Consider the following 72,089-nt stretch of genomic DNA (forward strand, 5'->3'; position numbering starts at 1 on the left):
TTCTCTTGCCAGAATCTGCTTCTTTGCAAATGTTCCATTTCCAAGCCATTTTTCTGCAAGCCCCAAGAGAAGTCATCAAACAAGCATGCTGAAAATTTATCCACAGGCATCACAAATGCACATTTAGCTGATGAAGACATAGAGTTCATATAAACTTTGATTTGGAATGCCTCTTCTTCCAAACAGCTAGTCCCATATGAGACCATTTGCTCAGGAAAAGTAGGACTGGGGTGGGGAGGAAATGTCTAAAAGCCCAGTACAAAAAGACACAGGTTGCCCACAGCTATTTTGAGGCAAGGAGAGAAACTTGGTACTGTTCTGTTTAAATAATTTTCAGTCTCAGCACTTGGAGTACCAATACAATTGAAGGCTGCAGGAGAGGTGCTGGGTAGTGAGAGACCAAAGGAGACATGATACATCTGCTTCTGGGTTTGGGTCTGAAGCCACAATGTCAAGATTATGCTGAGACTCCCACATGTCTCTTCAGAGACAAGCAAATTAACTGCAAAAGCAGAAAAATTACCAGGATGTTTCTGCACTGTGATACCCTGGAATAAGTCCCACTGCTCATTTTTCTTCTGTCACAGTTACAGGGAGAGTACCAGCTGCCGGGCATAACAGCCCATCACATAAAACATGGGGAAGGATAACAATCTTCATGCCAGAAACAACTGACTACAAAACTAGTTCTTTGGTGTTTAAAGGAATATGAAATGGGCCAAGGGCAACATTCCTGAGCTGAATGTCAAGAAGGAAACTACAGAGAAAGCGAGAACTGATGATACAACATGCCTGTCAAGATCAAGAAATGGTGTGTAGGACCCACTGCAGAGTGAGAACCAAAAGCCACATCATGTTTTAAACAGCCCACATGAAGGCTGGACTGTCACTCTGCATCTGACTTCCCCATATTCTGTTAATGCTTATGTTTATCCTAAGGGAAATAGTAAACCCATATAGTAAATATAGTAACCCACACACTGACCCTGGCTTATGGAGTCAATGCAAGCCTGACAGTGTCTAAGCTGCTGCAGTGCCATTCGGACCAGTCTGTCCAAGGATGAGGGAGGATGTGCATCCACATGCAGACCTCAACCCACGAGGTTTCCATCCTGTTTTCTCCTCTTGTACTGCTGAGGAGGGAGAGGCGGAGAATGAGGGAGTGTGACGGTGGAGTGGTGTGGTGGGCACCTGGCAGCCACCCCACCACATAAAGCCATTTTGAAATCAGTGGTTTCCTGATCATTTTTTCTGGCCACTCTGTGAACACTCAGAGGTTGGGCTGTGGCAGCCCAATTCAAACCACTGAAGTTGGTTGCTACATGTATGAAACCCAGTCAGCATGACCCTGCTTCTCAGTGGCCCAGCAGGCCGTGCCATTAACACACACAAACTATAGACACGTTTGCTTATGGGTACACAGATGACAGAAGCAAGAGGCAAGCAGCAAGGCTGAGCCCCTTCCATCTCGCTCTCCTTGCTGTCCTTCCATCACCTACAGCACCAAGGGCTGTGCAAGAGAGTCCTGTAAAGGCAGAGAGCTCTTCATTGCTCAACTCCAGCCTCCCCTTGGTCCACAAAACAGCTGTGTTCACCCCTACTGAGTAAGGGCATGGAGTATCACTCTCTGCTCTGATGCTTTGGGCTCTGAGCCTGTCTAATTTATCCCATCTTATATAGCACTACCAGATGGCCCTGCTTCCCTCTAAATGGATGTTTTCATAGTTCATGAAAATACATGCCTGGATGTGGAAAAAAACATTGCAGAAACCCCCCTGTCACACACAAAAAAACTCCTCAAGCACCCAGTCCTCCTCACCTAATCACAGCCATTAATTGTTTCCTCTGGTCTATGAACATAATCTCTGCTGAATTAAACTCCACCTACCTTAAGTCTTGGCCACATACTAAAAAAAGTTATGTGCCATACTGTTATGTACCACAGCTTGGTAACAGTAAAACTGTGCCATGCCTGTTTATTGTTGGCAAAGGTTCCACAAAGTCCCATTATTTCTCCTTGAATGAACACATAAACACTGAATGGGACAGGGTGGAGAATGAAAGTCCTTCCGTGGTTAACACATTTCCCCTAAGCCCATCTGTCACCCTGAGAGCAGTAACAAAGCACTGCTGCTTCAGGAATAGTGTGAGGAGACTTGTGAGGGAGTAAACTCTTTTTTCTTAGAGGAAAACAGATGATAATCCAGGAATTTCACCAGTTCTGTTTATTTTTAAACAGAATGATTCACATCGCCTTGCAAGTGTTATCAACTGATTTAGAGAAAATTATTTGAACAAAAGCAACAATTATCCTTTTCCTTCACTTCTGAGGATTTTTACTCTCCTAAATAGCACAGCAAAACCATCTTTAGAGTTGCTCAGGGTATATTGTAAAATGCAAAAAAAATTTCAAAAGCGATTATTATGGTGAAAATTATAATCACCAAAGTAGTTACTCTATAAAGAGTCCTTCAAATTTCAAATTTGGGTTAAAGTTGATTGGACTAGAGTATTACACACAGACATAGGCTCTTTGTTAGGTTTCTGGTAGCTTCCCTACAAGCCAACAACAAAGGCAGCAGAATCCTAAGACACTGGTTTGAACTGATGCCACAGAAACTGAAATGGATATAAGAGATGATCTCTGATTTGGACACCTTCCAGATGAAACCACTTGGCCCACACTGAACACAGAGAGTGGTTGCTTAATAGATTGCTTTTAAAAGCAAATTCATCCTTATCTCTTTCGACCAGAAAAACATTCTTATCTAAAAGAAGATTCCTTTGTCTGGGAATGAAATCCCAGACTCAGATGGTTCCAGAGAGTGGCAATGAAGAATATTAGGCCTCCCAGGAACATTCTCTAGCACTGTCCATGTGCAGACTTGGCTCTGTATTTCAGTTGTACCGTACATGGCAGCCCTATACTGCAGGATACCACTCTGTATGGAGTCTGTCAGCAGCCCTGAACAGTAGGTGGTCTGAATCCCTCATTACTCTTCTGCCATTGAATTTGAGGCAGTAGGTTAAGCATTGTGAGCAGAGCTCTTAGGCATGCAACCAGAAGATGAAAACCATATCCTTTGTGCTCAACACTTGAACAGTTCTTGACTCATTTTCTTAGTGTACAGTGATATGAGAAGCAAACCTTCAAACAAGCCCTTTGAAGTTCTCCAGAGGCTGCTCTTCCCAAGCATTGTCTAGCTAGACACCATGGGATGTTCTTTTGCTTTCTGAAAATATCCTCCTCTTATTTCTGTAAACCATTTTCCCCCTCTGCTTAAGTAACCATTTGTATCCTTTATGCTAAGATCTTCGCTAAAATAAGGCTATTTATATTGCAGCTTGAGTAAGGCAGAGTACTAGGGAGAACTTAGCCAGGCAGCAAAAAGCTCCAGTTTAGGAAAGGGGGTGCTCTTTCTCCTCAGTAGTCTGTTTCTGAAGTAAAAAATGTTTTATGAAGCAAAATGACTCTGACAGCAAGTTTATATCATTCTGTTCCTGAATGTTCATTGACTGCTTCTTTCTTTCTTTAACAAAGGCTGTGTACCATGCATCAAAATTCTGATTTATTTTTACAGCATTACAAATGTAAAATATTTCACACAAAAAATCATTTGTAAGATCAGTTTTAATACAGCACAACTACCTTTACTGTTCTAGAGAATTCATTAGAAGTTGCAGGTACATAAATGTCCTCTTCTGCATATTTAGATACTTACTGCCACAATCACTCAAATACAGAATCCTAGATATGATGTCAATTAGAAAAGACAGTGAAACTCTGGTAATTATTGATTTTTGCATATGAAGAATTGTTTTTGTTAGGCAGACAGTTAGCATTAGCTATTCTAGAAACAGCTCATTCCTGTCAAGCCTCACAGAACCTGCCTGGCTTCTTTTTGAGGGCGCTCCCTCTCCCTCACATAGGAGGCCTTGTCTGTGCTTCAAAAATGCCTCAATTGTACTCGTGTGGTACAAGCACTCAGAGCTGGTTTATATCCATGCAAATTCTGTGACACAGAAAGGCCAAGCGTTGAGGCTTTTCTGTATTAGCAATAATGTATCTATGCAGGAAGGAATAGCAGTGCACCCATAAAGATATAAAATTAGCACAGGTTTCAAAGTGTATACTGGCAATACATACTCATCCTACAAAACAGATATTCAGCCATTTATCAGTGTGACTGGGACTGGAGCATCTCTCTTACAAAGACAGGCTGAGAGTAGGGGCTGTTCAGCCTGGAGGAGAGGAGACCTCATAGCAGCCTTCCAGTACATGAAAGGCCCTGCAGGGAAGGTGGAGAGGGACTCTTCATCCTGAACTTCAGTGACAAGAAAGGGTGAATGGCTTCAGACCGAAAAACAGTAGGTTTAGGTGTTAGGAAGGAATCCTTAGCTGCGAGGGTGGCGGTACACCGAGCAGGGTGCCCGAGAAGCCGGGGCTGCCCCGTTCAAGGCCAGGGCGGACGGAGCTCTGAGCAACCTGGGCTGGGGGAAGGCGCCCCTGCCCCTGGCAGGGGGATTGGAATTAATTGATCTTTAAGTCAACCCAAACTGTTCTATGATCTGATAGAGGGGTGGCGGGAATGTGTGAATCTGCCTGGGGATTCTGACCAAACTCTTCAACCTCAAGAGCCCAGATGGCGGCTGACCTGCCCGCAAACCCGCACTGGATTCAGCAATCCAGGAAAACGCCCCGGCTCCCGAGCGAGATATTCGACGGAGAGCAGCGGTACAGGGGCGGCCCCTAGCCGGCCCCGGCCCCGCCTGCCGCTGCCGCCCGCCGGCTGTGACGGCGCCGGGCGCCGGGAAGCGCTTCCGCCGGCAGATCCGGGGCACGGCCCGAGTGCGGCGGCACCGGGAGTGCGGCGGGACCGGCGCGTCCGGAGCGGCTGCAGCGCGGAGCGGGGCCGGGGAACGCTGCGGAGCCGGGACACCGCTTCGCCCCGGGAGCCGGTGGGTCAGCCGAGGGAGGAGTGGTCGGGCGGGTACCGGAGCCCAGGGCTGCGGTTCTGTCTGCTGGAGCTGAGCAAAAACCTCTGTCGTGTTCCCCTTGGGACGGGTCGGGGCAGGGGCGGCGCACTGACCGCTCTGAGGGGAGGGAGGTGCGTGAGGAGCACCCCCAGTTCCAGCGCCCGGCAAAGCTGCGGTGCCTCAGGCAGCGGTGTCCAAGGGGTGCTGCCCTGAGCCGGCCTCAGCTGTTGGGCAGAACAGCGTACGGGGAAAGGGAGTGGGATTGCCACCCTACAGAAGTTTGCTGGGATAGAGTCAAACAAGCATCTGATCGTTCCATCATCACCTCTTGTGCAGCTTGCCCTGGTGTGACGGGTCGAGGCGGGAGATGTCCACTCCCCCCCTGGCCGGGGCAGGGATGCCGCCGGGCGCCTTCTCCGGGACCCAGGCTCAGGCTGCCCGCGAGGTGAACACGGCTTCGCTCTGCCGCATCGGCCAGGAGACCGTGCAGGACATCGTCTTCCGAACCATGGAGATCTTCCAGCTACTGAGGAACATGCAGGTGAGAAACAACTGTTCATACACTCAGCGTCCATGTTTTTATCACCGATGCACAGTATGTATAGATTCAGGAGACACCTTAGGACGTTTGGAAAACTCAGTCAAACTGCTCTGAAAAGGAGAATTGGTTCAAGAAGTGAGTGCGACTCTTAATATATTTGTTTAGTCCTGTACATTAAGTGAAATTCAGAAATGCTGAATTGTCATTGCCCTCCCAATAAAAAAACCTCTCAATATGCTTAGTAACTGTGTTTTCTTTTATGTACAATGATGTCTGTTCATATGTCAGTTATGTTTCTCTGCTTATGTTAACATAAGGGGAGTAAATTTAGAGGAATTTTCATTGATCTTTTTCTCTAATATTTTTCACCTAAAACTTTTTTTTTTTGTTAGTAAAAACAACATAATCCTTATTTGGGTCTACTTACTGAGAAAACATACAAATTTCTGTTGTGTTTTCACTGTGAAGAGTACAAGATAAATAATCATTCCCATTCTTTCTGTATTTTCATAACTCTTGTGTCACTGAATTGAATGACCTGGGGTTGAGACGAAAAATCTCAACCCCAGTCACAATGGTGTCATATTTAAGCATTGTGAAGACACTCACTGAAAAGTCAGAGGGATTGATGATGACCAAAAGTGTAGAATACATGAGGGTGTTAGACAGCAGTGATTGAACATATAAAATATGTAATTTTTCTAGTAAAGAAAATAAAAAATTCAGTGATTGCTATAAGAAAAGTGTGATTTGTCTTATTCTAAAATATACAAAAACCTGTCTGATATCTTTATTCATTTCATGTGACATAAATTTTTTAATGTTTTGGTTCTCTAAGTTACCAAATGGTGTTACATATCATACTGCAACATATCAAGACAGACTGGCAAAGCTGCAGGAACATCTCCGCCAGCTATCAATACTCTTCAGAAAACTGAGATTAGTCTATGACAAATGTAATGAAAACTGTGCTGGGCTCGATCCTGTTCCCATAGAAGTAAGTATCTTTATTTATATGTGAATTGTAAATCAGAATAACCACTCTGGATAGCAAATCATCCATCTTCCTCAGTTGTAGTAAACTCATAACAAGTTTTAATGTTACTGGAATTATTCAGTGGACTGAATTCTGTTTATTAATTAGAGCTTGTTGAAAGATTGTGAAACTTAGTGTCTAGTTGACATGGTGTTCTGTCATAAGTTGGACTTGGTCTCAGAGATCTTTTCCAGCCTAATTGATTCTGTGATTCTAAGAAAGCAGACTTAATTTAAAATTTTAACTTTTTTTCCCTCTGGCTTCTTGGTACTTTCACCAATTTGTTTCTCCTAGGGAAAAAAAGAAGATCAGGGCAAATTTTTTACAAGTGCAAAAAAGTGGTAAAAAGCCTGCTTCAAGCTCTCACCTGTCAGCCTGGCTCCTGAGTAATAAGTATTATTTACTTTATCTAGCCAATAATCTGTGCCTCCATAGTTCCCTCACTCAGCCATTCCTAACCTGCTGGGCAGTGTGAACCAAACTTAAATGTGCAGTGGTGGTAGAAAAGTTACAACATAAAACTTCCAGGAAGGAGGATTGTCACAGACATCTTTTGTGAAAAATCCTTTCTGTAGGATTTTTCTCCCTTCTGAGAAGCTGTGGCCTCAGCAACAAAGTGTAAACAATGGTTATCTGCTGCTGTGGAATGCAACAGGTGCACCTGTGATTGGTGTCCTGTGGATGTTTGGATTTACTGAGCACTCACGGCAGAGCTGTTCTCGCTTTCTGCCGAGAGACAGAACTTTGTTATTCATTCTTTTCCATTCTTAGCTTAGCTAGCTGCTGAGAACTTTCCTTCTATTCTTTTTAGTGTAGTTATAATGTAATATATATATAATAAAATAATAAATCAAGCCTTCTGAACATGGAATCAACATTCTCGCCTCTCTCTTCACCTCAAAACCCTTGTGACCACCGTCACAGAGGATTTGCCAAAGTTTTTCTTAATAACACTGCTGTCATTCATAAAATCTTAAATCCCACCTTCCTCATAAGTTGTTTATAATTTCTAGTAATACTTGTAAACCCTGGGTTTTGTTACAGTTTGAGTTTTTCCTGCTCTATATTAACCAGAACTTTGAAATTCTTTAATTGCTGACCTCTGGATTCTGAGGCAACTTTATTAATGGACTTTTGATTGTCCATTGAATTTTAATCATACAGGCATTATATTTGATGTATGAGTCTCTTAACTGAATAGGAGTAAAGAAATGAAGTCCATTCTGTGCAGTCCATTCTAGACTGTTATTTCAGTTTACAGTTGCTGACTTTTGACAAGGGTTTCAGAAAAATGTATTTGGAAACCTGACAGCAAGCAGGGGAATAAGTAAATTTTCCCCTTTAAGAAAATAAATCCTGTTTTCACAGTGTATTGAACTTGTGTCCTCTTTAAAAGCTTTTCATGTGTCTTATTTTCCCTTTTAACAATGGAATGATGTGGCATTTGGTTTGTATTTTTCTATAACTTTTCACATTATTTTCCCATCATCAGGATGGAAAAGAATTTCCATAGAGAAAATAAGTAGTCACTTCAGGCATTTTAAATGCAAGGTTTCACTGATAACTTAGTCACAGCAGAATTTTTTATTGATAGTTGGGGTTTTTTTTCAATCTTCTCAGTCTCTTCTTCTCTGAACTTAGTAGATGCCTGCCTCCTCATGTTTTTATTGGTTAGAGTGAATGACAGTGACACACCATTCCTCCTGGCTCAGTTTTCTTAAATTCTTCTTCCAGTAGTTCAATAATAGTCTCAATTGTATTATTTAGTGGCTGATATTCTAACCATGTCTTTACAGAATATCAACAAAACTATTTTTTTTGCAGAGTCAAGAGAAGTCTATACCTACTAGTATTGCTTATTCTATTTTTATTGATATAAATGTTTTCATAATTTTTGGTAATGTGTACTGATGTGTTATAAGTATTGTTAACTTTTTGTTAACCAACATAGCAAGGCATGAGATAATTGTGAAGGAGATCTCCCTACAAAGATTAAATTTCCTGCTTTTTTTGTGTATTGGGTATAGTTCAGCTTTTCTTGGTAGGTTTGTTTTTTGTTTAGTTTTTTTTATATATCATCTTTTCTGAAAGATAGGGAGGCTTTAAAGAAGTGTTCTTCTTTGAGTGCTACTTTATTTTTCCATCAGAGTTTTTTCCAAGAGCATATGGCAGCCCTACTACTTCTTTTTTATGGTCTGCAAATGTAGTAAGTGGTGAACATTTGCCACTTTTTCACAGCATTGTTTAGTGTGGTAGCTTTTGCCCATTTTGCTAAGCTTAATAAGAGTGGCTGCAAAAAATTTTTGTATAGAAGGAAATTACATTTTTAGTGGTATAAATCAAAGTATGTTTTCCATCAGAGGCTGGAGGCAGTGAACACTTTGTAATATTGCACCGCAACCTAAGTAAGAAGTTCATATGCACTTGATGAGCAACTTGCTCCCAGGCTTTTAAACTAATGTCTTCTTGCTCACTTTTATCAATATCAGTCTTCCATGTGTCTGCAATATGTTTGTGAACATGGATGTACTTTTGCATAGTACAGGACAGAAAAAACAATGTCAGACCAGACTATGGACTTTGTGGAGGTATTGTCCTTTAAGAAATTGTTAATAGCTTGGGAGTGTTCTGACACAGAAACAAGTATTTGTTTTGTATGTAGTATATTTCTTTTTGATCTGTTTTTTAGTAAGGAAACATAGAGTAGTATTCATTTAGAAATTTTACATCAAGGAATTTTGGCTTTGTCCAAGCTTTACAAAAAAGACAGTGCACTTTGGTCTTCTCCAGCCTAAACCAAACTGTGATTCTGTGTGTCTGAGGACACCATGGTGAGAAATACTTACAGAAAAACTCATTTTAGGTAACTGTGGGCCTGGTCTTAAGAGCAGCCAAACAGAGGCTCATTAAAACAGCAGATCATAACTAGAGTATTAGCCAAGTACCTGTGTAAAGCCAGTCATATTTATGTTCAGTATATCACTAAAATGACTTATGATAATGAGAACTTTATGTTTGGGGTTTTATTTCTTAGTGTGGAATAGTGAATTTTAAAACCCCAATCTGCAGAATTCAGCTACAAGGATTATCTATGACAAACATCTTAAAATGGAAAGACTGGCTTCTGCCTGCAGTTACAAAATTTCTTTGGTCAAGGCTTGGTAGTGTGTGAGATTGTGTCTTTTGGAAGCCATTGTTTACCTGGAGAACCAACTGAGGTCTTTGCAAGGCCTTTAGGTTTGAGGTGGCAAGCAGGCTTGTCTCCACTTTCTCTTGGGTAGTTAGAACCTGTGGAGAAAATGGTAGTACCATATGTATTTCCTGGATTTGAGTATTTGAGGGTTTTATTTTTTTTAATTTCTTTTTTTTTCCTCTTTTTTCCTTTTTTTTTTTTTTTTAACTAAAGCTGATGTTTCTTGTCTTCACAGCAACTTATTCCATATGTTGAAGAAGATGGCTCCAAGCATGATGATCGTGGTGCTGCAAGTCAGCTTCGTTTTGCTACTGAAGAGAGAAGGGAAATCATGGAAGTTAATAAGGTAACAAAATTGAAATTAATTTGCATAAACTGAGAAATGTCATTTTCACATCATAAAGCCTAAATTTCTAGATTGCTGTCCTAAATACAGAATGTGTGATGACTGCCATCAAAACTGGAAATAAATGCTTTTTATTTATGAATATTTCAGTATTGACCTTTTAGTTAACTATTTTTTAGCTGTACCTTTGGCAGTAGAGTTTCCTAACAATTCTAACTTGTGTCACTTTTAAAACTGACATTTATTTTTAAGAATACAGTGTGTTGTGTTTATGTGTTACCCACTAGATATTGACAGTACAAACTGAACTAAGGTGCCCATTGAACTAATTTATCTTAAAAACTTACCTTAGGTGTAAAAATAATTGAATGCCAGATGTAAATATTTTTACAATTATGTGAATTGGTAAAGAATTTTCAGGGCTACCTTCTGGATTTTGACAGTTTGAGGAAGACTGTTCCTTTTGTAAAGAGGAACATTGACTGAATCTTGGCACATTCAGAAAAATGTACTATGAATTATAAAAGTTAAATGAGTTAAAATGTTAAATTTTCAGTTTGAGTGGCATTGTGCAACTGGGTACAATTAGTGAAGAGGGATTCAAATCTAAAAATAATTATGCTGTAGTAAAAGCTAATGTAATACAGAGATTAAAAATACATAGTTTTAGCAGACCACAATTTTGAACATTGTTTCTTCAATCTGTAAAATACAAAGATAGGATTAAATACATATTTCTATAGCTGTAATATCTGCAAATACTCAGTAAGAAGGAGTTTTAATCTACAAAAATAACTGAACAAAAGAAATAAATGGATAAAATGTTTATTTATGGAATGAATAATTGAAAAAAAAAGGATTTTCAGCTTTTGAAATATTTCCAATGTTTTAATTTGTCTTCCACAATCATACATGTATTGAATTTTTCATAACCCATTTCTTTAGAAAAATGCATGTGTATTGTACAGGAAAAAATGAGGACTGTGTGAATTTAGAGAAATGCAGTTGTCAGCTCTCCTGTTGTAATCTTTCTCTTCACTGCTGATGTAGCAGGGTTGAATATATTATATTGCATGTAATGTTGTACTGTGAATTAATGCACATTTATTTGCAATCTTTAGGTATTAATAAGCTTAACTGTCCATATTTGCTGTGGTTTTAATAGTTCTGTGACATGGTTTTGCCCTTGTTGTTGTACTTGTATGCTAATATGGTTTTAAACCTTCTTGGTGTGATCTTGTGAAAATAATTTCATAAATTTTTATGAAGAGTTCTCAACCTTAAGAAGGTTGATGGTGTTGCAGGACCATTGGTATCAAACTGGTAATTGAGAATGCATTGAAATCTTCATGTAAATATAGGGTGAAATCCTGTATTTATATTTAAATGCCTAGACCTAATTTCCAGATTTTCCACAGGAAATCTTCACAAGATAGTTGAACTTTCTCTAGTATTCTTGTGGACAAGTATTAGTAACTGCAGCAAAAGAAAGTTAAATTTCTTCTTTTTTGAAAGTTCAGTGATTTTTTCTTTTGTCTCCCTCCAGTTGTATAAGCACATCTACTACCATTTTCAAAGTTCAAATTTTAATACATTACAGACTAGGTAACGCTTTTATGACTAGAAATATATAATATTTTTTTTTTTTTTTTTTGGCAAAGAAAAGGTACTAAAATCAGATAATTGGCCTAATTTCTAACACTGGCTGCTGGGTTCAAGGAGGGCTTGCTCTGGTTCCTAGCTGGCCCATCTGACAGCTCTTCAGGCCTCTCTAGTGTGTAATGTCCACCTCCAACTCAATTTGATGAATTAATTTTAGGAAAATTTCAGTGATGCAAAATGTTGATGAGAATACTGTGACAGGGAAATCAACATGGTAGTTAAATAAGCTTTTTATATTCTTGACAAAAGCTTCCTTCAGCTCCTTGTCCTATTCTCACCTAATCCTTTTTGCTTCGATAGGCATTATTTTTTTCAGTCTTACATGTTATTGGTACCAAAAAATCACTGTTGCAATAACCCAGGACTTTGCCACCATTGTGATATTTGAATTGTGATATTTGAATTAGTTCTTACACTGCCATGGATCTCTGAATTTTGCCCTTCTTGCTGTGATGCCCCAGCCAGTGTGATTTCTTTAGTCAAAGACACAAACTGCCCCACTGTGTGGAGCGCTGCCAAAACTAGTAGTAGCTCTTACAAACCTTGTGGGTCATATGTTCTCACATCAAAATGTCCTCATTCCATGAACCACTGACTGGAAAAACAGCAGCTTTCCTTTGCTGCTGCAGGTGTCTGGGAAGGGAGCACCCTCAGCAGGAGGAGGAGGAGGAGGCGAGCATCAGGTGCTTCCTGTGCTCACCATCCCGTTCATGGGGCGGGAGAACGTGATGATGTAACAGAGTTCCTAAAAACTGCAGGAGCTTTTCATATTGGTTTCCTGTGACACCTTTTTACTTAGTTATTCTGCTATTTTGGGACCTTTTAGGTCAGAAAGTCTAATGTGCTGACCTTGGCTATGTAAGTACTTGTCTGTTAATTTAAAATATAGATTAGTTTACAAGGCAATGAATTTCTGTCCTAGTAATCCAGTAGTAATTAGCAACTGTAGGTTTAAATAAAACCTATTAAGCTTTATAGCACAAGGGAGTTTTGCCCACAGTAAGAAGCTTCTACCATTATTACAAAACAAACCATTTCTTGAGCACTGGCTACCTCTATCTGTCTTAAACAGTTCTCTCCTGCAGTTCCCAAAAATCTATCTTATTCTTTTTTATCTGTATATGTTTTCAGGGCTTATAAATCGTTGAGGTGGTTGAATTTTTTGGAATAAATTACTGTTCCAGAATCAGTTTAGCACTTGAATTGGTCTTTTAGTACATGTCTTGATCCAGTTTTCATTGAAATTAATCTATTTGCAGCAAGTGGAAGATGTTCCCAAGATTTCCTCTCCTGCTCATGTTTTTCAAGTGTTTAATGTTCTGTCTCTTAAGTTTTTTATCTTTAAAGTATAAAATGATCAGTATTATTTTCAAGATGTCAGGCTCACCTTCAATCTGTGGTCTTGTAGTACATTTGACAAGACTTGAAACAAAAATACCAAATCAAAATTTGAGAATTATTTATTCTGTTTTGCTGCCCTATCAATGTTTTTCTTTACTGCTCACTTTTAGAAATGCAGCAAGTACAGCTTAGGTTTCATTCATGCTATAGGTCTGGTTTCAATGAAGCACTTAGGAAAACCATCACATAATGAGTAGTGTAGGTACATTTGGGTGAAAACAGAGCAAAATAGCATTTGGGCATTCCAGGTAGCCCTTAGAAAACAATTGTATTTGCTATTCTTATCTAATGTTTGTTAAGTGTTTAACAGTGATCTTGCTAAGGAGAAAAAGACAATCTACATGACAGACTTCTGAGTTAAGCTTAAGTAACAAGTGTATCTCTGGGCTTTTTTTTTGGTAGCACAAACATTGTGCCTTGCAGCTGATGCTGTTTAGGACTATGAAGAAAACCTAAATTCCTTTTAAGCCACCTTTCACAGTATTTTCATTTCTTTTAATTGGTTTTATATGTGCAGAGTCCTTTTTCACCCAAAATATGAGTGTGCATGAGAGAACGCTTTGGGGAGAGGGGGAGAATTAGTTACTTGGACACCTTCTGGGCAGGTTAATCTGCACTGGAGACAACTCCATGAATTTTTGAGTACCAAACTGACTTTCTGCAATGGTAGAATCAGAGGAATTTAGGCTCAGTGGGAGGTCTGGAGATTATCTCGTTCAGCCCCCAGGCCAAGACAGGGTCAACCAGCAAAGTTAGATCCAGCTTTTCCAAGTCATGTCCATGCTCCAGCATATCAAATGCCTGTAAGGATTGAAATTCTGTCTTTTCTGGACCCTTGACTTTTATTGTGAAAATTTTCCTAATGTTACATTAGATTTTTTTTGTCATTACTTGTCTATTCACTGTCCCTCATCCTTTTGCTCTGTATACTCAAGAAGAGTCCAGCTTTCTCTTTTCTGTGAGCTTCATTAGGTGGCTGAAGATAGCACTGAGATCCTTCCCTCTGGCCTTGTCTGCCTGAGATTGAACAAACACAGCTTTAATCATTGTGGTGGCCTTCCACTGGGCATTTTCCAGTATGATAGAGCTTTGTGTTGATCCCTAAATTGGTCAGTCATTCTCCAGAGCCAAGGACAGGAGAGTATGAGAGGTACTCACCTGACCTGAGAGGTACACTCTTGCTAATATAGGGCAGAGGGCAGTTTGTCTTCCTTGTTGCAAAAAAAGATCTGCTGATGTCTCCTGTTAAACTTGTTAGAAAGTATCTAAAAGGACCTCAGATCCTTTTCTGCAAGTGTAATTTCTATTCAGTCAGCCCTCTGTCTGTGCTGTTGTATGAGTTTATTCTGTGTGCAGATGTAGGATGTTGCTTTAATTGAAGTTCCTGAGATAGGTGTTGGCCTGCCTTTCCCACCTGTTGAGGTTCCTCCAAATCCAAGATCCCACCACTGAGTACATTTTGGCATTGCCCATCAATTTGATAACTTTGATATGGTGATTAGATCATTAAGTGTGGTTAGTCATTAATGAGGATATTAAGAATATTCACCTTAGTATCAATATGAGAAGCTTCAAGGGTGACCAACTAGCACTTGATCTTAATACTGATGATCCCAGCATTTAGAATCCCATAGTCCAGCCAGTTTTCCATCAACCCAGTAATTCACCTATCCAAACCACATCTCTCCAGTTTGCTCAAAGGCAATGAGAGCCTGTGTCAAAAGCCTGACTTATTAATGATTTTACTTTATGGAAGTGAAGAAAATCTCCTGCTCTCCCCTTGCCCCACAGCCAGTCATTTCTTGATAGAAGGCTGTCATGTTGGTCAGGCACAAGGCATCTGTAGCAAATCCAGTGTGGCTGTTCCCAGTCACCTTATCATTATGTGTCTGGATATGACTTTCTGAAGGATTTGCTGCACAGTCTTTCTGGAGTCAAGAGTTAGGCTGAGTAGCCTGTAGTTTTCTGGATCCCCCTTGTTGTCTTTCTTGGAAATGAGCTGAAATATTTCCTTTTTCAACAGGAGCATATCCCCCCTCTCCAGTAGAAAATTAAGCAGAGTGGTCTTGTTATGTCATAAACCAGCTTTCTCAGGACTCAGATGTATTTTTATTCCAGATCATAAATTATTTCCTTTTGAGTTTTGTATAAAATGTTGCACACAAATTTTTTCACATTGTATCTGTATCAAAACCATATCGCACTTACAAAGTTGAAAAAAGTTAGGAAAAGGTGGGCATAAAGCTGCCTATAAAATCCCAACTGTCCCCTTTTGTCCTCATATAGATGTATATTATACAACCTTTATTGCATAACCACATTTGGTTCCTCTTCCCCCCTTCCCACTTTCTATTCTGCAAGAGTTCTTTGAGCTATTCTGCTTTTGTGGCAGACTAGGCAATATTTTGATTGAATCAGTATTGTAGTAAATAAGATTATAAAAATCCTGGTTTGTGAATTGCCTAACTGGCATTAGGCTATGGAGTAAGCAGGGAATTTGGGAATGAGAAGGAAGGATTTATTGTGTGTAGTGAGTAGCCGACTAAGGGAGCTCTTGGGAGCTGAATTTTTTTTTTTCTCTGCCACGAATTATCTGTGGTAGTTGTTCATTCTTCCCCTTATGGCTCATGGTAGCTTTGAATATGTGGGAAGCTGTTAAAATACAAAATTTAGAGATGAACATGAATCTTAAATATCTTTGGACAAAGTTGGCAGCAGTGCAGTTTTATCTGTAGTGTTCATGTGACTGAGTTTGCCATCTGTAGCTGAGGATCATAGATCTGGGGGATTTTCATATAAAGAATGGGGATGTAACACTGAGGAGTATGGTGGAGAAGCACCTTGGGGAATGAATAATTCCATTACAAGCTACAGAGCTTAGATGGTACTCAGTAAACAAGACCTCAGACCTCATTGTCAAACGATAAATAATTGGTATGAAGCAAACATCCATCTATTTGAATGAAGGTGCTTATTCCTCTCAGAACAACAGATCAGTGCATAAATACAATCCTGTCTGGGTCAATAGGTGAAAAGTATTGAGCTTGCAGCAGAGCACAGGTTGTCACTGGTGTTTCTGTTTCAGGAGCACAGGGTTACACATGCAGAAGGAGCAGTTTTCCTTTCAGCTGTCAGATGAGATGCAGGGCAGAAAATTCAGTCTCTCATTTCTGCTAAGTGTAGAACAGTCTTGCCTGTGGGTGACATCAGGAAAAGCTGTAGATACTGGACAGTGAGTGTATTAATGTTTAATTGCACAGCAGTTACTGTAATAGTGATGAATATATTTCATCCCTTTGGAAAAAATAAAAATAGATTGATATATGCATTTATTATGATGGAAAATGAGCCTTGGTATCAGTTGAGCAGCCATAACTTAAGACTCTGCTTGACAGCTCTAAGAGAGTTCAACCAAAGTGTTGAGGGCACTCTTTCCATAATATTTTTTTCCAGCTATGTGCATATAACATATGCTATGTGCATATAGCATTGTGATAGTCTCTTAACTAGCAAAGGAAAAAAAAGCAGGTTTTTCCACCTTCATACTTCAGAGATTTCATTATGAAGGATTCATTTAAAAAAAGAACAGAGTAAATGTCACCTTCCTATTACAAACATCGTGTTTCTGTAGGAATTTCTTGGGCTTGGCTTACCTGGAAACACAGAGGCCACTGTCACCTTCATGAGGCCTTCAAGAATAACTTCCTACAGCAGTTCAGTGGTCCAAAGGAGTAACATGAGTATTATGTCCAGCTCTGGGCTCCTGAGCACAGGAAAACCAGGGAACTGTTGGAGTGGCCTCAGAGGAGGGCTACAAAAATTATCAGAGGGATGGAACACTTCTCCTATGGGGAAAGGCTGAGAGTTGAGGCTGTTCAGTCTGAAGAAGAGAAGACACCAGGGGATCTTACAGAAGCCTTTCAGTACCTAAAAGGGGATAATAAGAAAGATGGGAACAAACTTTTTAGCTGGGCCTGTTGTGATAGGACAAGGGGTAATGGCTTTGAACTAAAAGAAGTCCAATTTTGATGAAATATAAGGGAGACATTTTTTAGGCTGAGGGTGATAAAATACTTGTCCTGAGAGTTGGTAGATGCCCCATCCCTGGGAACATTCACAGTCAGGTTGTACTGGGCTGTGAGCAACCTGATTTAGTTGAAGATGTCCGTGCTGATTGCAGGGTTGCACTGGATGACCTTTAAAGGTCCCTTCCAACCCAAACTGTTCCATGATTCCATACTCCTGGGAAAGAATGTGATCCAAGTTCTCTATAGTAGACTCTTAATCAACAAAGTAATTTTTTAAAATTTTGCTAAGATTTATGCAAGTAAAAGTACTGTGGTTATTAATATTTAATGTTACACTGAGATACTGAGATGTCCTTCTGGCCTGTACTGTGGTAGATCTTGAATAGAGCAGGTAAAAACCACAGCTGGCACAGCATTCAGGAGAATGGTCTTCAATACAAGATTTTCAAGATAGAAACAGATCTTTCCTTGTTTTTTTCCTTAAGCAAAAGAAGAGCCTGTACAACTTAGACAGGTACTGTTGATGTTTTTACAAGCACCACTTGGAATATGATCTTACTCTTCCATGGTGTTTACATTATTTCCTTTGCCTGAATAAGGGATTTCTAACAAATGGATTGAGTGCAGCATAATGACTCACAGGGATGTTTTTGTTTTAAAATTTGAAGGATACATGAGTTTAAAATGAGGAGAGAGACAAGAACACTGTGCAAAGGAAGGTTCTGATACATCTCTGGTTGTAAGTTGTGAATTGGTCTAGACTGCATTGATTTCTAATGAAATGCAAGTGAAGCAAAAAGGAATTTAGGTAAAAAATGTATTTCAGTCAAAGTTGAAATTACCATGTCCTACTGAACCCAAATCTGTATGAAACATGGCAGGTTCTTTATGGCAGCTTTTCTTCCTTGAAAGACAGCTGTTTCCTGGATCTTTGTTGTGGTTCTCCCACCTCATTTCATTTATGTGGGTTTTGTGCTTCAGTAAATGTTTTCGTAAATGACCTACCCAACCTAAGCCAGCTGAGGTCTCCTTGGTTACTGGGAGGTGCAGTCCTTGCCAGCCCCATCATGATGGCCATAATACTTGCAAGGTCAGTCAGAATGGTCCCCACTGAAAATTAATATCACCAAAGAAGACCCCCTAGGGTAGGTTTGCAGTCAGATCACTTTTCTGACAGGAAGGAACTAACAGAAACAGGCCTGAGAGATGTAACTTGAATTTAGGGCTCTTAAACTCATTATAAACTGCCTCATAGATTTTCCCTGTGCTATCTAAAAACAGTCAGAAGCTGTAGCATGTATGTAGGATGAAGTACTTTTTCTTGTTTCATGCAACTGTTAATCCTGAGAAGCAGTCTAGAGTTCAACTAAGTCATTTCAACAGAAGGAGGAAAGGGTGGGAGACAACTTGCAAGCAATCTGTTCAAATGAAAATTTGTCACTGCTGCAAAAGCTGCTTAAAGATTTTGCCCATTTCCCAAGAAGACCATTTCACCTATCTTTTCAAGGTTAGGCTTGAGTTGAGATGTTACTGGCTCAGCAAAGTCTTAAGCAGAGGCCAGCCCTTCCAGTGGTGCAGAACATATTAATTATGTAGTACTTTGTGGTGTGGACCACTGCCTGTCAAAGATCAGTAACAAAGATCACTGTATGCATTTCAATTAGGAGACTGTGCTCTCTGAAGTAGATTTTTTTTCTCCTCTCTTTATTCTTTCAACAGCCTAGCAACCCAGGGATGGTGCTTCATCTTAGATGTTTTTTTCTGATTCCAGAATAAGTAGAAGAGCTAAGAAATTAGCTCCTCACTAAAAATGAGGATCTAAAATTATCTTCAGATAAATAAACAAATTTATACTTCTTGTCCTTACAGATGCTTTGAAAACAAATGAAATCCTGTCTAAATGTTCCCCTGTCTAGCAGCATCAAAGAAAGATCAAACAATTTACAGTGTCATAATGCTTTCACAAGAAAGGAAAACAGTATTACAGAATGAGTCTTTCAGGCATAGCTTACACAAAGTTCATGTGAGTAACAGCATTTAGCAGTACAATTAGACATGGATGGAGAGAGAAAACAGAGGTCAATGGTTCTTACTTCTGTCTGTGACTTCAGTTACCATCACCAACTGTTCAGCCTTCATTTCCATTGATGCAGGTTTTGAAATACCTTGAAATGGCATGGTATGAGGGAGTTACAGCTTGCATTAAACTGGTAGTTTTGATGTAGCAGTCACTGATTTCTCTAGGATTGGATGTTGAGGATGGCAAACAGAATAATGTTTAAAAATGCCACAGGTATGAGCATGCTTGTTTATCTCATCCCTCTTGTGCTTTCTCAAGCATCAGGATTTTGCATTTATGACCTTTAGTAGGAAGACCCTTGCAATTCTGTCATTTCAGTGCTGTGGTAATTACATGCTGCTTAGCTTTCTCTCTTGTCTTTAGTTAGGAGGTGAATCTCTGCTCTATATTGTGAAGTCTTGCATCAGCAAATGGAAAAGAAAGAGGCATTAGATAAATGCGCATATTTTTCTTTAAAACACTTTTCAGCCTGTCAAATGCTTGGTTAGGAATTCCATGTTAGTGCACATGAACTGTCCTGCATATGTTTTTGTATCCTTCTTGGGAGTCTAGATCTGAGTGTTATCTCTTCCAGTGTCCTGCAAAGTCTGTATTTAGGAATGTTTCCCTTACTATGGTCCCCATGTAATCTAAGCCTAATTACCATATACTGCAGACTGGTTTTTACAGGTCTGAAGTGAATAGGCTTCCTTTATTTCTCTGGACTTCTCTCCCAGCTGATCAGCTGGCAATTTAAAAATATTGTTGTGTTGACTGCATCAAAATTCAGGAGACTAATTTTCAGAGTATTGCTTCATTTTCTCTCTGTTTCAGTAACTTCAGTTGTGTTACTGATTTGAGTCATGCTTTTAATGCCTTTTGTGTAGTGCAAATAACAAAGTTACATCAAACCTGAAAGATTTTGTTCTGTTTTGATGGAAGCAAGTCTTTCCTGGGCTTTTACTTTACTTGGAACTCCGGACTTCCCTAATGAATAAATAGTTTGATCTCTGATGTTGGAAGGCTGGCATCTTATCAAATCAGAATGAAACGAAAGACAAACTGGGTGCTGTTAACAACAACCTAACTTACTTTTTAACAGCTTTGATTTGAGCAGGAAAATGAATAAATGAAACAATAAATATGGGTATTATTATGAAACATTACAGTTTTGCAAAATTGTGTGATGTCTTGATGCCCTGATCTTTCTTCTGTAGAGACATAATTTCTGAGTTTTGGCTATGCAACCAAATAAAAGCTGGTTTGCTGTTCTCCTATTCCTCCAAATGCTTGGGCAGTTTGCAAAAACAAATATATAATTTTTAAAAATTCAGCATGCTTGGGAAAACCTTTTTCAAGATAGGACTCTTAAAGCATTAGAGTTGACCTACACAGCAGAAGGGCTGCAAAAGCTTGATTTGTTTCACCTATACCCTGTGCTTTGTTCAAACTTGTATTGTTAATGCCTCATTTTTCTTGAAACCAAATTTATAAAACGTATATTCACATAAATTCACCTTCTTCTCATATTTTTTCTTCCAGCTTAGGATGCTCTCTTTTAGACTTTTCAAAAGTGAGGACCTATTCCCACAAGCCTCCAGCTTTTGAAGGTGTCAGGTGTTTTGATAAAAGGCTGCTGTGAAACAAACCAGCATTCCCCCTCTAGCAATGGTCCTTAACTTTTGAGGCTTTCTTGTATTTTTAGAATGTGCTTTAAAGAGGATGTATTATCCCACTAATAGTGCTCACTGACAGCTGAGAAAAAGATTTATATAGCATTTCATAGCACTGTAACTTTTGTTGAATTTTTGAGTGCACTATTTGAGCTGTTCATAAAAAAACTTCTAATAAACTCTTCCCACAGAAACTGAAACAGAAGAATCAGCAGCTGAAGCAGATCATGGATCAGTTACGAAATCTTATTTGGGACATAAATGCCATGTTGGCAATGAGGAACTGAACAAGGAAAATCAATCGTCGTAACTGAAGAAGATACAAATCTCTTTGGATATACTTAACTTCCTTCTAAGAAGTAACATATTTTTCCACAATTATATTGCAGTAATGTTTGAAAAGTCTCGAAGATTAAAATGTTGGGTTGTTTTCTAGTAATGTGAATGGTTTTGGGTTTGTTTTTATAGAAGATTCATTGTGTAAGTTTTACCTCTGTGATACTGCTTACAGCCTCAGTAATTTACTGTAGTAGTTTGGATTCCTATGCAGAAAGGGGTTTTATAAATTATGTGTTTCTGGATTTTCTTTATAATGCGATTAAAAATTATAAAAACATATGTTTATATGCAGTTTATTCTGTAGTGCAAATAGCCTCTACAGAGAGGAAAAGTTGCAAGACAGGAAAGTTACTCCAGAAAACTAGGGGGCTGAAATCAGCAATCAGATACTGCAATTCAGTCTGCAGTATTTTTTATATTATCTGCAGTGCAGAGCAGAGCAGAGCAGGACAATCCCCTCCCTTGCCTGGCTGGTGATGCTGCCCCTGATGCCCCCAGGACAGGGATGGCCCTCCTGGCTGCCAGGGCACTGCTGGCTCATGTTCAATTTGCCATTGACCAGGACCCCCAGGTCCCTTTCCATGGCTCTGCTCTCCAGCCTCTCATTCCCCAGTCTGTACACACAGCCAGGGCTGCCCCATCCCAGGTGCAGAATCCAGCACTTGCCCTTGTTAAACTTCACACAGTTGGAGATTGCCCAACCCTTTAATTTGTGGAGGTCTCTTCAGGGCCTTTCTGACCCCAAGGGAGTTGACAGCTCCTCCCAATTCAGTGTCATCCACAAACTTACTCAGTATTCCTTCCCATCCTGCATTGAAGAGCACAGGGCCAAGGATGGAGCCCTGCAGGACCCCACTGGTGACAGTCACCAGGGTGATGTGCCCATTCACTATAAGGGACAGTCATCACTCTGATGTGTCTCATTCACTGTAAGGGACAGTCACCACTCAGATGTGCCCATTCACTGGGACAGTCACCAGTCTGATGTGTCCCATTCACTGTAAGGGACAGTCACCACTCTGATGTGTCTCACTCACTGTAAGGGACAGTCACCACTCTGATGTGCCCATTCACTGGGACAGTCACCAGTCTGATGTACCCCATTCACTGTAAGGGACAGTCACCAGTCTGATGTGCCTCATTCACTGGGACAGTCACCACTCTGATGTGCTCCATTCACTGGGACAGTCACCACTCTGATGTGCCCATTCACTGTAAGGGACAGTCACCAGTCTGATGTGCCTCATTCACTGGGACAGTCACCACTCTGATGTGCTCCATTCACTGGGACAGTCACCACTCTGATGTGCCCCATTGACTGTAAGGGACAGTCACCACTCTGATGTGCCCATTCACTGTAACCCTTTGTGCCCAACCCATCAGCCAGTTGCTTACATGTCATGTGACTCAGTTTTCCAGCTGTGTGCTGGACACTTTGTCCAGAAGGCTTCTGTGAGAGACAGGATCCAAAAGCTTTGCTGAAGTCCCAAAAGATCACATATGCTGGCTTTCCTAGATCACCTAGGTGGGTTTACCTGTTGTAGAAGGAAATCAGGTTCATCAAGCAGGACATCCCCTCATGAAGCCATGCTGCCTCTGAACAACTGTGACTGGTGGTGTATTTCTGTATTTATGTATGGTTGGAATACTTTGGTTTTGTTTATCAGAATGCACTGAATAAAGACCTCATTAATCTTTTCCCTGTGACTATCAGTCCTAGTAAACTTTGGAGTATATGAACAGTTCATTATTTTGAGTTAATCGTAAACCTTCATCTTTCTTTGTTCTGACTTTGTTACTCCTCACAATTTTCATTTGCCCTGAAAATAATCTTGAAATTTTTTATTATCCACAGATGCTGCCAGTCTACTATGTGTCTCTTCACATTAAAAGATACATAAAACAGTAGTTTCAGTATAAATCTGTAGGGCACTTTTAGTATTTATCAGGTTGAAAACTAGCCATCCTCAGTACTTGCTTCTTGTGAATCACTTTTAACTTAGTCCATGCCCAGCCAGATTCCATGGTAGTTTTGTGTGAAAAATTTGTTCAGAACCTCCTGAAGTGTCCAGTTAAATGGTATCCTTTTAAAAGCTACCTTTTTTGCAGTCTAATGGTTTGATACTGAATGATTACTGATTTGAGATTCATGGATTTTAAAAGGTTATACTGATTTTCATAGAGTTATAGGATGGTTTGTGTTGGAAGGGACCCTGAGGGTCATCTTGTTCCTACACCTGTGCCACAGACAGGGTTGCTCAGAGCCCCCTCCAGCCTCACCTTGAGCACTGCCATGGATGGGACATCTGCAGCTTCTCTGGGCAACCTGTTCCAGTGTCTCACCACCCTCACAGGTGTTTTGTTGTTCTATCACTCTCTTTAATTCTGTTTTTTTAATAATTTCAAACCATTTGTCTACTCCTTGAGGTAAAAATCACTCGTAACAGATCCAATCATACCTGTTTAACATTCTGTGACTTCCCTGAAAATAGGTACAACATAGTTGTCTTGTTTCTCTTTTCAAAGGCCATAAATATTAACAGATGAATGGGCATCCAGTCCTACAGTTGAAAATAAAGTGGTAAAAAATGTTGATTTTGATTAGTGTACCTAGAGTTGAAAGTGGTCTGTATGTATGACAATACTCAGGTGTGAGTAGATGTCAAAACACCTTACAAATAAGATCTCTCTTTTCTCCCATGTGGCAAATGCAAGAGTAGATCTCTTACTCTGTGGCAAAGGCTGCAGCAGAATTGTTTGTTCCCTGTTTGGATTCACCACTATGGCAGACTTGCTGGTCAGAAATAATAGTTTTTTCTGCAGCTGTGAGTTGTAACTATTTCATATGCAAAACTTTTGAAAAAGAGATGACTGCAAGTAGAGATTTTACTTTGTTGTTGGTTTAAAATGCAAATGCATTTATCTATTTGCAAGCTGTAGTGGCAGCTTTCTGTTCAGTGCATGCATAAGCATGCAAGTAGCCTAGAAGAAGTATTTGAAGTGGATTCTGAAATTGCACCATCATCTTAGTTATGTAAAATTCTCAGTTCTTCATAGTTTTGTTCTATTTTTGGAACAATTATGAAAAATGGAGATTAGACTTCACTGTACAGCTCATATGGCATCTAGGTCTTCTTACTAAATGTGTTTAAAGTTTGGTGACTTTTTTATTACACACAAACAGTACAGAAGTAACCTAAAATGTGAGTAAGAGTGCAGCTATTGCAAGCAGATGTCTGGGTGATAAAATATTCAGCTTTCTCTGTGCAGCTGCTAGCAGTAGCCAAGGTCTGTGCTACAGTTTTTCATCTGGGAGAGAGGAGAAACACTTCAAACCACTACCAGAATAGATGGGCAGTAGCTAAATTGCAAAGTGCAGAAATAGACAGAATTGTAAATTATCGCGGTAAATACTGTCAAAGCAGGACTGTGCAAGGTGCTGGACCAAAACCATACACTTTGACTTACACAGATGAAAGTAAGGGTAGTGAATATAATTCAAATGCTATCGGATCCATGAATAAGTATAGGATCTGGCCAAGAAGATGACAGTTTGAAGAAAAGTGGTGATTCCTCAGCTGTGAAACACTTGAATGAATTACTGGGTGTCAGCATGTTCTGAAATTTAATATTTTATTAATGCTAACTGAACTTTAACTGCTGCTTAATGAAATGGCACCAGATGAGGTATTTACAAATACCAGTAAAGCAATACAAACGCAGATGTTTCAGTGTTTGGTTTATGTATCATGGACTGTTATGTCATTATATATCATTGAAATTATCTTCATGCTTCTGGCACTGCCCTGCTTTCCTCATGAGGCTGGTGGCTCTCAGAATTGCTGCCTGCAACAGTGCTGGGCTTGCTGTCCCTCCTGAGCACACACAGAGCTCTGACTGGCTCTGGAAGTGCCCCCTCTTCCCTTGAAGCATCATTTTCATGCGACTGCTAATAAGTTTAGCTGCTTACTAATGGTTGGACTCAATGATCATAAAGGTCTTTTCCATCTTAAATTATTCTATGATTCTGTGTCTATTTTTTATATTTTTGATAAGGCAGAAGCAGGATAAACATACTGACACTTTCAAAAGCAGATACCAGAACGTATGATCGTTACATTTTTGGAATACAAAAATATTTGAGGGGTTTGGATTTCCTGGGGCTTTGTTTTGCTCAGATAGAACCTGGGAGAGTAGAGCTACAATGCAGAATAATTTAAAGCATATTTGTGGAAAATAGTCCAAGTTAACACACACTCTAAAATGCCACCATTAATCCAACACCTTTGTAGACAAAGTAACAGCTATTGAGCGTGGGGTGCAGTGTCACAGCACAGAAGATGCCTGCTAGGCACTATGCAAAGTCCAAGGTTTTTCTTACATAAAAAGACAGAAGTTCAGAGCAGATTTATGCCTTTCTCAGGAAAGATGCAAGGAGCTGACCTTGCCTCTTGTCTTCCATAGAGGCAGCAAGGCCAAATCCATGACTCTGCTTGTTGTCCCAGAGAAGAACCCTGCTCTGACTGTAGTATTTCTTACTGATGGAGAAGCTGGAACTTTGGCACAAATGCTACTCAAATTAATCACTAAAGAATGGATTTAGAGGGAGGAGGACAAGGATTCTGGTCTCATAGGAATCAAGATTTCATTGGTGTGCAGGATGGCTGCATAAACTTAAAGCACTACAGCTGAAGGTAGCTGACTATTGCTGTGGAAAACAGTAAGTTCCAGATACAGGTTTGAAGACCTGAAGTTGAAAAAAACTTTAAAAAATGTACAGTGGCACCCAAAGGCACTATGAGTTGGCTGGGGTTGACAGAGGATGGATTAGTTTAATTGCTTCATGCTAGCAGAGGAAGGGGGGGATTATAAAGGAATTTACAAATACATCAGTGCAGAAATAATATTTGGGGAAGGAAGTGAGTAGTTTTCTCATTCCCCTTATGTAATAATAATGAAGTCTGATGTGGTAGAGCATCAAGGCTTTAAAAGAGAAGGGCCTTTTCCTGACTTGGAAGGTTATTCCATAGGTAAAAAGAACAAGCTGACTGATACATATTGCAGGATATTCATTAAAGTGACAGAAAATATGTATCAATGCCAGTTTTTATTTAACACAATGTAATGGATAAGTGGAATGTAAGAGCCGAATAAATACAATATAGTAAAACTTTTGTTAAGTCTAATGTCTCTGTAAATGTTAAGGATTTTTTTTTGCTCATGTTGCATAAGGGCATTCTGGCATCTGTTACAACACTACAGAGCAAATAACACTGTGAAGAATCATTTGCAACAGTGTTTGTATTGATTGAATTTAGTCAGAAGCAGAGTCTGTGTTTTCCAGCACTTCTGACCAGACTAGGCCCAGTAAGGACCATCAGTGTGTTTGAGGCAAACAAACAGAGGCAAGTTTCCATGTGTCTCCTTAACTCTGGGAGCATCACAGCTCATTGAGTGCCTCCATGGTGAGCTTGTTTGGAGTTCTGCTTCTGCACGTGTTCCCAGCAGCTGATGGTATCTGATAATCACTGCTGAAGTTGTAGAAACTCAGATTTTTTTGCCTAAATCCTATAAAAGACCTGATGTGCTTAGGCCCCTTGGTCTCTCACTTTCAGCTGACTGCCCCTGCTCCAAAGCTACAGAGCAATGTTCCAGAATGGGGTTGAAATGGAGTGGGTTAATGGAATGAATTACATACATGTCTGTGCTAAAATTTTCTCCTGTGCCTTTGTGTGCTTATCATGAAATCTTGCTTGAAAAATAAATTCAGATTCGCCTTATAAGAAAGAAAGAAAGATTTGTGATTTTAAAGTTGTCTGAGTAGCAATGGATAGAAATGCAGTTGTTCTATAACCATATAGTGGGTTTAGTGGTATTTACAGTCCTGGAGAAGGGGGAGGAAGTTCATGAAGACAGTCTGTTACTGAAATACATTGTTGGAGTGGGAAAACTTTCAAAAATTAATGGAAAAATATAAAGAAATACAACAGCAACAATCAAAACTTGAGTGGGTACTCCCTGGCCATAACATATAGGCAATGAAAGAGGACTTGGGAAAGCACGTTTTAAACCTGCATTAAAGAGATAAATGTGGATACAGTGAGAGGGAAAAAGCCACTGAAGTTTTGGGATGCATGTCCAAATATTGCATAGTAGGGAGTGTGAGAGCTCTTGCTCTGAAACTAATAGTTCTGATACTGTAATTCTGCATGAAATACTGAATTAGTTTTGGGGTCAGCATGATACTAACACAGTAGAAGAGAAGAATACTGATGTGGTCCCATATGAATAATGATTAGAATAACTTGTGAAAGCAAAGGCAAGGCTCAAATACAGAAATTCTTGGGTAGATGCAAAGGGGAGGTAATTAGAATGATTTAGAGTGGCTCTACTATAGAACAGTGAAAGAAGGTAAACAATAACTTATTTCACCAAACAGCAGTGAAAAGGGAAACCTCTTAGCATCAAGATATGAAGTACTAATTTCCCTTGCAGTTTAGAAGATACCTCTTGGGTTACATGAAAATTTTAAAGCAAAACAGCACAACAAGGCTAAACAAAATGTTGGGAAAATGAAAGAAAAAGAATCCTGTGTCGGATTGGCAGAGCAAGAGGTGGACTGAGCTGACCTGACTGGTTTTTCCACCTTTAGACTGTACAGTTGTAAAGCATGTTTATCAGATGACTGTCAGATAATGAGCTCCTGAGAGCACCTGGACTGGATGGCACCTGCAAGTATTAAAGAGGCTTTCCTGTCTTCTTTGTGATGATTTGCTGCTGAAATTCCTCCTCAGGTTAACATGCCCTCATGGAATTTCTATTAGAGGAATGAAATTGGAGCAGACAAAAAAATGAACCTTGTTTCTCACTCCTTGCTTCCCCACCTCACATCCCAAGCCTCCCACTCCTAGTTTTGATGCATTTCCTAGTGAAGTAGCTGATATCTGATTACTGCCTGTTGACTCAGTAGAACTTATAAAGCCTTTCACTAATGGGACACATGTTGCTGTTTATCCACCCTTCCCCATCTAATAACAAAACCAGCTGCAGTGCTTGCATGCCTTGCAGCATGAGCTGCTGTCACAGTCTGCACAGGAGAGCACAGACACAGAGGGCAGACACAGCACAGACACAGACACACATGATCTAAGCATGTAAAATATCTGATCACATATTGCCTCAGATATGAAGCAGCATTACAAAATAGTTATGTAAACCACGTTACTTTTATAGCATTTACACACATTACATATAGTTTTTTTTGATGTGAGAGTTTTCAATTACTTTCTAGAGACAAGAACTTTTTTTTTTTAAAGATTGTGAATAGTCTAAGTAACCACATCTTAAATACCCTCCAGCACTCACAGAAGACAGAAGTAAGGGATGGAAATAGAATATAGGCATTGCTCTTCCTCACAGAAAAGAAAATGGGATTTTACATGTATATTTATGATTGTCACAGTCCCAATTTCTCATCAAAATAATTTGGTAGCTTAGATTTTATTGAAACTATGAGCCCCACCATACCATTTAGAAAGCAATAAGCAGTTTCGTGGTAGTAGTAAGGCCACATACAATTAGATTTTTTTATTTTACTTTATTATGACAGGAAGTTGCAGACACTGCTATAATTGAAATTAGTTTTACAAAGCCAGAGTGGGGTTGGAATTAATTCAAGCAAAAAGTATGTGGCTTTCATATTAGAACTTTTGAACTTGATGTGAACAATTCATCTAGTTTTCCTGTTGAACAGAAAATTAGGCAGAGAAACAGTAAATCCTTCAGATGTGCAAACGTGTCGCAGACTGGAGTAAGGAAAACAGGTGGAAATTTCAGCCTGCTGATACTTTGAAATACAGTTTGCAAGCAAATTATGGAATGCACTACTACCATTTTGCCACACATTAACACAGCACCTACCAAGAAAAGTGGTTCCAGTGACAGAGTCCAGACTTGCAGGATAAGGCCAGCAACACCCACCTCAGGCATGTGTGCTGGCTGTGTTTAGGTCTGAGGCAAAAATATTTATTTCCAAATTCAGTTGCTTTTATGTGCCATGCATATAAAATTTCAGAAGCCCCTTGTATTATGGTTGGTGTGCTTTTTAAAGGCATTTCAGTGACATGTAATAAAGCTAAGTCTCTGGTGATCAGCCATGCATTGGTATGCTAAGCAAGATCTCTGTTTCTATCAGTGGAGATGTACAAAACCAATGGGTATCTGTGCCCCTGAAGTGCAGGTTAGATAAACAGGAGGGATTAATGGCAGAAACAGACAGCAAAGAAATGCTTCCCCCTGGACTGAAGGATTTGGTTTTTGTTTGTCAGCTTTTTATTTAAATATGTGAATAACTGTCTCAGTGCATGCAGGTTTCCATTTCCAGCTCCAAGACAATTTGCGTTTGAAGTTTGGGTTCAGGCTTTTGAGAGGCAGGAATTATCTGCTGTGTGTAAATGTGAATGTGGAGTGCAACTGCCCAGGAGACTGGTGATACATCATCTCCAGGGTTTTTGTCAAGGTCTTATATTTTAGCAGTTTCAGCCTTCCCAGTCTGTTGCAAGCACAATTTACACCCCTTCTGTCTCCAAAGAGGAAAGGAAAGGCGACAGAGATGTCCCCAGAGGAGTGACTAATTTTTACCCTTCAGGAGTGTTCAAGGATAGCCACCCCTAGTAATCATTAAATGGTTGTTTTTAAAACAGGAAGAGGAGGGGGGAGAATCAGTTAATGCCATTTCCCAAGTGTTCAACAGAGCACATCATTATCTATTCTGCTTCTTGTAGTCATTAGCAGAAAAAAATTAGGTCTAGCAATGAATGGTCAGTATGATGCTGTGAGCGACACAGAGTTCAATTTGAAATTTAAAATAGACTCTGTTGTCTGCCTGTATCAGCTATTAACTTTAGTGTCATTGTCACAAAGCCATCAATCTGTGTCTGTCCCAAACCCATTTTCTGTATAGAGTCAGCCCATCTTCCTTATTTCCTACACATGCAGATTTTAAATCATCTTGTAAACCTTGTACTGCACCAAAGGTTGAAGGCTGAAAGACTTGGCAGGTTGGGGTTTTTTAATTCCCCTGCCTCCCCCCAACATACATTCAGTATCCACCAAGAGATGACAGATTGCAGCTACTCTTTGAACTGGATCATGCCAGAAATAGGAAAACAGAAAAAAAACAGCCCTAAAGCTGATATGAAATGGATGAAAGCCTGGTTCCACTGAAGCTAATGGCAAATGCAGTGGAACATAATTTCCAAGTAATTGCTTTAAAAATTGTTTCAGAGAAACAGTGCACAAAGTAGCCTTTGTAGGCTGGATCTTGTACCTTCTAGAGATGATATCTGCTTGTGTGGCACCAAAGCAGCTGAACACATCAGAAATGCCTCAGTTAGCTGTCATCTCATTTAATGTGGGGGAGTTTGTTACTGGAACATTTTAAGCATTTAATTGAGAGAGTTCTGTTCTGTATTGTGCTTCTCTTCTGTGTCTATCCATGTCTAAGAACATTGACTTTTAAGGCCCATAAATTTCCTCAAAATTTCCAGAAGGCACAGCTTTAGGAACACACATGTTATTTCTGAAAGATAGCTGTAATAGGAAGAATTGCTTGACTAGAGAGCCTGTTCCAATCTTCATTTTATTCTATCAACATTAATTCTTCAAGCAAGGGTCTTTTAAAAATATCTACGGAGACATTTCTGCCTCTTGAGTCCATGACAGAGCTTTGCTTCATTAGCCTACATCTCTCTGGAACAAGTGTGAAGGGACCAATTTGTAAAATACAATAACTGTGATGTTGCATCATTACATAACACAGCAAGTAATGAAACCTGGTTAATTCTGGCTATTTATGTGTGCAATTGCTTTGTTGTTTAAGCGTTGGATGCTGAGTACTGTTGCATGGATGCTTCGAGTGCAGTGTCCAACAATGACACCAATACCTGTGTTCAAATCCCATTTAGCCTGTAGATGTCTGTGTTACTGTAACACTGAAGCCCAAGTTTTGCTAACAGGAACTCACAATCTTGCCAAAGCCTTGATGTAACTGAGCTGCTGTGATCCCTAGATAAGATCTAAATGTTGGCAAAAGTCCGTGCTGACCCTTTCATCACTCTCACTCTTGGGACTGGCACTAGGGGGCATTTCGTCAGTGAGGCACAAGGGACTGCACCATGGGATGCAGCATCCATCCCACTGGCATTTAAAGCACTGCCTCAAAGGACCCAAATTCAGGTCTCTGATCTCTGGGAGCACATCAGGCTCAGGCTGAGGTGGGGATGGTGCAGCAGAGTGAGTCCTGCCCCAAAGGAGCCAGCTTGGTGTCTGGAAGGTGTGCTCTTGTATTCAAGTCTCTTTTTTGCATACACAGAAGCCTCACTGCAGAGAGAGAAGGCAAACATGTATTGCATGAAAACAGATGACACAGACTATGTGCCTAATTTATATTTGTTGGAAGATACAGCTTCTGAGTGCAAATCAAATAGCTGATCCAGAAAGGGAAAAGTAGAAAATACTGCTGTGTTGGGGTTTTGTGGCAGTTTAGGTAGTGGGTGGCTACATGGGTGGCTTCTGTGAGAAGCTGCTGAAAGCTTCTCTCATGTCTGACAGAGCCAACGCCTGCGGGCTCCAAGATGGACTTGCTGCTGGCCAAGGCTGAGACCATCAGCCTGTGGTAGCACCTCTGGGATGATGTATTCAAGAAAGAGAAAAAACTGCTTGGAGGAGTCAGAATATGTGAGAGAAACAGCCCTGCAGCCCCAAGGTCAGTGAGGAAGGAGGGGCAGGAGGTGCTCCAGGTGCCAGAGCAGAGATTTCACTGCAACCCATGGAGCAGAACACGGTGAGGCAGCTGTGGCCCTGCAGCCCATGGAGGTCCATGGTGGAGCAGAGACCCACCTGCAGCCCCTGGAGAGCCCCATGCCCAAAAGAGGTGGGTGCCCAAAAGAGACTGTGACTCCTTGGGAAGCCTGTGCTGGATCAGGCTCTTGGCAGGGATCTGTGGACCCCTGAGGACAGAAGCTCAGGCTGGAGCAGGTTTCCTGGCAGGACTTGTGACCCTGCAAGGGACTCCCATTGCAGCAGTCTGTTCCTTAGGACTGCACCCTGTGGAAGGGGCCCATGCTGGAGCAGGGGAGGAATGTGAGGAATCCTCCCAATGAGGAGGAAGGAGTAGCTGAGACAAGGTGTAATGAACTGACCACAGCCCCCATTCCTTGTTCCACTGTACTGCTGGGGGGAGGATTCAGAGAACTTAGATGTAAAGTAGAGACTGAGAGGAAGAGAGGAGGGAGGGGAAAGTGATTTCAGATTTTTTCAATCACAATTTTACTCTGATTTTTATTGATAACAAATTAAACTCATTTTCCTAAGTTGAGCCTGTTCTGCCCATGACAAGAACTGGTGTATGATCTCTCTCCACCCTTATCTCAACCCATGGGCCTTCTGTTATATTTTCTCTCCCTGTCCAGCTTAGGAGAGGAGTGATAGAGTGGCTTTGGTGGGTACCTGGCATCCAGGCAGGGTCAACCCAAAATTTCAGAAAGAGAATGAGCAAGTGCTCCCTTTAGCTACGGTAGCTAAGGCTAAAGGAAAAAGAGAGAGATAGTATTTGCATAATTCCAATACTGCTTCTGTGATGCCAGTGAATTTTCAGTTATTGGCTTAAGTGTGAGATATGGTTGCAATACTTTCTCACTAGATCCTTGCAAAATTGCCAGATAATATTGCATTGTAGAAAATATACAACACATCCTATTTCTTATGGTCTCTTCACACACTTCTAAATGGTGCATAAGAAGCAGAGTCCTGTAACTGTTCTCTCTCACTCTCACTACAAACACAATGTCGTGGTTTTAAGCCCAGGTGGACACATATGATAACAGACCCAGCCTCACGTTGTTCACATTTTGCATGGCTGGAAAAAACATCCTTTTCCAATAGCTAAGCCACTAGGTTTGATGGGACTCCAATACTCAGGTGAGATCCTCCACCACTTGTTGGAGCCATGAGCCTGCAGAGCCTGTTGTCTTCTAGGAGTTCTCTAAATAAGGAGAGCAACTAGGACCAAATCTGAAGATGCCTTATGGCAGGAGAACAAAGGTGTCCTGGGCAGCCTCAGCCAGCCAGTCGAGGATAGAGGAGGTCTCAGGAAAACCTGATCTTCACTTTGACTCTTTTTGTACCTCTGAAGGGACTGTTTTCAAAATGTAACAGGACTTCATCTGTAGAACAAGAAGGAAACTAGAACTTTATTCCAAGCCTCTTAGTTTTATCAGTTATTGATGTCTAGAAGTAGGTAGATACTGTACAGGGCTTGAAAAATGCTGCTGCCATCCAATGCTGCTTTTAACCAGTGAATTGTAAACACAAGCCTGGTGCTCATTAGTGGCCACAGTGTGATAGTTTTGGCAATATTTGACCTTATCTGAATATCATAATGGAGTAGGAAGGGCTGGAGGAGCACACATCCACAGAGGAAGGTGTACTTTGAGAAAGGATGTATGAAAACAGAAGTGCATTCCTTTCTAAACTGTATACAAGAAGAATTCCATTTTTGAGGATGGTCTGGGGCGTGGAGGAGACGATAAAGGTGTCACCAGGGTGTGATGAACTGGCTGAGTGGAAATGAGGGCAGGAAATGCTGCAGTTGGTGCCATAAGTCAGGGCAGTGTTCTGGGGATCCTTGAAGGGAAGCAAAGGTAGCTGAAATTTAATGCAGGAGGGCAAAGGAAGATGATGGAAGAATTCAGAGGTGCTGCTGTTGAGGCAGATGATTTACTGAGACATTTGAAATAGGTTGCAAAGGAAAAAAGTGAAAATGAAGAGAAGGCTCTAGTAGTCTTAAGGAGAAATGATCAGGGCATGACCACAATTTTTGTCATGGCTGGTGAGACTTTTGTCATGACACAGGTGAGACTTAGAGAAGTTGCTCATGGTGAAATGATGTAATTTGGCAAATGTCTGGCTCTTGTTTCAGCCTAGGAGAGATGACTCTCAGGAGATTTAATTAACGCGTAGAACTCCTTGTAGGAAATTGCTATGTGTTGCTATGCCCAGAATTTTCTCAGGAAATTGAGAGCAAAATGAAAGACGATCATGATTTCCTCACTCCACAAAGAAATTCTGAAAGGGTTGTAATCTGTGCCTGCTGTCCAGGAGATGAATATTCAAGTGTGTTGTCTCCTTCTGAACTGAAAACTCTAGAAATATCAAGTACTTCATTCTTGGGACTCCAGAAGTTTCATGCTGAATGATGTTTGAAACATAGCTCAGTAAGTGTTTATGAAGAGATAAAGTATAAATTCTGTCTTGATTTCATATTGACTTGTTATAGACAAGCAACTGTTCTGAAAATATTTTCACATATTCATTCATCTCCTTTTAGAGAACGCAGTGCGCCAGGTTCTGACAGAGAGCAAAATTATCATGTATTATTTTTAGATACAAGCAATTTTGTTTAATGTTACTCTGCCAGAACAGGGTACCAAACCCCCAGTTCCAAACCCATTATTGGATAGCTGTAAAATTCAGTGTGAAGGAAGGAGGAGAAATTTTCACCCAACTCAAATAATCTGACATGTACTTCCAGCCTACAGGTAAGACTGAAGCTGGAGTAGCTCAACAAGAGAAGATGAAGAATATTAATGCATTGTCTGTATGTGGATGCAAGGAGCATGGAAAATAAGCAGCAGGCTCTAGGAGAGGTACAAAACAATGAAGTTGATGAGCTAGTGGGCATAGCTGAGGCAAGGTGGGCTGATTCCTGTCAATGCTTTGAATGTCAATGAAGAGAGAGACAGTCTGCACAGATAGGCAGAGACATGGTGGTGGGATGCAGCTGTTTTCTCACTGGTGGGGTGCATGCAATGGGCTCAAATGATGTTGTGTCTTCAAAGAAACTTTAACTTGGTTGATCAGAAGAAATAACGAACATGACGGATTCAGGTTTTTGTTCATGAGCTCTTGGAAATCCATAAAAGCCTAAACAAACTGGATGTTTGTGATTAAAAAAAAAAAAAGTTTGACCTTTTTTAGTTAAATTAGCAACCAAAGTTAAGTAGTGTAGCAAAGCTACAGAACACTGGATGCTCTGTTTAAATGTTGGGTGTATTCTTATGAAGCTTCCTAATTGCAATTATTAGTACCAGCCCTGGGATAGGCCACCCACTTCTTTTTCCCCCTTTGATGTCAGCTGCTGAAAGGAAGAATGTAAACAGAAGCTGGACTGTAAACACAAACACTTACTGAGGTCTTTGGTCCCAGTGTTGTAGCCCTGACTCTCTGGTTTAGGTTTAACAGCTCAAACATATAGGAAAGAGTTCTCCTATGAAATATGTAACCATAAAAAAGACATTTTAGCCATGTCCAGGTGTAGGTAGTTTGTCCATTAGCTTTTGCACATAGAGTGTTAGCACTGAAATCCTGTGTCCATTATCTGAACTGCAGTGCTTAGAACCAGCTGGAATTGGTGAAGTCAGACTCAGCTTTCCAGTGGAGCTGGGAGCCACAACTGACCCAAACTGGCCAAAGGGATATTCCATACTGTATAGCGATTGATATGCTCAGGAATAAAAATGGGTAGAGGAAGTGAACAATGGAGTTTTGGCTTCCAAGGTGGTCATTGCTCTGCTGGATTGCCTGTGGGATAGGGTGAGTAATCCCACTTGTTTTTTTCTCTTTCCCTCACCTATTAAACTATCTTTATCTCAATTCACATTCTCATTTTTGTTCCTCTTGTTCTCTCCCAGTGGAACCTGAATGCTCAAGGAAACAGGTGCTCTTGTGAACATATCAGTGGGAATACAGCATTGTGGGACATTGTGCCAGCCACAAGGTTAGAGCTGAAACAATTTCTGAGGCACATCAATAAAGACACCTTCAGCCTGATTTGGCACCTGCTTTTCTGCTCCTGTAGGGAAGAGTTGTCTCAGGAGCCTGTGTGAATTATGGAGTAAGAGGTGAGGTGCCCAGGATGCCTCATAATGCTAGGAGCTGTAGCCCTCAGATCCCTTTCAAGTTAGCTTCCCACAGATATATGTGCACTACTAAATAACTGTCTGAGGATAGTTCATTCAGAGACACTTTTGCACAGGCATTGTGGGCAAGATTCCCCAAGTTTGGATCTGTCCACCATCCATTAGTTACCACTACCCCAGAAAATCATGAAGCTTCCCTTCTCCTCCTAAAGTCAAAACAGCACTGTGGGAAACAGTCTCACATCAGTTCAAACATTTAGGAGGAAAACCACCAAAAATTATCATGCATTAAGTCCTCCATGGGGACCCTGGTGGAGACTGAGTCTGTATGTTATGGATTTCCAGTGGCCTCCAGGACAGCCCCTGAATTTTGGGCTGCAGTCCACACCATGCCACTGGCCAAGCTGTGTGTGTATAGCTTGTTGCAAATGCCTGTAGGCAGGGAGACACAGCCTCAGCCTTGTTTAAAACATGGTAGGGAAAGACAGGCATCTGCTGCAGAATACCTGCAAGGAGAGGGCACATGCCTCCAAATGGGCAATTGCTGCAGTGGAAAGTTCTGGTCTGAATGAGAGAGTGATGGAAATTAGAACATTGACTTCTGTCACCTGTTCTGGTTACCATCCTAACTTCCTAGTCTCCTTTCCTCCTTGAGATTTTATTTCATAACTGGTTGCTGTGGGGAAAACATGATGTGAAAACACCACATTTCATGGTGGCTGGATAGTACACTCAAATATAAAGAGGAAAATTTCTGGGCTGGCAGGGACAAGCATAAAAGAGCTCAGAGGTTATTTGTCCAGGAGTGAGCTTAGTGAGCTTTCCCAAAGGTCTGTGCAGCCAGCCCTGTCTGCAGGCATGGCCCCTGGCCTGGGGGGCAGCAGTGCTGCTGGCAGGGGGCTGCAGGGTGTGGCTGCCATCCCTACCCTGCACTTCTTGTGACACACAGCTGTGACCCAAAGCTGAGGGAGCAAAGCTGCCCTTGCCCCTGGTGCTCCAGACTCTTGCAACACATTCCAGTTTCAACTCTAGTGGGGCTTCTGCTCCCCTGTGCAGCTGCTTCCCACTGTCTCCCCATCACCCCAAATGCAGATGTCTCTGTTCCTCTCCCAGAAGCCCTGCACCTGCTGAGCCTCCCTCCTAGACTTTTTCAGTTTAGCTTAAATGCTTTTGAGCAGTAGAAACTTCCTTGCCTGGATCAGCTGGAAGATGGAGAATTTTTGTTTGACTAAGCTACCCCTTAATCCTATCAGGAAGCTTTTATCCAGCAGAATCGGCGAGTGAAACACACAGAACAAAAGCTTGCTAGCAGAAAATATTGCACTGTTGTGTTTTCTTTGGGAGTTTGGCAGCAGACTGCAACAATTTATAGCCATGCATGTGTCCAAGGAAGCCTTGCCATGGGGCTGGATGCAGCCTGCTGGGAACAGGGGAGGGAGAGGAACGGGAGATGGGTCTGTGATGAGATATTGCAAACTGCAACTGCCCTGCATGTATCATTAAATCCACACTTCTAGATATAAAAACAGTGTGGGACTGTCAACACTAAATATGTCAGTCACAGGTAGAAATTGCTTGGCGTCCTGCAATTCTTATTTGCATGAAATCAAAAATAGTAGGAGGAAATCTGCCCGCAGCAGGCTTTCAATTTACGTCAGTCTGCCAAAGTCTTCAGCAAAAGCAAGCCACTGTGTGAACACTTAGTCATCACCTTCATTTAACATCCAGTGGGTGTAATGTTTGGCAGCCTAGCCCTCTGAAGAGACAGCCCTGGCATCTCATTTTAGCACATTATCCCATTATATTGTGTGCTGCACTATTCTGGTGTAAAGAAAGAAAGGAAAGCATATAGCTTGTGCACAAGGGCCACACAATTAAAGCTGGCATCTCTGGGGCAAGTAGAGTGCCTGTGATTAAAAAATGGAGGGTGGGAGATCCAGTGGGTAAAGTGAGGTGAGAGCTGGGACTGCCTGAGCAGACTGAAGGTTGGAGACCAGCACCATCTACAGCTGAGGAACCTCTTTCCAAACCTGCTCCTGGAGAGGAGCAAAAAAGACTGTCCATGTGACCTGATCTAGTGTAAGGTTTCCACGCCCATGGAAGGGGGCTTGGATCTAGATGATATTTAATGTGCTTTCATCCTAAACCATTCTGTGGATCTACAAATCTATGGGTCTATGAATCTGTGAAATAGGAGTGGCATTGCTCTGCTGCACTCAGCACAACTTGGAAACTTATTCTCAATTCTTGCTTGCTTTGGTGCCCTGTGTCCTCTTCTGTCCTCTCCTCCATGGTGCTCAGGTGATCGGTGCTCCAGCTACAAGGAGGTGGCTGGTCCTGGGCTTTGCCAGTCCTTCCAGGGACACCAGCTGGGCCCTTCCATGGCTCACAAGTAGTCTGACTTGGGAGAATGGTGTCTGAGCTGGGGGATCCTGGGTGAACTTGGGTCTTGGGGTGGACTTAGGTATCTCTTTAGACACCAAAACTCATTCCAAATCTGACTCCACTGGGAAGCAAAGATTTGCAAGGATACCTAGGTAGATGAATGATGCCAAGTTCAAGTTTAGAAAGCCCCAAAGTGCACAACATTGGTGTTTACTAAATCTTTGTCAGCTCTTTTTCAACAAACCCTATGATATTATCTGCAAGTATTAAATATCTGTTTTAGTCCTTAGGTGCTTAACATCTGTGTAATCAAAAAGCCAAGACCCAGATGGATCCTCAAAGGCAGCAAGTTTTCAGAGATATTGATGTAGTTGGCAATTAAGAGCCAGACTCCTGTGATTACAAATGAGAAACAACTGAAACAGCTACTTTATAGTTCTGGTGTGGAACCCAAAGTAAGAGTGGTCATATAGAAATTGCAAGTGTCCAACACATTAAACATAAACAGAGGCATGGTGTCACAAAGGCCAGACAGCATCAAAGCTGGCAGAGGCAGAGAACCACATATAAACTGCCAACTTGGGCAGGCCCTGAACATTCCTGCTCCCAGGCTGTGGCTAGATGTTCTTGGGGAGCCTAAGAAGTGTTCGAGGCCAGGTTGGATGGGGCCCTGAGCAACTTGATCTAGTGGTTGATGTCCCTGCCCATGGCAGAGGGGATGGAGATGCATGATCTTTGAGGTCCCTTCCAAGCCAAACCATTCTGTGATGCAGAGGTTGCAAAGCCCAAAAGGTTTCCAAGAAAGAAAAGCACCTGTGACTGAATTACAGTTTCCTTGATGTCCCCTAGCACTCCATGGCTTCTCAGCACAGTCATGGGCTGTCTGTACAGCCCTTGCATGGAGCAGCAGCGGTAGAAGAAGAGGCCTTTAATGTGCCTTCATCACGTGCCCTGACCCACCCTGGGGCACCGTGGGTTTGCTGTGCCACTCATCCTGGCCCCAGGAACCTTGATGGTTTTTGTGCATGCAGCTGCTTTCTCTCTATTCTCTCAGCCTCAGACAACTCCCTGCTCTGCTGGCCAGCCACTGTCTTAGACATTTGTGTGCCTCTGGCACTGGAGTAACCTGAGCACCACTGAGCATGAGGCAGAAAGTCCTGTGAGAGCTTCAGTGTCTTGTGCTCAGCTGAGTGACATCAAAATCCCTCCTTGCATGTTGTGCCCTTTAAAATGTTATCCCTAGAAAAACTGGACATAGCCAATGTGGTGCTTTGAGACCTAGTAACAGTCCATGATGACATGAGCATCCTTGAAATTCCCCCCGAGCTGGGGGTGAGGAGGTGGATATTTTTATTTCCTGGCAGCCTGTGATCTGATCCTGTGAGAGAATGTTCACTAATAGGCCTTATATGAGTGGGATTGCTGTCATTGCTCAGTAAAGAGGGAGCCCACCAGCAGAATAAACATTGGCAGGATCAAGTAGCAGATGAGTCATCTTTTCCAAACACAAAAAGACAGCAAGCCAGTAAATAAACACGTTAGTTAAATTAACTATCACATACAACCTCCATGTTTATGTTTATAGCCACCACTGCATACCAAAATACTGTTTAGGCTGTGTCCTAAGACAAGCATCTCCAGTTAACACACCCCTGTGCAAAGAATATCACTGCTGCAACTGTCCCTGGCCAGGGGAATGCTCATCCTAGTCCAAGCTGTGTGCCAGCTGAGCACCAGCAGATAAACTAATGGAGTTCAGCAAGACAAACATCTGCAGGGTTAACTTCTGCCCTCCTTTGCTTCCTCTATGACCTGCTTGAAGTCTGTGGAGTTGTACTGTGTAAATTAGAGGGGAGCTGTGTTCTCAGTATCTCTGGTGTAAACATAACACCACCATATTCTCCCATGGGCATTCAAATAATTTTAAAGAATCAGTATAAAAACATTACCATTAAATTTAAAAAATATATTTAAGCTCATAACTCTTCCCTGAGGCTTTAAAACCTTCTATTTTTTTTTTTTAACTTAAAATTAAGTAGGTGAACATCTCCTGAGTAAACTGGTCCTACCAGTGCAAGGATGAAGCACAGCAGGGCAGGATGCCTTGCCAATGCAGAACTTTTCTTTGAGTAGTGTTTTTGGTGGTTTTTTTCAGACCTCTTCCAGTGACCAAACAAGAAACCTCTGACAGGATCATGCCATTTTCAATTAGATCTCACCAATGCCAAAGTTTTACCAGCCTTTACATTTTTCTTGTTAAATTTTATGCTTCTGGTCCTCACAGGATCCATCACTGGCATCCTTTAAGTAAGGAACTGATCACATTAACAGTGTCCTTAAAGGGGGATTTGGTGATCACTGGAGCAGAGGGTGCACTGCCAGTCCCTCCAGCCTGGTCGCTGCTCTGGGCACCCTGGGCCTGTTCTCTAGCCCTAGAAAGCTATGAGGTCCCTTCCTCCAGCAGGAAGCTGGTGTGCTTATTTCCAGGAGTTTCTCATTTAAGGTCATCCTGGGCAGCAGCAAGGAGCTGTTTTTCAGCAAGGCTGAGGAAGCAAATGTGTTCAGTGCACCTATTTTCTGTGAAAGTCAGACACATGTAGGGATATACATAGATGTGTCCAGCACTAAGGAAAACAGCTGTTTGGGGAGCTTGGATGAAAATGCCATCACTGTGTATGATTTTGTGTTTTTTAAATGAGAGCTGTGTTGTTTGTATGGAATTTTATAGCCTGATGTGTCAACTTCTAAACCCTAATGGAGCAATTTTTTGCAGTCCTTTTACCTTGAAGCAGTGGGTTATCCACAAAGACAATTTTTCCCATTGTATTTCATTCTTAGAAGAAAAGTGCAGCTGATAATGATGCTTGTTGAGATTCTTTCAGCTCCAGAATTATTTTGATGGCATTTTAAATGAAGTATGGGACCAATTTTGGCGGTATTGTTAGCCATTGGTCCCATTTTCATGGCAATTTTGACATTATCTCTGGTATCTTCTTCAAAACTCTGCATGGGCTCGGTGCCGTGTCGTTTCATGGTGAGCTTTCCCATTGAAATCCATACAAGTCTAGCACACAGGCAATTTCACAGCATGGAGATGATATCTCCAAAAATGTACAGTGTTGATATCTCCTCCTTGGGCATGGGGCCCACTTGCTGCCTTCTGAGGTGAAAAATGCTGCAGTTGCAGCAGTGGCTTTGTGCAACTTATTTATAGAGAGGAGTCTCAGCTGCTGCAAACTTACAGCAACTCTGATTTCTATTTCCACCTGATAAAATTACAGCTCGTTTGTTTGCTTGTTGCTTTCATTTAAGGTTTGAATTGTGCTGATGAGCCTCACAAGATCCATTTCCCTCAGTGTTTTCAGTTGGCAGATCAGGGCTGAGCTGGGCTGAGCTGTGATGCAGGAACTCTTCCTGCTTAAACAGCTCTTGGGTGAAATCCTGACTCAGGCTGGTGGCCTTTGGTGGGGTCTATCTGACACCTGGTCATGTGTCCCTCTGACCTCCTACCTGTGCCGCAGGAGAACTGACAAGATAATGGATGTTTTGGTCTGGGAATCAAACCCCAAGAGGAGCTCAGCACAGTCATGGCTCTGAATTCTTCCTGATCATTTACTAGGACAAAACATACCAGAGCAAAGCAACTGAAAAATGTTCTTATTTTGTAAGGCCACTTCATACTTGTATGGTTTTCTTCTCCACATGGTTTGATTTCAGCAGTTTAAGGGCACAGCATGCAAGGCAGTGGAGAATCAGACTGTGTCATTTTAATATGGAGTCATAGCTGCATTTCATTTCAGTAATATTTCACAGGAGACTTCTATGACTGACAGGCACCATATAAATAAAATATATTATCATTTCAAAAGCATGACCTGTAGGTTGCTCTCATGTACTGAGTACAACATTTGCAACTAACATTCTTCCTCAGCCACCAATAAAATGAATCAACAAAGCTGCTGGACATGGTAGTTTTAACACCAGTCTATAAACTAAACATGCAAAAGAGGTACATAAAATATAGGGCAGGGTACATTTATACATACACACACATACACATGTGTACATGTGCCAGTCACTCACTGTCACATATTCACATGGTGCAAAATATCAATTCCTTCCTTTTCAATCATATACTTTTAACAAATGTAAAAATAAATCACCAGTAAAAATAAGCTAAACAACTCCGCTGCCTACACACTGAACTGTGATATGCCTTGCTTGTCAGTAGGTGTCATGCAACACCACTGTTTTTAAACACCTGGCTTGCACAAAAATACCCCTTAAAGAGAATATTTGTGGCTTTTGTTGGTTTTTTTAAAGTCACAAATATTCTTATCTGGATGATGAACAAGTGTAATGTGAGCACCCACTAATGAGGGACTGCAGCTAATTCCTGTCTCTCTGGATACGTGGGTGTTTGGGAAGGCAGCAGCAGCCCAGCAATGAGCTGGGCAGCCAGGCTAGCAAAGAGAGAGCCCTTGCTGGAGAGGCTGAGCACAGAGGCACCAAGCCTAATACCTGCTCACCTCTGCATTGCCTTTTCTCTTCCCTTTTCTCCCTGTGCTCCAGTAATCCAATAAAAACTCTTTGTTTCTGTCATAGCTGCAAACACAGCTCAATAATGTCATCATACAGATCAGCTGGCTCAATTTTTCTCTAATGCAATCAATAAAATGACCATGTTGTGCTCCCTGCTCCAATTTAAAATTGAGGATGATAGGCTGAAAGAAGTAAATCCCAGAGAGCTGCTGATCAGACCTTAGGGTATCATTTTGTTTGGTTGCTGTTTTCACAGCTTGGTCATACACACACTGAACCTGCAAATGCAGCAATGAGGCTAAACTAAGTGGGAAGTAAAAGCAAAGCTGAATTTTGTAGACTTTATGCTGACTGGGACCCTCAAAGAGCCCATCAGATGTTCCAGCTGTGAGTTGAGTGAGTGTCTGGGTGCTCAGTAGGAAGGAATAGGGTTCAGTCACATGCCTGGCATCACACATGTGAGTGGTTTGGCCGACCACAGGGACTTATGGTTCTGTGCCCTAAAATCTGGATCAATCCACAGCCCTGCAGGGTTCAAACTGCCCTGAGACAGGACATTACATATAGTGGCTGACATCAGCAGGCATTTCCATCCCAGCTCCCTCTGGCTAATTCCTGATAACACTTTGAATGTCTATTGATCAGGCAGAAATTTTTCTATTTGCTCCTGCAATTGAAATCTCATTTGATTTGTTGGCATGAAGATACCACCAGCTTTTAATACAAAGAGAATGATTTTTTTTTCCAATATCTATAAAGCAGAAAATTGTTGCAACTCTTTTTTTTTTTTTTTTTTTTTTTTTAACAGCTCTAATGCCAAAACAGCTGGGGGAAGCAATCCTGAATTTGTCAGACAGATAGATAGCCCTCATTGCAGAGAAGTGTTTTGGAGTGTTCCGGTTAAAATTGGTTTTCATTTGCCAGAGTTAAGAGCTGTTGAGAATTGCACATGCAGTAAATATTTTAACACTGATAATGCTGAGCTGGGAGCTGGCAGAAGCTCACTCTGCTGCTGCTGTGGCTGTGGTCTGGCCAAGTTTGCTGAGGCATGGGATGTTGGAGGCCCCTGGGGGCTGTGAACTGAAGGGGCCAGGTGCAGAGATCCAGAAGTGAGCTGGAGCCAAAAAAATGCCAAAGTCCCCCACAGCACCTGACTGCTCAGACCCCCTCTAAATCCAGCCTAGGACAGGGTGAATTTTTTCTCCCACACGCAGTCAGGCTCCCAGGGGAGATGCCACGCTGGTGTCACCAGTCAGGTAGCAAAGTACTCTGACAGCATATTGATTTTGCACAGTGTAAGATACTTCAAGGAAAGAGAGAGATTTAGTGTGTGGCTGATGGACAGAAAGGCAGGGAGCTGTGTAATCAGAGAAAATGGAGTCTACTAGCAGCATCTTATTTATGGTTGTTTATTGTGAAAACACAGAGTACCCAAGAAGGACTGTTATTTTCTCTTTAAAAGCCCTTGGAACAGTTTCCCAGCACCACATGCAGTATTGCAGTTAGTGAACTATTGGACTAAGTAACTTGGACCAATGTTTTGTTAACAGATATATATTGCTAACAGCATAGCTATTGATCTCTGGCTTGAGTTGGGGCCAAATCTTGGTTCTAGTCAGAACCTCTGGGGTATCTATAAACTGTGCAATGCCATGGCCGTACCTCCTTCCACAGAGATCTTATTACCTTCAATTCATGTTGTTTTTTCTTCATCCTGTAAACAGCCACAGCAAATTTATCTATAGGTCTAACACACTGAGGGTAAGCAGAGAGAAGATTTGGATGGTGGCAATGTGCTTGTCTGTAAGGTTGTCAATAAAATCTATAGATTGAGAAATAAATATGGATCCTCTAAACAGCTGGAATATATAAAGAAGTAGAGATACAGTGGGGGAGTGGGTGTGAATGAAAGACAAATTCATTCATAAGATGTATTCAAATATATGTCTGCAGATACACAATTTCCATACATATTACAAGACCATAAGAAGACAAGGGTGGATATGCATTTTCAGAGATATCCAATTCTTTAAGCAAGGGAAAATACGCAAATACAGCAAATAGCTCAAAGCAGCAGAACTAATGCAAGCTGCTTTCCTATGGATTTGTGTTCTGGCTTGACTATATAATATATAACAACCCGTGAGCTCCAAATTACTGTTTCACATGTCTGGGAACCTGACAGGGTTTCCTAGTATCTAAGAAAGGGTTAAGGGAAGCTTGTCTGCAACCTTTCCTTCAGTGGAGATGACAGCATAGCTCTTTCCTCCTCTTGGCTGCTGATTTTCATGAAATCTGTAGGGACACAGTACCACTAAGATTGTCAAATATGTTTGAAATTAGTCAAGGAGTTGAAAACTTATTAATAACACATACACATCCATACATGCGCACACGTGCAGCGCGTGCTTGGAGAAGCATGGGCTCATAGGAAACCAAGCCTAGACTAACATGTAAAATGTTCTCTGATCTATAAGCTGCCCATTCCCAGTGTCAAACAAAACGGCAGAATGTATTTTATTAAAATATTTGTCAGTCTGCTCCTAATTTAGATTCTGGTTCTTTCTATAGGAGAAAAAAGAGGTGCCCCTCCTACGAGCAGAACTAGAGGCAAATGTGAAACCATTTGAAGATTTGAAAGCTGGAGGACAATTACATTAATGTAGTCCCACATCCTCACCAAAGAGCTTACAGGCAAGGTAGTTCCTGCATGCACAAGGCAGACTCAGTGTCTTAAGCTGAGCAAAACTTTGTTAAGATTGTAACTGGAGTCTCATACCCAGTTCTCCTGCCATGTGGTAACAAAGAAGAATTCAGTGGGGGAGACCAGGCCTTGTAGGATGTTCTGGAATTTTAACATTTATTTTTTGAGGCAACACTAGAAAAGGCTGACTTTTCTAGCTTATCAAAGTGGAGGCTGGGAGAGAATATGGTCATTATCTGTAAAAATATCAGGGCCAAGTGTGAGCAAGGCAGAATAACTGTTTAAATTTAAAGAATACTGACAGCTTGAGGAGCTCACAGTTGTAAGTCAATCTTCTAAAATTAGAACAGAAGTTGAAAGAAGTTACCTAGCTAACAGAGGAGCTAATTCCTAGATCTGCATTTTAGCACAAGTGGGAGTAAATGACAAACTCATGTTAAGATCTAGCTTAATGAAAGATTGCCAGGAAAGTATTTGACATAGCAGTATATAACTAGAAGAACTTAATCTTTGCCACCCAAGATGTTCTTCATCCTCATGAGGTTCTAAAGGACTTCATTCAGCAGTTCAGAGGCTGGAAACCTGAAGCTGAGCTGTACACTGTACTAGAAAAACAACGTGCCAAAGGGTTGGTCTGCAGTGCAAAGCTACATTCAGCACTGAAGGAGGACTGGAATCTACCCAGGAACGAAGGGGAATTCAGGCCCCTGTCCCTACACACCAACCAAGTGGCACACAGTGCAAGCCTCCAAGGGATCATTGTAGCCCCATCACTGCTCCCACTTAACCTGGCACCATATCAACTCCTGTTAATTGCCACTAGTGAGCACAGTGTTCAGTCCTTTCTTGAACTTTATGGGTTTCTTCACTCATATCCTATTTACCAGGCTTGTAAAAGACATATAGCCTACAAGGGGCAGAAAGAGTTTGACTAGAAATATAATTAAGAGAATTTTATACAACACAGACATGGAAACTGTGGAAGGCATCAGCCATAGTGCCAACGCTGTTGGATATGCATAAATGATTGTCACTAAGCCACCCAACAGCATTCCAGGTTGCGTGGGTTTGATTTCTTTTTCTCAGATACTGCTGAACAGATTGGTGGGAGTCTGAAGAGAAGAAAACAGAAAGATTTATATTCTGACTTGCACCCTAGATGCTGAGCGTCACCTCTCACCAGCTCTCCAGCCTGAGGTAATTTCTGCAGATACATAGGTGTAGGAGAAATCTCATTCCTAATGTGGCATATAGGCTGTATTTCAGTCTCTCTTTATGTTTGTCAGTAACATAAATCTCTCTTCTTACAGTGCAGAACATCTCTTGGAGGCAGGAACTCATTGACCACATGCTGCAGCAGTTGGAGAGCCATGCCTACTAATTACTGGCACTCTGCAACACTTCATCAACATTTGCTGTTGCAAGTAATAATAATGAGCCACAGCATGGGTTGGATCTCATAACCAGTAGCTTCCTTCCTACTTCTTGGGTTTTTTACCCTAGTTTTTTCTTTTCATTTTTCACCTTTGCACCCTGATCACCTTCCTCATCCCTGGACTGTTAACAGTCTCCAGGTTTGACAAAATGTCCAAGTTGGAACAAAGGAAAGGCATTAACCCTGTCTGGAAGTTTGTCTGAGAGAGATTTCCCCTGAGCCACTCATACATATTTCAAGAAGTATATTTAGGTTCATGTTCCCCAGGGTATGGCAGACCTGACCTTGCCAGCATGGGCTGGTATTACAGGATAATTTTCCTGTGTCAGGTGAGGAGGAAGCCTTTGTGGATTCTAGACAGAGAAAACTGATTGTACATCCATCCATCCATCCATCCATCCATCCATCCATCCATCCATCCATTTTTTGTGGTGTTAACCATCTGCACTCAGATTAAAAAAGATTGAGGGAAGTGATGATGCACAGTTACCAGAGAGAGTCAGGGAAGTCTTCTCAAATGAATGGAGATCCAATGCTTTAAAATGCAAGTGAATATTAGAAGAACAGAAGTTTTGCACAGTTAGCTTTTCATGGTGGCCTTCTTTCCATCTCTTACATCTCTGCAATTTCCTCATAAGCAGGTAGTGTCAGCAAAGGCAGGACAACTTACAGATAGCCATGATGGGTATGTGCCACTCCAGGGTAGTGCTGCAGTCCTGACCACCCCTGACATCTCTCTCCAGATGCTTTGCAGATTATTTCTACCTGACTGACATCTGTGGCCTGAGACCCACTGCTAATGTGCTGGACACACCTGTGTGCTGCTCTGGTTTGTGATGGTGCCACCTTGCCCTGAAGCAGGACACAGTACCAGCACAAAGAGCAGACCATGGTGGATCTCCCCTCTCCCCTTTCCATCCAAGTGATTTTGGAGAAGTCAGCTTTCTCAGTATGCCAGTGGGAACAATTGTGGGTCCGTCTGAGGCAAAGCCTGCCAGCATCACCTCAAGAACTCCCCTCATCTTCCAGCCATACCCCAAGAAATCAGATGTAACATCAGAAAGTCCAGCTCACATGGTCTCTTGGCTTGGGCTGTACAAAGGGTGGCTCCCAAGGAGTTTCTAAGGCCATACCCTGGATCCTTCCTCACCAGAAAATGACTTCCTGATTACTTTTCCACATGGCAGTACAAATCACCTTCTTCTTTGCACCCACAGGCCCCTGTAGTCCCTCCTTAGCCAAATTAAGGTGCACCAGCAGCCACGAGACTCACAAGGATGCTTCCAGAAACACATGCTTGGCTTCTAAGACAAGTCCATGGAGAGCACCAACCTGCCAATGCACAGGATGAGGCAAAGTAGAGCCCATGCAGTCTGCAATGCCTCGAGTTTAACTGCTCTATTTTCTGGTATCTTCTTTCTTGTTTAGTCTGATTAATGTTTATAAAAGCACTACCAGTACTAAAATAATTGCCAGTATTTTGACTAACAACTTGTATTTTCAAGCTTAAGAAGTTAATGTTGGTCATAACACATCAGCCTGAAAGCGTGTGTTGTCTAATATCCTGTTCCTGAGAGAAAGCAAGAGAAGAACTCAGCCACATAAACTGGTACTGACATGAAATATCCTTCCTGCCTCCAGCAGCTCGGGGACTACACAGGCTGTGCAGGCAGTTTTTGTGTGAATGATAATGTGATAAATGCTCTTTATTTTTAGTCAGCCAGCACACATAAGAAGCTTTTAGGATTTTAGTCTTCTAAAGTCGGAAGCAAAAAGATTTTTAGATGTTATTTATTTCTAGATAGACAGAAAACTACTGTTTATGTCCCCCAATGTATTCCTGTTTTCTTTTTATTCTCAAGGTTTTTCCTGTTAGAAAAGCAAATATATCTGTGAGTTAAACATATCTTTTTTGTTGAAACTGATATGACAAGGTACTGGGAAAAAGAATGAGGTAAAATACTGTCTCAGTTGAGTCTTTTTTTTTTTCAAAATAAAATAACATATTGATGAATACTTGTCAAATCAGAATATGGATGGTCAACAAGCAGGTAAATAATGCTAGTTTGCTAGCTGTTTTCCCAGCTCAGAGCCAAGATTCCTAATGGTGCCAAAGGGGAGTGTGCCAAAAGTCTGTACCAAGTGCCAAAAAAGTCTGTACCATGCACAACCCAAAGTCTTAGTGGTCCTACCAAGCCTAAAAATTATCCTACATGCTCTTTCCTGATGCTTGCCTATTGATCTGCTAAAAACATATGTGCTATAGCATAGTTAAGTTGCCCAATTTGAAATATTAGTCAATCTTCAACTCCCACTGATCTCAGGGTTTAGGTTTCTGTGAAAAAGAAAACAAACCACAAAACAAAACAAGAAAGATTTGGCTATCTTTTCAGGAGTCTAGATGTGGAGACAGAAAAACAGATACTCAAATCCTGGCACTAGATGTGTGATGGCATGTTTGGAGAATTAGTAAGACTGGAAAGACAAGAAAAATGGAGAGGAAGCCTTCACCCAATATGACTGGAATGTATCTGCTAGCAATTATTATGTTATTTTGATTTCACAAACAATAGGTATCAACCAGTACACAAATCTTCGTCAGTGCTAAATGAAATGTTAACCATTATATTCCAAATGCTTTATCACAAGAGACATTTTGTGACATCAGAAACTAGTTTTCCTTCCACTCAATTATGTCTATTAACTGGTAATGTATACTGAATCCCTGCCATGCATTTTGTAATGCTGATCCTCATTAACTGAGTAAACAGAAAGGCAGCCTCATTGGCAAGGCAGCTCAAGTGACCAGAGAGCAGGGATCACTCTGGCCAGAGACCATCCATCATCATCCCTGTGTCAGGGTGTGAAGTTAGCATGTAATTATTGAGCACTTGGGGTGTGCAAGACCACAGATGGAGTCTGGAACAAGTATAACACTTCCACAAAATCCCATAGCTGTGGCAAGGTGCAAGACTTTGCTTTATTGGAAGCATTTTACAGCATCAGGTAGACTTCAATGCCCCAAAACATGAAGCAATCTATAAAACAAAATTACATAAACCCAAAAAGCACAATGCACACAAACACAAAACCCACTTTTATTTTCTCCCATGCAGCAGTGCAAAATGAGACAATTATCCTTCCCTTGAAAGATTTGAATTATAAATTACATTTCTAGACCTCTGTAAATAGGTACTCTTGTACTCTTGAGTAGTGGCCTGATGCTCATTAACTTTGACATCATGTATAAAATGCTATCAAACCAAGGACCCACTTCAGAAAAACATTTAAGCACATGCTTAAATACTGCAATGAAGTTGATAAAAGTGAGCTCATATTTAAATACTTTTGTAGCACAGATGTTGTTATGAGTTGAAAAGCAGCCCTGAACTGAAACTGCTTGGACTTCAGAACGGCTGCATCCGCTTTGTCTCACAGTGGAGTGGTTTGAATGGCTGAGCAGGGAGCACAGCTGTGCAAAAATAGCCCCAGCCCCAAAATCCACCAAATCCAGCTCTGCTGGCCTCTCTCCCCTGTTTGGTATAATTGCATGAGCACAGCTTGAATCTCTTCACACTTCTGCAAGTGTAAATCACAAGTAAATCCTCTGAAGAGGGGACTGAATACTGGAAAACAGAGAGAGTGAGGCCAACTCTTCTCTCTGTAGGTACTCAGTAAAATCACACCAACAGTGGAAAAACAATCCCTAGGAAAAAAGTTTCTGCAAACTGTCACACCCTACAACTCTGGATTTCCTGCTGTGTTTCTGTCATCACCTTCTGATCACCCTGTAACTTTTTGCTTATCTAATTCTTCCTAAGTTTGCTGAGCCTGGTTCTCTCCTGACAACACTTCAGTGTAGATCTGGCAACGGTGGTTACGTGTGATTTACACCAGCAGGAGCAGGTGACTGAAGAAATGGCACCAGTAGCCCTTACCTTCCCACCACTGAGCATCCTTAACTCACAGAGTAGGAATCACATGCAGCAGCTTGTCCCTTGTGGGCTGAGTTGTAGAGGCATGGACCCTGTTAATTAATGGAGAATTTATTAATGGAGAAGGTGGTGATGGCAGTGCTGTTCTTCCTGCAATTTACATAAAATCTGCGCAGAAAGAGGGAGAAAAATTGTGAACATCTGGCTACACCCGTAGCCAGTACAGAATTCCATTACCGTGTTGGCATGAGCCTGTGAGCATGGCACAGCTAAATAATTCATTAAATTAGCAGGAATTGCATGTGGAAGATATACACAAATACAGTGCAGAGAATACTGTTCTCTGTGGCAGAACAAGCACTACAAGAGGAGGTGTTTACTACCTGATATTGTACCAAAGCCTAGAAAGATGTTGGTCTGCCTCTGGTGAAGTCTGAAAGGTGTTGGTCTGCCTCTGGTGAAGTCTGAAAGATGTTGGTCTTCCTCCACAGCAGTTGTGCCACTGGCCTGCAAAGAGACCCTGCCCAAGCACTGCCAAGACAGAAAAAAGGATATAAGCAGGACTGAGTGTGTCATCCACTTGGTGTTGCAGCTCACCCAGCATCACTCTCTAGATAAGGTGGATAAAGAGCTCTCAGCCAGGCAATTTCTGCCCACCTGGAGCTCTTCTTCTGCATGGGTGTATGTGTCTCCCAGCCACTGGGTGAGGGCCATGAGACCAGCACCTGGAAACCTGAGCATGAGGCTCAGCAGGGAATGCAGAGCTCCCCAAGGCCAGATCCAGGCCATCAAGGCCTAGGCTGAGGTCCTTGACAGTCTCAGAGGAGCTGGAAGCAAGTCCCAGGGCAAGGACTCCTGCTGAACCCCAGACCCACTGGGACTGGCATTTCATCACTGATTCAAGAGAATTCTTGATGTCCTTGATGTCTGCAAGCAGCTCAGGTACTCACAGGAGTAACCCATAGAAGAATCTGCTTAAAGAGCAACAAGAGCATAACCAGAAATCAGCATCAAGTGGAGAACCCAGACAGAAGCAGGACAATGTTGGTCACTTACTCAAGATTAATTCAACCATCTCTAATTTGCCTAACATAGTACATTTTCATTTACTCTGAATTTGCTATATTAGCTTCCACACAGCTAGACATTGGCTCCCTGCAAACCCCATTTCTCCTCTCTTTGTAAGCTCAATTTTTGTGCCTTTTTTCTTTGTTTTTTTTTCCTCTTTCTTTATTTTTGAGGCAATGAAATAGAGTTCCTTTCTATTGTTTTGAAAAACAACTGCTGAGTAAAAGAGCAAAACTGTGTCAAGTCTCTGTATTGCCTGAATGAATGCCATTCTCAGAAAGGACAGTGCTTTCATCTTAATTGCTAGCTAGGAACAAAAGTGTTGGAGTTCAGCACTTCAATATAAATCAATGATGGAAAAAAATCACAACAATTTACTAGAAAAGAGAGTATCTTTGTGGATATTGTATAGTACTGCAAGAGTAGGAGAATTACATAGCCCATACTAAAACAATATTTATAAGTCCCATTTATGCCAGTTTTCATGGGGTTTTTTTCCTACTCCTGAGCAATTTGCAAACAGTGCTCTAGGTTCTGATAAACACTGAAATACAGATACCTTGCAATGCCCTGTACTTGTGAGTTTACAAATGAGCTGTAGAAAATCCTAGTAATTTAAAACTTATTAAAAAAAAAAAAAACCATACACATCTCTGATACTGCAGAGCTATAAAATATCACCTTGAATTGGAGTGTGATTTATTGTGATGTATTTAATGTCAGGGCTTCCATTACTTAGCCTGAAACCTGGTCAGTGTGGCTGGCCCCATTCCAATGGGTACTACAGTTCCCACAGTCACTCCACCATAAATATGTAGTGGAGTGGTGGCTGAGTGGTGGCTGAGACCAGTGCAAGGATTACAATGCTAACAAGGGGACTAATGATTTGAAGTATCCACGTTTACCTTGAAAGAGTTTAATCTCAGAGATAGGGGAAGAAACTGAAGGTCTATTGGGTATGCAGAAGCAGAGGTGCCTAAAACCATGGACACTAGTGGCTGTCACCTTTCCCTGAAGAGAATTTTCTATCACAGAGGATCATCTTAGAATTGCTTTAAATAAAACTCCAGTCTGCAAATTAAATAGGATTTAGTTCATATTTTATCATATTTAGATAATGTTTTATCATTAAAGATAAATCTTTCTCTCTAAATTGCAAAGACTTTGTTATAAACAAAACCAGTCTTGTCCATAAGTCCATGGTGATCTTCACTATGAGGCACTGTCACGGGCTCCCCAGAGAATCTTTGGATGCCCCATCCTTTGAGGAGTACAAGCCAAGCTGGATGGAGCTTTGAGTGACCTGGTCTAGCGGAAGGTTTCTGCTCATGGCAAGGGAATAGCAACTAGATGTTTTAATGTCCCTCCCAACCCAAACCATTCTATCCATGTTTCTGTAATTCTCTGATTCTATGATGAGTGCTTTAAACAGGTACCCACAAGCCAGTGTGAACCATTCACATTACCATCTGAAGCTGACATCCCAACTTCTGCAGCAGCTGGTCCCTGTATCCAATTAGTTTTCTTGACAGGACCTGAATATTAATTTGCTGTGGGTTTTAATTAAATATTGAAGAATTATGGTGACATAGCATGACAGCCTACTGCAAAATAATTTACAATATCCTGTTACACTGTTATTCTAAAACAATTTTCCTAGCATGTTTAATCTTCTTAAAACCTGCTGCTAAGTGAAATTACTGTATTTTGCTATATATCAAATAATGATAAATGGCATCTTGTATTTACATGTACCTTCCATATCCAAGGAGCAGAGTACTCCTTACTTGCTTCCCTCTCTCCCTTAAAGAGAAAAACATTTATTTCCATCATTGAGAAGCCCAAGTTTCTTTAGAACAGATCCCCAAGGGGGTCACTTATATATTAAAAACTGAGCTCATGCTGAACATGTGCTGTTACCATCAAAGACAGAGAGGTCAAAATGGATATTGCAGATCTGTATAAACCCTCTTTGTCTTGCAGCTCAGGTCAAAAAGTGCCAATTCACATGTCTGATGTTTTGATGCGGTTTTGTGCATTGGCTGAAAAATAAATCACAAAATCCACCGTTCAACGGAAATTAGGTGTGCAATAAAAATGGGCAAGATCCTCTTCTCCCCTTCAGCTGCAAAACCCCACAGACCATGATGAAATTTCTAGGGTAAGTGCAATCCAGAGGTGGATTTGCTGGATAAGTGCCAGTATCAGCAGGTACTGTGTCAATCTAGTCTGGAAATATCTATAGAGCTGGGCTGATGCTTCTTTTCAGGTTTTATGCAGTGCCCATCAGCTCATTAGCCAAGCAGTGATGTGCTGTGCTGATCCTTCCACACACCATGAAATCATGTATTTAAAATAAACCGTCATGATACCAGTGTTTGAGGTATCACTGGGTATTTGAATAACACTAGAACTGAATTTTTTAATTAGCTTTGCTTGAACTAAACCAGCAAAGGAACATAAGATCTCTCAGCACACAGTATATTTTTCAAATGTTAGAAAGATCTTTTTCAGCACAAGCAGGAAAAAATGGAGAGTTAATTTTGACAGCACAGACACTGCTACCATTGTGCAGGCAGAAACTCGAACTTCCCAGCTGTCTTGCTGGCTCAACACTCCATTAGACATTTGAAAGGGAAGAATACATACTGGAAATTTTGTTTGGAGGAATAGCTGAAGGGCAGAATGTTAGATCATTGTCAGAGTGTTCTGGAAGCATTATTATTATTATTATTATTATTATTATTATTATTATTATTATTATTCCCTTTATAATGTCCAGCTTCCAGGGACATAGTGACATACTGCTGCTTCTCAAAACCATAATCATGGCAAATGAAGCTTGGGCCAGCGTCATCAACAACCTGCAACCTGAAAGTAGAGAAAACAGAGGTGCCTGTGGGCTAGCCAGAATGCCCCTCCAACAGTCCTGCTCAGTGTCGGTTTTATCTGAAATAATGTAAGGCACATCTGTTCCTAAAGCAAAAATTATCATTAAACCAAATAATTTCAATCCAGCTGCAAATACAGCAATAAAAAGATGGATCAGTATATGGGAAATAACAATAATGTGGATTAAAAACCAGAAGAATATATGACACCTTTATTCATAGCCTTTCCTCTGAGCCCAGCAGCCTGCCCCAGGCACACCATTCATTTTCTTTGTACAGTGTTTTGATGCATCTTCCTGGAGCAGGGCTGCTCCTCCATGCCAGCCCTGCAGAGACACCATCCATGCTAGTGGCAGTCCTGCACACAGCATGGGTGGTATCTTCATGCTGGAATAGAGGAAAGAAGTTTTGCTTTCCCTATGATCCCCTTAATGCATATTTGTTTTCCAAAATAAGTGACTAGGATTGCTGCCGTGGAAGTGCTTTGGGGAGCCCATGTGACGAAAGCTTTAAAAGCATAAAGAGAACTATTAGTTTTTATTAATCCCAAAAGGCTATTCTGAGAGTTGCCCAAAGGGAACACACGAGCAATACTTGAGAAGAAGAAATATTATTTTTCAGTAAGGTATAAAATATTTACTATCTGCCAGTGATGGGCGCTGAACGATTTGTGGATATTACTTTGACAGTGCAGTGTTTAAGGATGCATTTCTCCCTACAAAGGCAGCCATCAGAGCCATATATCAAAACCTAAAAATCTCTTGCCAGTGTAGATATTGACTGCATCTGAAAACAAATGCATGCATAACTTATCTAAAAGTTGTGCAATTTTTAAATATGTGCATATGTATTGTTTAAAGTTCCTGTTGGATGAAACTCACAGCTGCTGTGCCTTGTTGCTCAAGAATGAAAGATCAAGGTTATATTTTACATCACATGCAGGAAATTTAGATGTCTTTCCCATTATTTACTTAGACAGGGTGCCTGCACTCCATCCTGTCAATTGATGAATAAAAACCTGCTCCCCAGCCAGAGCAGAGCAAAAGGTAGCCCAGGGATAATGCACCTTCTCTGCCTCACCTTCAGATGGGCACCTCTCACCAGGGACCACTAATGGGCTGCTTAGCCCAGAGACTTGAGGAGGGAAGAAAAGTGGATGGCTACTAGTGAAAGAGACATACAAGTATTTTGCCTTTATTTTAAAAATAATTTCTCCAAGTTATTTATCAGCATTTTTATAAATTGTGGATCTGTGCAAAACTCCTAAAACAGTGGAATCTTCGCTCTACTGGTTTTAATTCATTTACACACAGGCCCAGTGGGCTGCATTTTTAATTCTGACTTCCACTGAACCCAAATTGAGCTGAAAGACTGTGGATATCATGGTTCAGTATACAGGAATATTCAAAGCCTCAAGCTTTTAATGGTTTCAGAGCAGGCAAGATAAATCCCTTCAGTGTTTTTCACTTTTCTCCCCCAGTGTTATGTTTATTTTCTAATTGATTTGAAACAGAAAATTTAAACAAAGACTTCACATTTCCTGCAAGGATTTTGTGTAGATGGGCATAAAGCTCTAGGCCACTTGAGTGATGTTATTCTTCTGAGAGCATTGCCCAGTAGTACCACTGGACCTCTGGAAGCCTAATTACACACCTCTGGATTATTCAGAGGAGCAAAGCCTGGAAGACAAGGCTCCCCTAATGAGAGATTGTTTTACCCATACCTGACATGAGCGACCTCTGATATGGATTGTGTCAGCATTTAACAGTGCACAGCAAGATAACCCAACTAAATTAGGACAAGAAGTGGAAAAAGAATAACACTGCCAACAGGATCTCTGGGGAGACTGAAAGTAGGCAGATTGCAGCTACCCAAGCTGTAACCAGGCCAAGGAGCCTGGGGGAATGCTGTCAGTAGCACAACAGTGGCTGCACTGTTCCAGTGACTGGAAGGAACTAAAACCTGGTTTATCTCTTACACCTCGTATCAAACTGCACAGCCCCCTTACAACTGGCTCAGTTGGGAGTAAAGAGCAATGCCTTGGAAGGGCTCTGTAGGTTGCAGAAGGACCAGATGAAGGCTGCCCCTGGATGCATCCCCCAGCAGGGGTGACCCAGCCACCTCTGCCTGTCTCCATGCTCTTAAGGGAGGGCATAAATCCCTAGGAAGTAGTCTGCAGCTATTATGGTTCCTATTACTTTACCAAGGCTTACTTGCTTTATGGAGCTGTCTGGGCCATTAGAAAGTTTCTGGACTGTATGAGACTTTTGAACTTTTTGGGTATCTATGAATAAGCTGAGACACATGAAATCATAGCCTAAAGGAAATTAAGAGTCTGAGTTTAATATTGGATGCATGCCTGAAAAAATCTTGGAGTGCACCAGCAAGCTGAGATGCCCTCCTTCATACCAAATTTCTAGTGAGTACTTTCTTGGTTTTTATTGCTTTCTGTTGCTCATCTTTGGCCTGAGAGCATTTAAAATGACCACAGCAGAGGCACCCGAACTAGCAGGGCTAGAAAGCATCAGTCTCAACCTCTTCAATACAAAAAGACATAATGCTATCTTTAAACAGCCTTTTAGTGGCTGCTCAGAGCATCTCACAGAGTGCTAGCATGAACATAAACTCAGTTCCTTAGCACCAGGAATGCACTTGTTCAGTTATCCCATGACACACCTGAACACATTAATATTAATGAGAAAGCTCCCTCTGCTGAACTTCTTCTCAGCATTAATTTCTCAGCCAATCCATGTTCTGTGAACTTGAAACCACAGGCAGAGTCCATGTGAGGAGAGAATCTGGTGTGTCACAGGACTCCGAAGTTTGGAGCCCAAACCTACCTCCCCTGGGACGATCCTCTTGGTCTTTGCTGGTGGAGTAGTCATTCCCTGTTAATATTAACTTGTTGCATGAGGACTTCCACATGGATTCTGCAGTTAGCTGGAATGCGTTTCATGCCTGTCTGTGACTGACTTCAGCTGTTCACTCCTTTATCACTAGTGTGATCTATGGGACCAGATGTGGTGATGAGGGAGCTGGCAGATGAGCTTGTGAAGACACTCTCCATCATTTGCCAACAGTCCTGGCTCTCTGGTGACGTTCCAGAGGACTGGAAGATGGCCAGTAGGATGCCCATTCACAAAAAGGGTGGGAAGGAGGATCCTGGTAATTACAGGCCAGTTAGCCTGACCTCAGTACCTGGTAAGGCAATGAACAGTTTATGCTGAGTGTCATCACGCAGCACTTACAGGATGGCCAGGGCATCAGACCCAGCCAGCAGGGTTTAGGAGGGGTAGGTCATGTTTGACCAACCTGATCTCCTTTAATGACCAAGTGACCTGCCTGGTGGATACAGGAAAGGCTGTGGATGTTGTCTATTTCTTTCCTTCAGCAAGGCCTTTGCCACTGTCTCCCACAGCACACCCCTGGGAAAGCTGCAGCCCATGGCTTGGACAGGAGCACTCTGTGCTGGGTTAGGAACTGGCTGGGCCCAGAGGGTGGTGGTGAACAGCGCTGCATCCAGCTGGGGCCGGTCACCAGTGGTGTCCCTCAGGGGTCTGTGATGGGGCCAGCTCTGTTCAATATTTTTGTTGACCACATGGATGAGGGGACTGAGTCTTTCATCAGTAAATTTGCAGATGACACTAAGCTGAGAATGTGTGTCAATCTGTTGGAAGGTAGGAGGGCTCTGCAGAGACCTGGAATGGTTGGATGGATGGGCAGAGTCCAGTAAGATAAAGTTTAATAAGTCCAAGTGCCAAGTCCTGCATTTAGGCCACAATAACCCCCTGCAACGTTATAGGCTGGGGACGCTGTGGCTGGGCAGTGCCCAGGCAGAAAGGGACCTGGGGGTACTGGTCAGCAGCCAATTGGACATGAGCCAGCAGTGTGCCCTGGTGGCCAAGAATGCCAATGGCATCAGGAGCAGTGTGGCCAGCAGGAGCAGAGCGGTCATCCTTCCCCTGTACTGGCACTGGTGGGGCTGCACCTTGAGTGCTGTGTCCAGCTCTGGGCCCTCAGTTTGGGAAGGACATTGAGACACTTGAGTGTCCAGAGGAGGCAACGAGGCTGGTGAGGGGCTGGGAACACAAACCCTGTGAGGAGCGGCTGAGGGGGCTGGGGTTGTTTAGCCTGGAGAAAAGGAGACTCAGAGGTGACCTTATCACTCTCTACAACTCCCTGAAAGGTGGCTGTGGTCAGCTGGGGGTCGGTCTCTTTCTCCAGACAGCAACTGACAGAATGAGAGGACACAGTCTCAAGCTGTGCCAAGGGAAATTTAGGTTGGATATTAGAAAAAAGATTTTATGGAAAGAGTGATAAAGTACTGGAATGGTCTGCCCAGGGAAGTGGTGTAGTCCCCATTCCTGGATGTGTTTAAAAAAAGACTGGATTTGGGACTTGGTGCCATGGTTTAGTTGAGGTGTTAATTGGACTCAATGAGCTTGAAGGTCTCTTCCAACCTAGTGATAATGATTCTGTGATATATCTGGTGTAAGACACTCAGGTTGTACACCAGAGATTCACACAGCACTTCATATGGAAGAGCTGACCCTGAAAAACCAGATTTTTCCTTCAGATCTTGTATTACCTTTTCAAACACAACAAAAATGGAATTCACAATGCGATCAGTCATTTCCAATAATTCCCATCTTGAGCCCAAAGTACCTTAAATACTGCTTAAAGCCCTCAATAAAACCTGCACTCAGTAACTTTGCTCTTCTGCTGCAACTGAACCTCTCTAAAACTAGGGCAAAGCTTATCTGTGGAAGCAGAACTGGTCAGCCTGTGACTGTGGAATGAGCTCCCTCAACCTAACCTTGTCTCTCTAAAATAAATACAGAATATTTATTTAGTCTCTCTAACCTTGCCTTCTCTAAAGTAAATACAGAATAACATGTGCATTTTTCCAAGAAAACAAAGCTAAACAAAACCAAAACTGATAAAGCTGTACCAAAATAAAACAGTCCAGAGAACAGAGTTCACTCCAATTCAGGGATGAAGAGTAACCATCACATGATTGATACTAATCACTTAAGGCATCAGTGCAAAGCATTCAAATACTATCAAGATAAACCTATGCAAATTAAAAATCTGAATTTCTTGAATAGCCTGCTGTGAAACCTTAACTTCTCCCTTAAAACCACTTTGGAACTGAGAAACTGCAATGTCCCTTTTTGTACAGGAGATCAAGGGAGATATTGATGTCTAAAACTGACACAACTAACAGACAAATTAGGAATTGTAGTAAAAATAGGAACAGGGGATGCCTAAATGCATATGATGTATTTTTGGAAGACAGTTCAGCTATTATAAGTATAAATCCTGCCTTAGAAATCTATGATAGGCCTTTGAAGGAGCTGCCAAAGAGGTGAATAAAGGAGATCAGCCAATAAGGGATTGCTCTTTACCAAAGGCGTTTGTGCATGAAATTTTGTTGCACGATTTCACAGAAAACCCAAATGTTAATGGGAGAGGAAGTAACAACCAATTTCTGGTACAGAAGGCCCATGAGCTGCCTCTGAGCTGAAAGTGACTGAAAGCTGCTCCCAGGATCACATATGTTTATCTTGTTCTTAGCCTTCATTATACAAATATTTTCACTCTTCCATCCACACACAAGAGTACAAAACTGCATAAACCTTTGGTCTGACCATTTGTCATCTTATCCAGCTATTGATCATTTCAGCATCTTTCATTAATCACCAACAAAAGATCATAATCAGAGTAAGAAACGAATTTGGACATTTGGTTGGAAATTAGTTTGAGTCTCTCTTTTTCAATTTTCTTCATGCTGGACTTTAATCCCTCCCTGCCAGAGTGAATGGCATTCAGTCTGCTCCCCAACATCAGTGACATTATGTATTGGACTGAGAGGTGCCTGGACTTTTCAGTAATGACTGACAGTAGACACCCTATAGCTACAGAAAGGGCAGGAAACAATGTGTTGTGGGAATACAGGCATGGTCTGGTTTGGGTTCTATGAAAGAGATAATCATGGCAAAAAACCATATTCTATCTTTTGTGATGCTTTTGAGTACCCAGGACAACCACATGAAGTTGCCATATGGGGTCTGAATTTCCAGGGACCCATCACTTTCACAGGGTCACTCACAGAGAAAGAGACACCAAAAGCACCTGCAGTGGCACAACCAGCTGCACTGTCACAGCCACAGAATGGCGCAAGCTGGACTGAGCTGCTTTGGATTCTGGCCTCTGAGACCTACAATGACAGCTGAGGCCTGCCACACTGATATGGATGGGACTCTTTCCTCTGAAGTGACAGAAGAGAGCTGCTCTGGTAGCTGTGAATCACTGCCTGCTGACAAAGACCATCAGCTCCATGGAGCTGCTGATCTTTTCTTTTCAGAACTGTGCTGTGAGCTACTTTTCTACAGTTTAAACCCTATTTCTTTTATATTGAGCCCAGCACTTATGTGAAAAAAATATACAATATGCACCAATATACAACATATATGCCTCTACTTGGGACTTCAGCAACCACACTGGGAGGAGAAGGTTCCAGAAAAGAAGGGAGAATCAATGTCAAGCTGCCAACTGTGAAAGAGTCTTTTCTGTTGGACAGCCTTCAGCATCAATTAGATTTTTTTTCCCTTTTTTTACCTGACTTATTGTGATTTCGTGCAAAGGGTTCAGAAAATCTCCAGTAAATAAATGCCCTGGAAATAAGAATATAGAAATAGGCTTATGTTCCTATTTTTCACTTCATACAAGCCAAACCTTGTGGCAACAAGAAAGGTACATTGCACACGTTACTAAGTGCATACAGGAGAAGTGAAGTAAAGCTGGGGTCCACTGAGAAAAGCCCAGGATAAAAAGAGAAAGGCCAAGAACCTCCTTGAAAGCTGTAAATATAATTAAAACATGGAAGGGAGAATGTCAAATGGATTAAGGTTAATAGTTCATGCACTGCCACGGTTTGCTTATGAAGATCATTAACAGTTTTACCAGAAAGGAGTGGTAAAGGAGACTGTGAGCAATTTGCCTCACTTCTGAAGCAACCTGCAGAGCACTCAATGCTGACCTCGAAGTCCTATCTTGACCAGTCAAGAAGGGCCACCTGAAGACTACAGTATAATAAGGTACGGAGGGAAAAAGGCTCAGAAATAAGGTTCTATGTCCTGAAATCTGATTGAACCTTCCCGGGTTGGCAGGCTGATCCAAAAGAGAATGTAGCAGAAAGCTTGGGCTGCCTTGAAATATTATCTCAGAGCATCTCTTTCAACTCCCTCCTGCATTATTTGGCAGTCTTTTGATAGCACTGCTCTTTTCTCAGTGATTTCAGACACAGCTGGCTTTCCTCCAGGCAAGTGCTGGCTGGGAGATGGGGACAGGCCACTGAGGGAAAAAAAGCCCTTGTTTTATATGTTGTGCATGGAGAGAAAATCTTTATGGTGTCCACATCATGTGGAGGGAGTTGCAAAGGGGGTGCAGGGGCTGAAGACTGAGGAGCCAGATAAGAAATGGAAATCCCCAATCTGGCACAGAATGTGATGTAAGATGGTAATACTTTGAGAAATGGTTCAGAAGTGTAACAGTTCTGGTTTCTTCAGGGAATTAGTAACACAAAAGTCAGTCTGATTTTGCTCAGCAGAAGAGAAACAATACCTAGCTGACAAGATAGCTCCAAGTACAGGAGATGACTAGTTAGATTATACTGAACAAAGAAGGCTACTGTGACAGCAAAGTTTCCTTTCTTGTGTCTCCCGATCTTAACAGATGTTTACTCAGAATATTTTTTTCCACTCACTCTTTTAAAAAACCTACTTCAAAGAGTTAGGAATTCATGACCACTGACATAACAAAAGAAGCAATAAACTTATGCATATCAAGGCTGATGTGTCAAAAGCTCCAAAGACTCAAGCAAGAAATACAGTGATGTACTATGATGTAAATAAGATACTGGAATGCATCTCAATAAATTATTTTTAATACATAGTCACAGTGTCTCAAAATCCCCACACTTTCTGAAGAAGGGGCTTCTCTAATAAGCATTTCTCTTATGAAGAGAAGTATGTGTTTTACAGGTATACTGTGTTCTTTATTAACTGGACTTTTTTACTATAACAGTAGCATTCCTATCCTAGTTTTTCTTGCTATAGTGTCATTTCTATCATAACAACATAACATTTTTTAGTTTTTGGTGCAGAAATCCAGCACCATCCCTGTAAAAACAGGCAGGCTCTTTCATCTTGGCTTTTCTGTTGTGGAAACAGAGACACCTTGGACATAAGACCAATATTTTCAAAGTGATCATTGCTAGACCTCATCACTGTCTGATCTGGGTTCATTTATCTTGTTTATTTCAGTTTTCACATTTTGGCCTAATCTATCTGTTTTACCATCACACACTAGCTTCACATTAAAGATAGCAGCAAAGCATATATTTCCTGATTTGTTACCTCCCAAAAGATGTTCTCTATCTTTAAAGAAGAAATCGGATCAAGGAATTCTGATAAGGTGGAAGGTGAACCTCTTTGAAGATGCACTATTCTATAATGAGCCAGAGCTGCCACTGTACCACTGCACACTTTAAAATCTGAACAGAAATAAATAAAAATGGTATGCATCTACAAGAGCCCCAGAGCCTGGTGATTTCCTAATGTTTGATTGAGAAATCCATTTATAAATTTACTCTTGTCCTGTGAGTTGCTTATGGCAATCAACAAGTGAAAAACCCTAAACTCCTTTGTTTCTGGTTAAGTATTATAAAAAAATGGCAACTATGTTTCAAGAAGAAAAGCCGCCTCTCTGCTATTGTCATCTCAGCTTTTGAGTTCAGTCTACAAGCTCCTGGGCAAGCTGCGTGTGTTTTGTCTGGGTTGCAAGTGCAACGACTGCCACAGCAAGTGGTGTTCTGCATCATGGTCTTACTTCAATTTCTGAAACATCTCAAGGGTAAGGCCAAGGAACCACCTGAGATGTGGTTCCACAGCTGTGAGGGAATAAAAACACCATTAAAACAAGGTCCATGTTCACAAAAAAGATGCTGCTCTTCCGTATTTTATGGAAAAATGTGTTTGTTGGACAGCAGCCACTGGGTACAGTAAGCGCCATCTGCCCCACTGCCCAATATAACACACCAGTTGCTGTATACACAACTTGACCAGAAAAGGGTTAAAATCAGCCCCTGCCTCCTCCCTGTATAAGACATAACATCCATTGGCATAGTCTCATAGTAAGAAGTAAGGACGATTTGACCCCACCTTCTTATGGATTTTAGTGTTAACACAGAGAAACTAATCTCCAGCAGTGTTCTTCCTTCCTTCCATCTATCCATCCATCCATCCATCCATCCATCCATCCATCCATCCATCCAGACACCAGGGTACTTACCTGACACTAGCTGCCATGATTACTTTTGCTGTGAACACTGAGGCATGCAGACAGAAATAAGACACTACCAAGGCTTTGGACTTGGGCCAGTTGGTCGTAAAGGCAGGGGAGTTAGAAAGTATTTTCCAAGCAAGGAGGCACACATACATCTGGGTAACTTAGTGCAAGCAGGAAAGGATGGGCAGATAGCCACAACTTCTGAGGCACATGTGTTGTTTTAAAGCAGTTTTCCTTCAGTATATCTGTCACACCTAAATTTAGTATGGCCACATAAAACTCATTCCTTTCACAGAACTGGCTTCTAGTGGTCTCTTTCTAAATTATATTGGTTTCTCTAGTGCAGTTGTGCTCTTTGGAAAAGAAACTATAATCATCTGGAGTAACAAGTCCAATTTACACAGAAATACCTCTTGCAGAAGCTCCATATTAATATGCCTTAGGCTCAGTATTCCTGTGTCAGGGAGATTCTGAAATTCACTAGAGAGATTTATGCTCAAGAGCTAAATAAATATCTTTATATATCAGGAGGTTCAACTTCCACATAAACTCAGGAGTTTATTGCCCTTGTGGCAACAAGTCTTGTGCCATGCCCTTTTCAGCAAGCAACATTTATCCCCCTCTGCACCTGCTTTGCAATCTCAGGATATAAACTGGTGATTAGAGACAGAAGAAATCCAAACTGTCAATTTAATGTCATGGGAAAAATTTAAATTTAACATCATGGCAGGCAGGGCTACTAAGTTCCTCTGGGTAGTAGCCTCTTCCTGCAAAGTCAAAGCTCTTGTTGTTTGGGCACTGTCCATATGTGCTTTGATCCAAATGCCTGAAAAATTACATGAGAAGGAAAAATAGGGAAGAAAAAACTGAAGAAAAAGCTCATAAGGTATGAGCTGTCCTTTAGTATTGCATGTGACCATTGCTAGTCACTTTCCTCAGCTGGCCACCCCCACTCAATGTGCCACCAGATGTGTCCTATGTGTCCAGAGTTGTCATGACTCACAGAGCTCATCTGAAGAAGCAAGCCCAGGTCTTGTTGATGCTTGACTTAGAGAGGAAAACAACAGTTTAATCTGACAAACTGGCTCTGGAGATTCCCATTTCCCTCCACCACCCATATCCCTATCTTTTCCCTCCAGCTCTCTTGAAGATAACCTGAGCCAGTAACTCTCAGCTTGCTTTTGCACTTACTTTTTGGGTTGTCCTTGTCTGAACTACATACAAATGTAGAAAAATGTCAGTTTTGATCCTGTTGAACACCTCTTAGTGTGAGACGGAAACCTGCTGAAGCAACCAGAGGCCAAAGCGTCCCGTTCCATATGGAGCTCCTGGGCTTCAGGCAGGTGAGTGATTGCTTTGGGCATGGTTCTGTCAGCTGGAACCAGCCACGTCTTCAGCAGCCAGGAGCTCACTGGGCTCGGTCTTCGCCTCCCGGCCCAGCCTCCCATCCCCTCTATGGGCATCTGGTGGCAGGCGTCTCTCCAAGAGCCCCTGGAGAGGCCCAGCTGTGGCTGTGGCCACTGGCAGTGGGAGAGGCCGGCTGGCTGCCAGGCCAGGCCACTGCCCTGGGCAGGCGAGCAGCCATCCCTGCTGGCCTGGGAGCCCCTGGGTTCCCGGCCACACAGCAGCCATCCCTGCTGGCCTGAGAGCCCCTGGGTCCCCAGCCACACAGCAGCCATCCCTGCTGGCCTGAGAGCCCCCAGGTTCCCAGCCACACAGCAGCCATCCCTGCTGGCCTGGGAGCCCCTGGGTTCCCGGCCACACAGCAGCCATCCCTGCTGGCCTGAGAGCCCCCAGGTTCCCAGCCACACAGCAGCCATCCCTGCTGGCCTGAAGGCCTGTGAGTCCCCAGCCACACAGCTGCCACCCCTGCTGTCATGAGAGCCCCCAGGTTCCCAGCCACACAGCAGCCATCCCTCCTGGCCAGAGAGCCCCCGGGTCCCCAGCCACAGCCACACAGCAGCCACCCCTGCTGGCATGAGGGCCTGTGAGTCCCAGCCACAACCACACAGCAGCCATCCCTGCTGGCCTGAGGGCCTGTGAGTCCCCAGCCACAACCACACAGCAGCCATCCCTTCTGGCCTGAGAGCCCCCAGGTTCCAGCCACGGCATGCCTGGGAGTGCAGCTGGACAGCATGGCCTACTGAACGGCTGCCAGCCATGTCTGACTTGTCTGGAACATGCTGCTTCTCCTCTGGTTTGGAAGTCATGTTGAATCAAGGCATCTCGCATGAAGCTCGTGTGTGTGCCAGAGCAGTGTACCTGCATATGCTGTTTGGAGCCAGCAGATCCCCCATATGGTGTTGAGAGTTATGGTGTGAGATAAATGGGAAAGAAAAGCTCCTCCTCTAATCTTTCCTAGCAAGCCCAAAAGATAAAGAGAAACTGGCAACAAAATCCTAAATTTCCCTCTGGCAGTCCTGACAATAGAGAGAAGCACCTGTATTTAAACTCTAGAGGAGAGCAGAGAGAAGGAAGAGGAGGAGGTGAAGGAAGAGGAGGAGGTTAGCTGTGCTGGAACAGGCACAAAGGGTCCCAGAGCCCCCCAGCAGCTCCATCTGGGGCTGTGATGTGCCTGCTCAGAGCTTGTACCCCCAGCACAGCTGTGCCAATGTGACAAGATTTCTACTTCTTGTCCCTGGGCAAACAGGTTGAGAGGAAGCATTGTATTCAGTCACCAGTCAAGCAAAGGGTTAATCCATCACTGCCACACAGTGTCACCAGCTTTCTGATGCTGCCTGATTTTAAAACAAAACTTAACAGTATTTCTGACCCAGACTATCAATTTGCTTTACTCAATAGCCTTCCTCAAATATTACTGCAGCACCCACAGATGATTTTGATATACTGCAACCACTTTTTAACCACAGGTGAACTCAGATCCTCTTCCCTCTCCGCAGCCAGTTCCCTTCCTTTCTAACTGCTATCACAACTGTCACCATTTTTGCCCTTTGACTTACCATCCCTTGTACGTTCCTACCTAGTAGAACTGTTTGCCTGGCTGCAGGTTTCAATAAGAGGATGCAGGAGTCCTAACCTGCCCAAAATATCATCTCAAGCATACAAATTGTAAAGTCCCCAGTTGCTTTGCTGAGAAACTTTCATGGTCAATTAAAGCAAGGATTATCAAGACATCTGCTTTCAAAGTCCAGAAAATTTACTGGGTTGGTGTTTTTTAAATAATACACTTTTTAGAAGGATTGTAACTCCTGTACTACAGAAAAGGTTGACTCTTTTCTTCACAGATTTACTCATAACAATAGGGAGCTTGGTTTTTTCTCTCATTGTCTCTTATTCAGACAATTGGAGGATATTTCTGAAACCCCTGGAGGTGTTGCACATTCTGGGAGGGCTGGCTCTTTTATATGAGAACACCCACTGTGTGCATGTTTTCTACAGTCTTTGTCAAAAGTGTCCAAGAGCCCTACAACTCATAGTTCATCTGTATAAACCAGGTAGGGATTGACAGAGGAGGCTTCTTCTGCTTTATCTCTGCCATCTGGTGCAGGACCTAAACCCAGAGAATAGCAGTGATTTCTAAGATTATTGATAGCAAGTGTAGTGAATGTTCCTCCTGACATCCAGTCCAGTACCCTAATTTGAGTAATCAAAGCATTGATTGGTTTGGGTGTTGAGGGAGTGTTGATCACTAATGTTTAATATTTATCTTTTCAGTCAACAGAAATAATACCCCAAGACAGAAATGACCATCACTTTTCAAAGTAAGAGACAAGCATAGATGTCATCATTAGATGAGATTAGGGAGATGTGGTCTGTATTGCATTTATAACTGGCCTGCATTACAATGAACATGTGCAGTTTAATTCAGATAATCTGTATTGCCTGCTAAGAACATTCCATCATTTTACATTTATGGAGCTCAAGGCAAATGTTTAAAATTTTGGCTAATGCACCATATGTCTAAAATGTTTTAGTTCCATTTGACATTTTTAAAATATATTTATTATAGTGGTAGATTACTGAGTAAATTAATGTTTTTCTAGAGCTGGGTGTCCCATACTCCCTTTTGCCATAGCATTCCTAGACCTGTCTGCCATGATGTCTTTATTTTTTGGCTCACTAATCTAATTTAATCTAATTTAATTGGTTTGGCAGCTCTATTAACTTTTTTTTTTTTGTATGTAGGTGCTAAATGAGGCAGAATGTGTGCACGGCATGCAAGGCTGCCTTTTTCCACTTGTCCATTTTAAAGAGTGATTGCAATTTTCTGGACAGCAGCAAGAAAAGTGGGACAACACAGCCCCTGTGTGCAACCCACCTGGTGGCAAATGAAGCATCCTCCATGGCAGATTAGCAGTGAAGCCTGCTGGCAGGAGATGGCACGGTGCAGGGCAGGACCAGCCTTGTGCAGACTGCTCAGGGTGATTAATGTGCATCAAAACTGCACCTCAACAGGAAGACTTACACAGACAAACATAGAGATGGGACAGACAATACAGAGGCAAGAGTCTGTTTTGCTTCATCCAGGGGAATTTAGGTTTGATGATGGCTGGGAACCCGCACATTGCAGGCTGTGCTTTGCGTTCCTCAAAATAACATTAGGCAAAAATATTCAGGCAGATATAATTTCTTCAGTGTTTTCATTTATGCCTGCTTCTTCACACATAACTAGCACTCTGCTTTCCAAAACATCGTAGCTCTCTGGAAATTCTGACTGAGAACAACAGTGCAACAAGTTTTTCAGCAAGACACAAAAGCCATTATAACAAATATCAAAACAGCAAGTCAGCCTAAATGTTTAATGAAGTGAGATTCAAACATAGCTTAATAGATTTTCTCCAAAACTTCACAGGAACATCTTTGTTGGTTCTGAATGAAAATCTTGTTGTTTTCTGTCTGGATCAATTTTGTAAATTAAAATTGTAAGGAAACACAAGTAAATTTTATTGCTTAAATCTCATAATGAAGCATCGCATGGAACATTTATTAGTGTGATACTAAAATCAGAGCTCTCTGACTGCAGCCACAGCAAAAAAAAATTTCTGCTGATGTAACTTAGTTTAGGTCCTGGGTGCTGTGCTAAAAGGATACTTCACCTGATACCACAATCAGGCTGTTCTAAGAGGTAGATTAATTTAGGTTCAATGGATTTATGTCAAGAGAGAATTTAGCCTTATATGCCTCACTTTGGCTTCCATCTAGGGAAATATTCTAGGAGAAAATTTAAAGGGGTTTTGACTGATTTTATTTATCAGATTCCAATAGAAGACCTCACTGGAGAAAGGAGAAGGTCAGCTTTTCCTCAGCACAATCCAATTTAGATGATTGTCAGAACAGCAGCAGATTCTTTTGAGAAACCAATGATAAATATTTTTCAGAACTTAGGGACAATTTGTTTTTCATGGATGGTGAGGCACTGCTCAATCATGATAGGGTGCAATTTTCCAAAGTACATCTTTGCCTCTTTGGGCTTCTCCAATGGCAGTGGAGAGAGGCATCAGAGAGAGGTTTGTGTACCTGCAGATTCAGGCCACAAGAGATGACCAGGACTGTTAAGAGCAATTTACATAAATGTCTGACAGGGAAGACAAATGGTGCGTTTAATTGTGTCTGTCTAGGATGGAAAGAGAGACTGGACAACTTATTGGTCTGAATGCCCTCCAGACCTCCCCGTCCAGCACCCACTGCTTTGCTGTCATCTTCTCTCACACAGATCCTGTCCTCTCAGCACAGGACTAAAGTTTTATACTTCTGCCTTCAGCAAGACACTGCTTTATACAAATGCCAGCAAATGAATCCTGATAAAGTAATCAATCAGTTTAACAGAATGAAATCCCTGTATACAAAAAGGTGACATGAAATTATTGCCTAACATATTAAAGGAATAGGCTGCTGTAGCCCAATTACACCTTCACTATATACAATGAAATACCTTTCAAGCAATTCCTCAACAAAACAATAAACCTGTCATGAAAGACAAATTTATTGCTCATCAAGGCTGTGTATTCAGGAAGTAATACTACTTTCATGGTCATGCTGGTAGTAACTTGGCTTGAGGTTAAAGAAAATTATAGGGAGTCTTCACTGTACTTTACACTTTCCTTTGTGGACTTAACAAATATCTGTCCAAGTCCCTAAACTTCACCAGCAAAGGATTATTCGGTGAAAACCAAAAGTGCAAATTGATAAGAATAGCAATTTATATATATGTACCACTTCCTGCTTTGTAAGAACTTCCTTCCTGAAAATAATCTTAAAAGTTATACCATCTAAAACTAAAGTAACTACACTGAATTTTGGGGGAAAAAAAAATCTTCTGATTTGCATTGGTATACCTTAGAGTGGAGTCTGACCTCTTGTCAATATGAAGTATTCAGACCCCATAATCCTGAATCCATCTATAATTCTGTTTGTAGTCTAACAAAGAAATCGTGAGGTGAACTACTTCTAATGATTTTCAGTATTAAGAATTCCCCTCTCAATCTTGGCAAAAAAAAGACACACTAAAATAGAAAGTGTCATATCACAGGCTTTTGGTTATCTGAGCAGCAAGTTAAAAATCACAGAGGGAAAGGTTGTGAAATAGGCTTAAATATTGATTGGATGCCTGCTCTCATTCTGAGAAGTTTAAGCTGTATATTCCCGTGAGCTTCAGTTGCTGAAACCTTTTCTAACAGCTTTGCTAGGCTATGCAGGCAACTTGCTGGTTCACTAAATACTTACCTAATCAAGCTAATTAGTCTGGTTTTCTATAGAGAAAAATTAAAAATTACCCAAAGCCGTATTAGAGAAGATGCACATTGGCAAAACTAAGAAATACAGCAACTTTAAGAGCTGTCCTTTATAAAAAGAACTATGGTTTTCCCATCATGGCTTTTTGTGAAGATCAGTGGAACAATTGCTCCACATAAATGTGATTCCTGAATCATTTAACAGTCATTTAAAGCAGAGCTTCTGAACAATTAGAGGTATGATCAGAAACCACAGAGCTGCTGAGGAGGGAAAGTGAAGCTAGTTTTAATTCTGCTCCTCCATAATAGGGTGAAGGATTGTCATATAATTAAACTTCCTCAAGCTTTCATGGAAATATTTATGAAATGAGACCCTCTTTTAAATACATTGCTGGTCCATTTATTATTCTAAAAATATCTCATTGACAAAATATTCACCCTGGTTTGATTGATAAACCTGTTTGTGAGTCAGCCTCAGCAAACATTCTGAAGATCTGAACATTACAACCACAGGATATTTTCAGTCTGTACCTACTACATGACCCCATTAGCTCAGGCAGAGACACAAAACATACTGGGATCACAGCAAGTGGAACAGGGAAATGTGCCTCCCCAGCACTGTTTTCCCTTTCCCTGACCACACAAAGGCTGTCAAATAAACCCTGTGAATTACGAGTCCCCTTATTTCAGAGAGAATATTGCAGAGCTGCAGGGCTACAGGAAAGCAAGGCAGGTCAATAAAACCAATAAAAGTCTTGGTAACATTCTCCTAGGAGAAGAAATTGCAATGATTGGAGTTATTTACCTGAAAGTCCCAGTTCAGGAATAGGAACCAGATAGCTTAGGATGGCTG

General features: G+C 41.6%; 1 protein-coding gene across 2 annotated transcripts; it reads left to right on the plus strand.

The window, feature by feature from the left end:
• Window positions 1-4,870: 4,870 nt before the first annotated feature.
• Window positions 4,871-21,532, plus strand: MED30 (mediator complex subunit 30). 2 transcript variants are annotated; one of them, XM_054292542.1, is made up of 5 exons: window positions 4,871-4,963; window positions 5,314-5,518; window positions 6,357-6,515; window positions 9,983-10,093; window positions 21,108-21,532. In XM_054292542.1, exons 2-5 carry the CDS (start codon window positions 5,345-5,347, stop codon window positions 21,201-21,203), a joined length of 540 nt encoding a protein of 179 aa, XP_054148517.1. In that variant the 5' UTR covers window positions 4,871-4,963; window positions 5,314-5,344; the 3' UTR covers window positions 21,204-21,532. The 2 variants fall into 2 exon arrangements, with proteins under 2 accessions (XP_054148517.1, XP_054148440.1); XM_054292465.1 differs by having other exon boundaries at window positions 4,871-4,959.
• Window positions 21,533-72,089: the final 50,557 nt, after the last annotated feature.

The sequence above is a fragment of the Melozone crissalis genome, unplaced genomic scaffold (genome assembly GCF_028551555.1).
Source record: "Melozone crissalis strain CALT ecotype California unplaced genomic scaffold, PUWL_Pcris_2 ptg000002l_1, whole genome shotgun sequence".
Classification (NCBI taxonomy): Eukaryota; Metazoa; Chordata; class Aves; order Passeriformes; family Passerellidae; genus Melozone; species Melozone crissalis.

What these genes read in the sequence shown, in the direction of transcription:
- MED30 (XM_054292542.1), top strand. Translation starts at nt 5,345, where the DNA reads ATGTCCACTCCCCCCCTGGCCGGGGCAGGGATGCCGCCGGGCGCCTTC. An exon ending in AGCTACTGAGGAACATGCAG is followed by an intron (nt 5,519 to 6,356) that starts GTGAGAAACAAC and finishes TGGTTCTCTAAG; the next exon opens with TTACCAAATGGTGTTACATA. An exon ending in TCGATCCTGTTCCCATAGAA is followed by an intron (nt 6,516 to 9,982) that starts GTAAGTATCTTT and finishes TTGTCTTCACAG; the next exon opens with CAACTTATTCCATATGTTGA.